Here is a 72,089-nt window from a genome sequence, read left to right on the forward strand (position 1 = left end):
AGAGTTAGTTACTTAGAGATAGGATGAGGAGCTCGGACACCAGAGTAGAACCGCTGCTCCTCGTCCTCCACGTCGAGAGGAGCCAGCTGAGGTGGTTTCGGGCATCTGGTTAAGATGGCGCTCCAGGCATGTCCTTCTGGAGACCCTGGGGCTGACCCAGAACATGCTGGGAGGATTAAATCTCTCAGCTGGCCTGGGAACACCTTGGAATCACTCCAGAGGAGCTGGCCAGGGAGAGGGCTATCTGGGTTTCTTTGCTAAGACTGCTGCCCACGACCCGGACCTGGATAAGTGGAAGACAGCGGACCGGAATGGACTTACAAGAGTGGACCAATGAGGGTGGGTGGGCTTCATCATTTTTTTTTTCTTTCTGGTGTTGGTCTTTGTTGTCTGTTGCAAAACTGTAAAACTGTTACATGTTGATACCTGCACTGAAAGGCTATATGTATAATAACACTATATTTGCAGTCTGTTGAAATGCATCCAGGGCCTTATGGGTTGACCCCACGGAGTGGGAGTAAAGTATTGTTTTTAGCGGCTCTGTGTGTTTGTTTGTACTTCAGCACTTGCCACTATGACCAGCAGAGGGCATCAAAGGCCATTCTCGTGAATGGGGTGAAGTTTGCCATCTCTGAAAGCTTGTTCTATTGTTTTCTGTGAATTGTGTGGGCAGATGTTAAGTGTTCTGTCAGACTCGCTGGTTAAAAGGAAGACAGGAGTAGTTCACCATGAATACACTTTTATTGCTTTGTACCAGTCAGTCATGGTTTAAGCTAACAACAGAACGCAGTGTGCTTCAACAAAATGCATTTTAACTCGGTGACGATGGAGGTGAAAACTCCTCCCTTTGATATTGTTGATCCATCAATATAACACTGTATAATCACAACAATATCATTATGAAATGACGCACATGTTCAGTGGATGGTGACTTTATAGAGCTATAATCATGTATGAGTGAATTACAAGATGTTTCTCATGTCGTTTTTTTTTATTTTTTTTATTTACAACTGATTTTTGACTGATTTTTAAAAAAATATGACAAGAGCTTTCATGTTGTGAGCAAATAGAGCTGTGGCAGCAGAACACTGACTGTACACACAAACAGTAGTTAAGGTTACATTTGCAAATGGAAGATGACACAAGTTACATCACACAAATGTGTGTGTGTGTGTGTGTGAGGTGGGGGGGGGGTAAACACTGTGACAGACAAGCCTCCACAAAATGAGCCACACACTGGTTCACTCCTATAAAGTGACACTGGGTCTGTCTTTGGCGTCTGTGTGTCATTACGTGTATGTGTACAGGTACGTCTGTTCTGGACACTTAAGATTAGATTTGCACATCAACATCTTCAACAAGGCACATAAGCTATTGTTCGTATCGTCACTGTAGCTACACACGCACAGAGCCGATGACACGGACACACAAAATCATTACACTAATTATTCTTTGCCTGAAAATGAGCTAGGGTTTCATGATTCCATACGTGGCACAGCATGGAATACGTATTGCTAAAAACAGGACTGCACTTAATAGCAGAATAAGGACAACTTCATAGAATATAATGTTTCTTTTACATTTACTGGAGACTTGCATAAAATAATTTGCCACGCTAGACATACAGCAACTAATCTTTACAGCACACACACACACACACACACGTCATTACTAACATTAATACAGACAGTATAAAAAAAAAGAAGAGGTGCAACTAAAAAGGTTCACTCGGTACTCGATTTGTTTTTTTCCTCCCGCACCTTTCTATATGTAATGATTTACAGCATTTATTAAAATAGTTGTGGTACCAGCGATGAGAGAAAAACAGTGGGCAGCTAATTATTCCTGCCTTGTGACATTAATATCAAGTGACTACAGTCAGAAACCCTTCACGATTCCTGAGTGGCTAAACTGAAATTTGAACAACAGCTCTGTAGATACTGTGGGAGACGTAAACCTATTTTTTATTAACACGCCATTCTCCTTTTCATGTAAGAAACTATACTGGCAAAGTGCTTACTGTACAGTACAGACTGTATATGGCCTCAGAAGTAGGTTTTCTATAGTGTTACAAATGAAAAGAACATACATTACACACATAACGTATTTATGATGACAGCACACAGAATATGAACACTGGTTTACAGTAAAAACAAAACAACTGACCAGTTTTTGAGCAGCAATAACTGACACTAAGTGTTCCCCTGGAGGAAAGAGCAAATGTTCTGGAGAAGTGGAAGCAGTTACACACTCAATTTGTGTTGGACCTTCAGCTTGGATGGCGACATGAATTTTCTGTGGCATTGCTTCAATAAGATTAAGTCATGTCACGGCGTTTATTTATTTTTATTTTTTGCCAAGACCTTGTATTCATAATGGAGTTGGTCCACTGTGTTAGGTCTCAAAGGTGTGAAGGTCCGGACTATGTTGACAAATCCATGTGTGAAACCAACGACTTGAGCTTCCTGAACCACTCTTTCATAATTTTCAGAATTGACTGAAAACGCTGGTCATTCAGTTTATGTTGGTCGTCAGCTGACCTCTTTTTTGAGGGCACATGACTTTTGCTGAATGTCAACCTGACCAACTGAAGCAAACCCCAGATCACAACACTGCCCCCTACAGGTTTGTATTGCAGGTAGTAATCTAAATATTACAGCATGTGACTTTTGTTTTTGCTGGACAGTGTACCAGCCAAAAAAAGCTGTACTTTTTGTGTTAGCGACAGATACGTTTTATTTAAAATATAATCCTCTGTTTCAGACAAGCACCTGAATGATATTTATCATGTGAGTTTAGAAGCAGATGAAAGGTCTTAAGCTCATGGTGTATGAGCTGTTGGACCAAAACAAGTGCAGTACAGTGAACAGCTAAAATGATGACGGAACATGACATTTAAAACATAAAATGGGGTTCAAATTAAAATCAAATCAACACAATCCAAATAAATATCCACCAGTGAGGCCCCTTCCTTTGGCATCCATGGTTTAAATGGTGGTTAGAAATGAGAGAGTTCTGAAACAGTGAGCGTCTGTGGGCAGTAACAGCAGACTTCTTTCGTTCTGCTGAGGTGTGTGCTCTGCAGTGCATCATAGCAGCTATCTGTACATGTGCTGCACACTTTCAAGACTTGAGTGGAGTCAGACTCACGGCCCTGGGGAAGCTCACCTGCTGTCCTGAAGGTTGGAGCTCTGAGGGCAACTTGTACTGCTCCAGTTCTATGCTGTGTTTCCCACTAAGGTGGTGACCATCAGCTGGTAAAAAGTATTGTGTGGGAAAGGAGTGAGAAGGGAAGGAGGGCCTCTCTTCATCACAGGAAGGTCTCAGCATTGGAACCTTCTCCTGGTGCGTCCGGGCCAACGTCCACTCTAACACAAGCCACCTTCTCCTGGCTGTCACACAGAAAATCAAAGTAGAGAGACAAGATGAATGTTTCGGACAGTGCCAACGGTGGAGAACAACCAGAAGGTTGTGAGTTTGATCCCCCTGCTCATCTACATGTTGATGTGTCCCTGGGCAAGTGAAAGCAGCATCACACATCTCAGTGTACAGCCTACCAAAAATTATTATTAAAATTATTATTATAATGTATAGGAATAAAAAAAAAAGTCAAAATGATTTATTCTGAAACTGAAAACAGCCCAGAATAAATGCACATCTCTGTATGCATTTTGAAAGAGACTATACATTACAATTTGACTAGTTCATTGATTAAATGTAAATGGTCTGTATTTGTATAGCAACTTTCGAAAGTTGATTACCACTCAAAGCTGCTTTATAATACTGTTTTTGCCATTCATCCATTTACTCAAAGCTATCTGCAGTAGGGGTGGCAAAAAATAATATAGATTTTTTTTTTATTTGACAATATCGATATTTAGCTCAATATTGTCTTGGTTATAACTCATTGATTGTTGCTTACAGATTATATCAATGGACCCTATATTAAAGTAAACAACCATTATTCATTGTATTTAAACTTAAAGGTGCATTATGTATTAAATCTAAAGCAACTGGCCATAAAATCCTCCTAATATGTCACAGACTCAGGAATAATATTCATATAACAAACTGAACTCAACAACAACTCTACAGCCAAAATATTTGCATTAAAATTTTATTTAAAAGTTTATGTTTTGAAATCATGTTTTGGCATGTGGCGCCACCTACCGCCGTCTACCAATCACTGAGTCAGTAGTGTCTCAGCTGCCGAGCAACCACGGGTTGCCAGTTACATCAACCTAAAAGACCTCGGTATTTTGAATTTGAATGTAGTAACCGTTTTTGGCCACATTCTTACATATGGCACCTTTAAAACTATAAAAAATATATAGGAGTTTGAAACAAATGTCATCAATATCAACAAAACCTCCAATGTTCAGTCAAATAGAAAATAATATTAGTATATACTGTATAGGACTGTTAATTTAATTAAGTTCTAAATTTATATTGACTCGTAATTCGTTCAGTTAAATCAAACCCCTCCTCAACCACCTTGGCACTTTTCTTCTGAATGATAAAGCGAGGGTTTGTAGAGTGTGTCGTGCAGGTTTACCAGGCTTTTCATGAGATGTGAGCAGCAGGGAAAGCACTCATGACTCTACTAGTGATAATGTGACACTGACTCCTGTTTATGTGCTTCTAATCAGCATTTGCAAAGTCTTTTGCATACACAATATTGTCAATTTTCACATCGGTAAACACAATACTATATGTACTGTCCACCTTTAATGTGCAGCACTTTTTTTAATCAAACATCTTACATAACCATTCCACAGTCGAAAAGACTTGCCAAAGGACATAAAGACATGTAGACTGGTGGAGTTGGGAATCAACCGTACAACATTGTGGTTGAAAGACAACTTGCTCTACCACTGAGCCACTGTTGCCCATTTGCATGCTGCTTTAAATAATTATCTGCTTCAAATGAATAAACTAATGCAACAGCACACATGATTTCTGTCACTACTACTATACTGCCATCTACCTGCCACTACAATCCACTGCCGTCCTTCAACATTCGTCATTGATACAATTACCACAAAAAAGGTCAGAATCCAAACTACATGTCAAAATGCAATCACTCACACGAAAAACCTTTTATGCACATAAGTAGTTAATTGGGAATTGCATTATTTCAAAAACAAACACTATCACAGATTTAACCTTCAAAAAATAACAACTGTAAGCTGAGGACTGACAGTTGTGGCCATGCACTAACTGTCTTTAGTGAGCAGGGTTAGAACACAGCCCATCAAACACAACCCTGCTACCTCTTCTTCCATTGGGAGGCTGTGGGCCACTAGTCCTATTGTGTATGATCTGTTCAAGATGGACATCATTACACACACACACACACACACCACCAAGATGCATCTTAAAACATATACAGAAACTCTATTTTTTACATTCATCTAGTCCGTCTTTTCTTGCTGGACTGGTTTTCTGCATCGCATCAGCCATTAAGACAGTGATTAGTACGTAAAACCAGGGAAACATTTAAACTAAGTGTAGCTCATAAAGCAATAATATACTATGCACTCAGAGGCGATTGCTCTAAGACAGCAAGGGAAGCTATGCTTCCTCTAAAATGTCATTAAATAAAATGGTCAAATATGGACTGTTGTATTTACATTTTATTACTAGTTTGCAATCAACTACATGAATAGTTTATTCAGAATCAGCCATTTATCACAGATGCAGCACGGTGCATTAAAACCAGTCGAAGCTCAGCTTCAATTGATCTCTTTGAGACAACGCAGAATAAGTTTCCTCCACTGTGGTGAGCGAGGGGTCAGGGAAATCAGAGGGGCAGTGGGCAGGCGCAGATGATTGGAGGAACCATTTTTTGATTCACAGTGTTGGAGAAACATACGAGAGACTAGGGCTGCGCGATATATCGAAAATGTATCGCTATCGAAATTTACTTGACGTCATTTTGCAGTTGTCGATATATTCGATAATTCAAAAAACTGAAAAAGAAAATACTATTATTTTTTGGCTGTGTGTGTAGGTAGGTATGCTACCGGTATGTTCATGTCCCTTTAAGACACTCAGACATGTACAGCGTGTGTAGTCATGTGACCACATGCGCACTGTAACAAGGGAAAGAGACGGTGAGGAAAGACGAAGCAGCAGTAGTAGCAGTGTTGCCAGCTTGCCAAATCTGTCGCTAAATCTGGACTCCTTGCGACTTTTTTTTGTCAAAAGCGACTAGTGACAAATCTCCCGACTCCTAATGGTGTTATTGGAGACTTTTGTGGCATTTGGAAACTCTCACGTGAAAGCACGTATCCCTCTGCAGTTAATGTGCTCAACAAGCGGCAGGTGCTGCTGCCCAAAGCACTCACAGGCAGAGAGGAGACCTCTGGCTTACAGAGCGCAGTGTAAATGTTTTTTCACTCAGTCTCACACAAAATAAATCACTGCATTTGAAACATATCAGACATAACACATATATATATATATACACATCTGTTATGTCTGATATGTGTCAGTACTGACATCTGTGTGTCACGGCGCACATGCTTATATCAGGCAAATAGCCAATTATGCAAATTAGGCGATGACGTCGTTTAGCAAATTCAAACTTATCGTTCATTTATAGTTATCTAGGTGAGCTGCTCAATGTATCGTGATATTGATTTGAGGCCATGTTGCCCAGCCCTACAAGAGACCAGAAATGAGCTTCCCGTTTCAAAGGCCAGCAACTACCATTGATGCACTCAATCCGGAAAAAACAAAATCTTTCTTTCCACTTTCAAAGTGTGGTTCATGGGGTTGAACACTCACCTCCCTGAGAGGGGTTTCACTGGGATGTTGAGTCTGTTCGAGTCTTCAAAGCTGACCTTCCGATCCATCTCCTCCTCTTCCTCCAGTCTGGACTGTTCCTCCTGGGTGAAAGCAGCAGAGGTGGCATGAATTAAAAAAAAATAGGTGTTACAGCAGCTGAGAGGCTTTTTTTGGTTAAATATTAGGATATTAACCTTGATTTTGTTCACACATGGCTTTCTGACCATCAATGTGTAACTTTGACACAGCGGTAGTTTTGAGTATCTTGCACACATGATGCATAAACAAATCTGGGCAAGAGCCTTATACTGGAAGCCTGGACTTGCATTTAAATATAAACAAATGTCTGTTACATTTAAACCATTGTTAAATGAGTTCACAAAATGCTGATTAAGGCTATCAGCCTCACACGACTCCCCTCTGTGTTTCTCAGTGTTTTCGTGTTAGTGGCAATTCCTGTGATGCACACAGTTTTACGTCACGACTGGCTGAGGGAAGGTAAAGTCAGTAAAGTGAGAGGGCTGCAAACCACTGGAATATCAACCTTGAGTTGTCCTTTCTGAAAGCTCTGCATGTTCACCTGAGGAGTAGGCAAAATCTAATGTCACTGCTCGCCCCCTTGGCTGAAAAGACAAAGAAGAACCCATGGAAATTTTCCTTCTACTCTTCAGTCATGACTTGTTGCAGTCAGCCTCTACTTCTGTGTGTGTGTCGCTGCAGCAGGATAAGGCATGTCTTCCTGACAGCATCGTCTCTCTCTCTCTGCAGAAGCTCAATTAATGTCTGTTTTTACTTCCAGCAGCTTGTTTTTGAGCTTTAGAACTTTGATTCACTGCTCTGCTCACTGTGTACGCTCCTCGTTGAGTGTGTGGTGCTAGAAGTTCTTTGGTGACAAAGTCTGACTTAATTCAGTTTAAATTTGAACAAAAAGGAAACCCTTGTGTTTGTTGCAGGGGACCACAAAATGAGTTTTTTTATTTTACCAGTGTCTCACGCGCTTTCTTTTTCTTGTCGTCTTCTCTCTTCTTCTTGCTTTCTGGCATTAGGTCGTCAAGCCAGCTCAGCTCTCTCTCAGTGAAGAACAAGTCCAGGAGTTTTCGGATAAAGACCAGCGCCAGAACCTGGAGACAGATGAGGGAACAATTTTATACCACGAAATTCAATCTAGATTGAATGGTTGGCTGTTAAAAAAACAGCACTAACAACAACAACAACAAAAAAAAAAACGGGTGATATGAGCCTTTCAAGCATCTGAGTTTGTGTCTGTCAATAGTCAAATATTTTATTATATGATAAAATTACTCCGTCATATAGATTTCCTTTTTAATACATGCCAGCAAATACGGTTTACTAAAAATTGTTCTTGTACACATAAAAAGTGAGTGGGTGAAATAGTATCTGCTTCTGTGTCTGTTTGTCGCTATTGTGAAGTGATGAACTGAGTTCACTAAGGTCTTTACCATCATGGGAAACACAACAGCTGCTGCGGAAGCCTTGATGACCCAGAGCAGCACCAGACAGGTGAGCTGCACCAGGGTGAAGATATGAACCTTCCACAGCGGCACATAGCGAAGATAGATCAGATCAGGCTGGTGCTTTGCAGGCATGCCGAACAGTTTGATTCTGTCAAAGAACTACAGAGGAAACAAGGAGAGAGAGACTCGGTGAGGAAGATAAGAGAGGCTGAGAATAAACTGAAAAAAATGAGGGGTGACGTGGAAAGGGGAGAATTTAATACATTATTCAGAGACAGGAACAGATATAACTAAACACTTTAATGGCTGCTGAATTACAATCAAAATGTACTGATTTAAAGGGGCCAAAGTTATTCTTTACTAATATCTCATGACTGCTCATCTGTTCAGAACTGGAGGACTAACTGTCTTCAAAGACTGCAGAATAGATAGAGTCTTACTTGAATTCCTTTGAGGGAGGAGACACCCATGTAGAGAAAGACTCCATACAACACTGGCATAGGAATGAACTGCAAAGAGCAGAAGTAACATGGAATTACAAGTTTAAAATTAAGTATTCACACATACAGTATTTCCACATATTACATTTATTAATTTATTTATTTTAATTACAATTATACATTAGATATTTTTTCCTGTGATCACACAATCTCACCTTCAGCACTGAAGTCATGAAAACTGAACAACCCATGAGGACAAAGATCATGAATCCAGTGACCCGCTGCTCTCGAATGCCCAGAAACTTGGGCTGCTCTCCAGGAGCGGAGCAGCCCGACTCCACTTTCAGGCTATTAACGTGAGAGATGGAGAGGACGGTTGCAGCCACAAACCACGGCAGGCCCATAATGGAACACACACCCAACATCACTGCCACTACCAGCAAGTCAAGGTGATAGCCACAGCCTTTCTGTAGGACACAAACAAAACCAAGAGCCATTTTAGAGCTGTAGATGCTGCCACGATAGTGTTCGTCCCTGTGGAGTAAATGCAATTCAAGTAAAAGAGGAAAACACAATACAAGAGCATATAAATACTTGGGGATTTTAAGGTAGACTAAATTCACTTTTGAAGTAGCAGCACAACATAATACACACACTTGAAAAGACTATTTCTCTGACATAAACACAGCTAAAATAATTCAGGATGTCAGAATGAGAATCCTCAGGTCTTCAGGTAGCAACCTTTTAGTTATTCCCAAAGTTAGAAGCAAAATATTCAGTGAGGCCCCTTTTTAAAAAAAAAAAAACTTGCACAAAGTTGCATTGCCTTGTATGAAAAGTGGTAAATGAAACAGTTTGATTGATAGATGGACTACAGCTACAGTTTGCACTACCGGAGAGGCAGCGTGAGCCATGACGCATGGGGGCATGTTATGTAACTAACAGTATTCATCACCACACGTAAATCTCCATAGCCAAGTCTGACCGTGAGTTTGTGCTCCTTGCGATTTATGATGACTGCAGTGATCTGCTGGTCCATAAAGATGAGGATGGTGCAGAGCAGGGCAGGGAGTGCCGTAACCAGCACTGTCCACCAGGGGTTTCCTCCTAATGGGTCTATAAGCCAGCCTCGGTTCTTTGAAGTGGGCTGCAGGCAAAATTCAGACGTGCTACGTTTAGTACATATCGCATATGAGATGCAAGTATTTAAAGGATTAAACCCATCCTTTGTGGAACAAACAGAAAAGGTGCTTACCTCAAAACGATCAGGAACATTCAGTTTAGGAGACGGGATGCCCATTAGGTAGTCCACCAATACCATGATCATGATGGTTATAAACACAGCAAAGTCGCTGATAGTGGAACGTACCTGCAAACAAAGGCATATTAATCATGGACTTAAAATGAGCATGCACGATTACTTTAAACTCCTATTCAGCTTCAAATTATATCCTATCCTTATAATTACAAGTGTGTCAACAGTAGCAGCATAATAGTTCAGATAATAGCAACACCTGCCTACACAGAATACCAAGTGATAACAGAGTAGCTGGTACTGTGTGGGAGGATGTAACAATCTTTTTTTTCTGTATGTGAGACTGCTCCCGAACACTAATGATGGACACAATGTAAACATTTACATGGTGCGAGAGGATTTTATCTAGACCGACACACAAATGTACAAGCACAGAAATGTAGGACTTTTTTTTTTAATCACATTAAGTCATAAAATAATCATAATGTGACCATAAAGGAAACGCTATGGTGCAAACAATTTTCATTTATTTTCATGTATTGGTCTGTTGTGCCACCCAATAACGCAATAAATATCTACACAGCAGCTGCAGCTATGAGTCAAAAGTACCAAACCTAAAAAACCTCAAAACGCCTCTCAAAAAGGAGGAGAAGAAAAACGAGGGTCTGCAGTGGACAGGAGTTAAACCACAGACTGCTGAAAGCAGAGAGGAAGGTGAAGTTGGTGTGAATAATTTCTTCCAACACTCTCTCACTGTGAGTATTTACTATACATAATGGTTTTACAGTTTTATTATTGCCTGGTCGCCTCCTCTCCTCACTTGATATTTATTCGCTGCTGTGTCGTCTGTTGCTGCTCTAAAACAGACACACTTTCACTCCCAATGCCTCAATCCTGATTGACAGGTCACAGTCACATATTTTACATATAGCACCACAAAAGCACAAAAATCTCACCCTGGTGGGAAAATATCTCTCAGTCTTGAATTGTTTAAGGAAGGAAGACAAGAAGAAGGTGGTGAAGAAAAGGATTATAGACCAAAAGAGAACATCTGGGATGTAGGGCCCATGGTGACCACAGGCTGCACCCACAAACTCCCCATGAAGCATTTTACACGTCTACAGAAAAGGAGAAAACATCAAATTAGTATTAAGGTTGTTCCAGTTTTAATAAGAGCTCATGGCAGCTTATGGATGGTGAATAGCAGTGGTAGAAGTACTGTATGTTCATGTGCTTTACTAAATCTGTGCGACACTGATCCTTATATATATCTTTTACATGTGACTGTGAGTGCGTTACTGTGTGCTTGCCTCACCGAAACACTAAGGCTGCTCCATTGGATAGAATCTTCACTGTATCCCGTCTCATTCCACTTCTGCTTCATTAGATCTGAGGCATTTGCTGGTGGAGAGCACTCACACCTAAAACCAGAGGATAAATGCTTAGAATATCCAATCCAATTTATTTATAAAGCAACAACAGTTAACCACAGTGCCTCGTAAAAAGAAACAAACGTAAACAAAAATAAATAAGTAAAGATATAAAACAGTGACGAGGCCTGCCTGATGTCTAATTAGGCAGGGCATTCCACAATTTGGGGGCCTCAACCGTCAAAGCCCAATCCCCTCTGAGCTTCAGTCTCACTTTCGAAATCACCAAGAGCAGCTGATCTGTTAATCTTAGAGACTACAAAGGAACATGGGGCTACAGCAAGTCAGAGAGGTCTGGTGGAGCAAGACCATTAAGGCATGTTGGAAACAAAGAAGATATTAAATTTGTTTCTGTAACACACTGGGTGCCAGTGGAGGAAGGCCAGTATGGGAGAAATGTTCTTGCACCTGTGAGTCCTTGTTAAAATGCGAGCAGCGGCATTCTGGACAAGCAGAAGGCGAAAAAGGGAAGCCTGGCTAACCCCAATGTAAAGGGCATTACAATAGTTCAGGGAGGTTGTAAGTCTTGTCTTGACAGAAGAGACTTTATCTTAGCCATTTTGCCTTTTTAGGACTGAGCTAATAATCAGATTCTATTTTTACACCGAGATTGGTAACAGTAGATATCACAAAAGGAGCCAAGGTCAGTGGGTGGGTCAGGAGCTCCACTTGGACACTTACGTTTATTATAATTGAAACACAAGAACTTTAACACCATCCATGCCTTAATGTCATCCATCCATTTTCTACTGCTTTATCATCCACAGGAAGGTCACGGGGGTGCTGTGCCAATCTCAGCTGACATAGGGCGATAGGCGGGGTATACCCTGGACAGTTTGCCAGTCCATTGCAGGGCGCCTTAATGTCATCAAGCCCTTTAACAATGATTGGACGGTGTGTGAATCATTTTGCATCAGGGGTAGATGCATTTGACAATCATCGCAGTGATAGCAATGAAATGAAATGACTTGATTTCCTCAATATAGAACCCAAAGAGAGCAAGTACAGTGAAAAAAGGAGGGGTTCAAGAGTCAAACCCTGTGGCACCCCCCACAGTGGAGAGGTGAGACAGAAACTCAGGTAGTAGACTTAATATTTAATGTCCATACAGTGCTTGAGATGTTAAATTAGTGCTATGGTCCAATGTGTCGAAGGCAGCAGTCATATGGAGACGCACAAGGTAACCCAGTTACGACAATCAGTAGCTAAAATTATATGATAAAAAAAACTCATAAAAGTGTGAAAAAATAAAAGTGCAGACTCTGTACTATGTCGGGTATTATACCCAGACTGAAACACTTCAGGAATCCCATTCCTGTACACTGATCCTAGGGAAAAAAAAAAACATTTTAATGCTCATGCAAAAGTTGAATTATGAGGCTGCTTGCATCAGCTGATTCTAAATTTATAATTTTGAAAAGGAGGAGTACTTTTCAGTTCAGCTCTGTGGAACAGCACAAGTCGTATAGATGTCAGGAAAGAGATGGATGTGTTTAAATGAGATGCTATTCATGCGGTCTTTACTTATCATAACACCCGACCTCAAGTGTGTTATAAAAGTGTCAGTTAAAGAGAATAAAACATGTTGACACTGATAAAATTATTAATGGATTTAATGCATTACTACATCACAGCACAGCAATATACACTGTATTTTCAGAATTAAACTATATATAGGGCCCTATGAAATCCGTTTTATTTTTTTCCAAATTCCGTTTTAATTTTTTAGAATTCCGTTTTTTCCGTTTTATTTTTTTATTCTGTTTTTTTTTTTACCTTTTATACTTACTTTACCACCATAGAATGTGTGCTTTTTGTGTCAGTGAATAAAATGTCCACTGAAATGCAACTTTCTTCTTGAATCCACTGACTTCTCAATTGTTCAATTGTTTTGACTTAAGTTAAATCCTAATTAAGTAAATGCCAATGAATCTTAAAACAAGCCATGCAATGCTGGTCACATTAAAAAGTAAAATAATTAACATAAATAAAAATGTGGTAGTGCCCCCCTAGTACCGCCCTTGCGCTGTACTGTTCTCCCTCTCCTGCGCCGTGCGCTTCTCCGTATCCGTCTGGATCATTTCTCTACACGCAATATTACCCCTACAACTCTGCAATTAAGGGAATAACAGATGCATCAGATGAGCCGATGTCTTTAGTTAACTGTTCAAAGAGAGACAATGTTCTCTGCTGTGAAGTGAAAGTCGCGGGGAGTTCATAAGTTTCACTTTTGCGCAGAGACTTTCCAGCATTTAACAGGCGATGTTCCACAGTTTACTCGCCGTGTTTCGGCCGCCGAATTATCGGCGCATTCCTAAATATAACATCTTTATTGACAATAAAAATATAACCGTAATAATCGCGTATTTGATGGTGTGACTTGGGTTTCAATCGGCACCTGGACAAGGAGACGCTCGCCGGTTACATGTGAGCGCATCGCGCGGTTTAGAAAAAAAAAGTGTATATAAAGTAAATAAACAAGCAACACGCACTGGGGGAGACCCTGGCCGGGTGAGTGTTTGTGAGGAGATGCACGGGTGGTGCCACGAATGAGCGTTCCCCGGAACATTTCTCCAGACAAACGTTCCTTCTCCTCACGATGACAGCATTTCAGTCACATTATGTCAATTTCCGCGATATTCCGCGTTTAACATTAAATTCCGTTTTTATTGGCCAATTCCGCGATTCCGTCCGCGATTCCGTTAACACGGAAATCATAGGGCCCTATATATATTAGATGCATTTTCTTTTTGGGAAAAAAACTTGGTTAACTGAAAAAAAAATATATGCATATGTATAAATATAAGCAGTTGCCTTTTTCTGCTACTGATATCTCAGTACTCACGAATAGAGGGTAAGATTGTCCAAGTTGCTGTTCGTGTTAACAGGGTAGTATTCTCCCAGATGGATCAGCTTCTCCAGAGCCTCGTAGATGAAGATGATGCAGATGAGGGCGGCGAAGGCCTCCTCTGTAAATCTGGTGATGTAGCAGACTAAGGAGCTAGCATCTGTAGCCACCAGGACGAGACACATGAAGGCCGTCCACAGACCAATGCTGGTTCGCAGCGGCAGGTAAGACAGGTGGTAGTCTCTAGGGAAAGAAAGACAAAGGTGACATGGAGGAAAATGGCTCATTAGATTATTAAAATTCTAACCAACTACTTTTTAGACTATTATTTTGACTTGCTTGGACTTACATGCAAAACTTGAAGAGGATCTTCTCAAACACTAAAACAGGCCCTGTGCTGCCAAGAATTGTGAGGGGCTGGCCTGCGAAGAGGGAATATGCCACCCCTGTCATCGATGCCCCAAATAGAGACTCTATGGCACTCTGCAGACACAGAGGAGCGGGAGGGCATAAAGGGATGAGAAAAAGATAAGGGAGAAGAAATCACACAGCGGAGAACACAGAGGGAAGGGCTGAAGGAGAAAAGAGAGAGGGATGAGGACAACACCCCCAACCAGAGCACTGAGTTAAAATTAAACAGACACAGGGCTGCGTCTGAGAAGCTGGATAAACTGTTTGAATGTTTCCACTGTGCTGACTTGTCCAAAACCATATCTCTGTGAAGCCCTCGCCTGCCGAGTTTACTCAGACACATCACACACACCAGCACACAGACAACAGAGCATGGCTTAGTAAGGGCAGCAATAAAAAGAGAGGGATACCATATAGAATAGCTTGCAGTGTGATAATGGATTAGTGCATGGATAAATCATCATCACATTCTTTTTGGGCCAGTGAATGAAAACCTCAGTGAAATTCAAATGATTAGAATGCTGAAATGGGTGAAAGATTACAGTGAATTTGTCTGTGACAATAAACAAATATGTAACATGGAAGTCAAATGTTGATTCTTTGTAAACAGTAGTGATGTCAATAACTAGGGTATCCACCATGCAAATTGAATGATCACATCTGTATTTTACTCTGTCCCATATGTGCATGTAAGCGTGGTAAAATGTTTGATGTGCGACTTACTATGTTGCCTTTTGTTGCCTCCCCAAGCAGACCACCGAATGTGATAACAGGCGACATGCAGGCACAGTAGAGGAAAAGGATGGAAGCGAGACACTGCAGACTGAACGAGTCCCTGATGTCGCTCCAGTAAAACGGCGCCTTCCGCTTGATATCCAAGATCAAACCTCCAAATATCCTGAGGAGTAGGAGGTAGATTTCAATGTTTCATGTTCATAGTAGGAGAGCCCAACAATACTACACAATAACATGGTAACTCAACAGGAAAATAGTTTATGTTCAGAGAATGGGAAGAGTCAAGCAAACACTCCATGAAGCCTAGTTTGTTTAAGAAACACTTAGAAATAATGTAAATCTATTAGAAGTGATCTCTGAAACATACGACCATGCACATTCTTACACTTAATTCCTGTTGTTATACAATAATAACAGAGGGAACACAGAGGGAGGAGAGAAATCGCAGCCCTAACAAATCCATCAAGTTCACATCAGAATCGCAACATGAACTGAACAAAATGGTGTGTACACAAAACACAAAAGCGTGTACACACCTCCTGAACCAAAACAAGTCTACCTTTGAGACATTCTATTTTTTGAAATCCATTTCTCACTTCATACATCTTTCTTTTCCAATTCCTCTGCTGTGAGGTCTTCTTTCATTTTCTTTGACCCGACACCTTTGAAGAAACTCCGATCTCTGCCTCCACAACCTCTGATGTCTTTTTCTCTTTATTAAGCCCCAGCTCTGATAGCTTTCATAACATACGCATCTCATACCTCCTCAGACTCCTCTGTGTGAGAGTAGCTCCCTCATAGACGTGGTGAAAAAAAAAAAAGAGCGTGAATCTGTAAATAATATAGCACCTCCCAGCTGACGTGTTTGAGCAGAGTGTGTGTCTGGCTGATGTTTCAAATAAACACATTGTCCTCACTGTGTGGTCAAGGCTCTAGAGACCCAGCGTGAGCAATGCATAAACGTCAGTATCTAAGCCCCATTGAGTACAGTGGAGCTCAATCTGCACAAACACATGGAAATATTTAGCTAAGAATATTCAACATTTCACATTTGATCGATTGAACTATGTGTGAGCAACTTCATCAACCATCCAAATTATTTTTATAATGCTGTGTGAATTATTTCATCATATTTTTCATTATAGTAACCCAATAAAAGTATGACTAAAGATGATACAATCGGGTCTTTAGTCTCCTTAATTACCTTTTTCCTGCAGCTCTTGTAAACATTAGACACTTGTCTCAGCATATGATAGATTAAACAAACTAACTTGTGACTAATGAACTTCCACTAGGAAACACTTTAATTACTATTCAATAGTTCCTTGTCTAATATGCCAACATGAATTATCTAAATTAAGAGGATAAATAAAGGTCCATTTGCTTTAGAAGCGATGATTTAAAATTGTTGATGGACTAAAACTCGCCTTCCTGTCCTCTGCAGTTCAGGTCCTGCATTATGGTCCTCCTCCTTTTCCTGCTGTCCAGTTGGAGACGCAGTCCCGTTGGGCTTTGGTGGTCTCTTCCTCTTCATCTGCAAATACAAGTATATTTTATTATAATGTATTGCATGTACTTTCATGATGCTTTAAAACCAAGAGGGGGAACTCAAATGATAAAGTATGTACACAATGACAGATCCAAAAAAAATTGATTGAGACAATGACAGCTTCTGATTACTGGTTCTGGGACCAAACGTCGTCACGGAATATATGTCATTATACTGGTTATTGGTTAATAGCAGCTTGAAAAGACCAATAACAACCAGGCACATTATTTATATTACTTTTATATGGCAAATTAAGTGAAAAATTAAGATTCAAGGTCCCGTGTGTAAGAATCAGTGACATCCAATATCCTCCTTTCACCCTTTTTTTCCCGAAGCACATCAGGGAACAACAGTTGCCTTCACAGACCAGAAACAATGTCAGTCTTCGTTTGTGTAGCAACCTTGTGCTTCAAAACACATTAAATGTTAAATATTAAGCATAGGACCCTTAAAATTAAACTAAAAACCACAGATGTTTAATGTACACAATCTTTGAAGAAACAAAAATTACCACCTGAGATGGGACATTTTTTGGCGGCTCAATACGAATTGTTGGATCCCATTCTCCAGGGGGCAGGACAGTCACTTGGTCAAGGAACTCGTCTATCCCAGAGAGGAGATCCGTTCGGTCTTTGGCTTTGTATGCCACATCATGGAAAATCTATAAAATTTGTATTATTTATTCAAAGCCTAATATAATCCAGAGATTTTCTTGAATAAAACATGACTAATTTGATGCCCTCACCTCATCCGTCATTAGTGTGGCCATTGACCTGCCAATTTCGTGATACTGTGGACCCTTGCCACGAGGACCCAATAGCAGGAAAAGAAACCTTTGAACAAGACACATGCTCATTATGTACTGTGTTGACCTAAAACAAAGCTTTTATAGTTAACACTGAAATGCTAGCCTGTCTTTGGAGGCACATTGCATGGTACTTCAACGACTAATAAATGGATCAAAAGAACCATGCGTGTCTGCTTTAAATTGCTGCCAGAGTGTAATGACAGCTTTATAGTATCATTCAATTCCAACTTAATGTACCTCGTAGGAACAGGCACCTCTGTGAGTCCCGTGATAAGGACTGCAGGGGATAGTCGTACAAAGGCAATTATGGGCTTCTCCAGGAAGTCCACTTCTCCCACCAGTACGTTGGAAGCTTCAGCACCAGGAGGGATTTTTTTCATGAAATTCATGTCCACCTGAAACCGAAAGAAAGAAGTGATGAAATTGAGGAACATGGTGACAAACACTAATCATGAATCAAAGCACAAACACACACAAACAAGTGGCAGTTAGAGGAGAAATTTAGACCAGTCCATGGGAAGTGCAAGAGAAGCACACGCATGCAAATAGAGATGGAGACGTGGGAATGTAAGCAATGATAGCAGGTTTTTGGGAAACCATGACAACAAATGAGATATGGGAGGTTAGTAGGTTCATGAAGAACTGCAAAGCACTGAGCAAAGATTGTCCATTGTAGCGATTTTCCCTGCAAATATTTCTAAAACATATGTAAAATGCTGATTACAGATCTGAGTAGATGAGCCATTTCATTTCATTTTCCCTGATAATAAAACAATTAGCCTCCAACCTTCTCCTGTATTCTCTGACTCATACAAACACTGCACTTTATTTCGTCTCAGTCGTAACAGATGGTTTTGTAATGACAACGACTTATGGCAGCCTGCCATTTTATTTAACAGATTAGGATAACAAAATGGTTGGATGGCAGCCATGAGAGTGAGGTATTTACAAAGCTATATATGGTTACATAACTACATGAAGCTGTGACATTTGAGGATTCTTATTTTTTAAATCCATGGCTGAGCCCAAAAGAAAATGGCTGATGTTGGCTATGCGGTGGTAAAAGTTGCTTTTCAACACAGGCCAGTGTGAAAGTCCAAAAACTGAAGAAAAACACAGATGGACTTGGTCATGTGCCCGTCCACCATGGTGGACTGTTTCTGTGCTCAGTACTGCAATGAGGTTACCTTGCTGAAGTCGACACTGCTGCCTTCTCTACTGACCCCTACTTTGGATGGCCTCCTCTCCATCGCCTTATTGCCGTCCAGGTTGGTTGGGACAGAGTGCGGAGAGACCAGTGATCCTGGGAGGAACATGGGGATAGAGAAATACAGCAGTGTTTGACAGTGTCTAAAGGATGTGGGAGGTGAGAAGTGTACAGAAAACCTGTGTAGTTCATCATAAAATGCATTATTAAATGTGATGTGTCTTTCAGGTGCTACAGTTTAAAAGCGGGACAGAGCAATAAAACTATACATATTGAAGTACTTATATCTCAATGTAATGATCATACAATACAAATAAACTCATACATAATTGAACGTAATTGCCTTGACTGTTTAACCGAAGACTTAGTTTTAGTCAGGTACTGGTAAACTGCATCCTCAGTTTGGACCAGCCACTACTAACTAAAAGAGAGATTGCAGACAGACATTGAGACCCACTGTATACAGTAACTAACAGACACAAAACAGAAATTATCAAACTAATCTTATACATTATATAAAACAGGTTTGACAAAATAAACAGTTTACATTTTTTGTCTGCCTGCAATTTAGAGAATGTCTTACAACACAACTTTTAAAGGCTACATGTGGTGATTCTGTAAATGGATCCAAAACTGTGATGGCTCCCCAGAGAACATGATAGACTGTAATTTGCAATGTGTTTGCTTACTGACCTCAGACTGTTGAGCTCAATACTCAGGTGCTTAAGTCGCCCTGCTTAGTTTAAATTCATGTCGGATTTGAGCTAAAAGTGAGAGCTTATGTTTGACATGTCCGACAATTCACCGCACTCAGACTTCAGCAAAAGTGTTGAATTTATGACATTTGCCGACATACGTCAACGCTGCTTATGTGATTTGAGCCATACCAGACACAGGAAACGCTAGCACTTGAGGTGACATGAGAGCAGGAGGTGAAATGAGGGAGTAATGTACTGGATCAAAGAATAGCATAGGAAAACTATTCTCTGAAATTCCAAAGGCACGCTTCTTTTACTAGGTTCTCAGTAGATTCAGCAGTTTAATTACAACATAACTAACCATTTCATCGTTAAGCAGACAAACTATGCCACAATCCCGTCCACAAATACTCCCAAATTTAAATTATAATGTACAATGTCTGCCAGCATGTGATTTGGCCAATCAGCCATACCCTTGAACTGTAACCTGGAGTAGCCCCTGTGGATTCTGGGTAGTTGTGATTGCTGAACAGGAACACGATTGCCCACATACCCGACAAAGCCTCTTGGAATAAGGGAAGGATTATTCAGGTTATGTCCACAAACAAACTTCATTCAAGAAGGCTAAGCCCTGGAATGCACCATCCTCCTGACCCGTTGAACAGCAGCGTTACAGTGCTCAACCATAAACCAAACGACTGTAAATGTAAATGCAGTTTTTATTACTCTTATGGGGAGCCTGCAGCACTGGTACAATTATAATAAAAGGAATGAGCATTCATTTATGCTGTGTATTCCGGTATTGCAGCTGCATGGTTATGTATTGAACTTGGTGCTCCACAATTTCTTAACTACAAATTAGTATACCAAACATGGGAAAAACAATACTGGAAAAACATCTACAATATGTCACTGCATTACTGTTCGAAACATGTAAAACAACTATGACGAGCAGCCAGACAAATTCCTCCAACAGAGGACCTTATACCGTCCAATATCATCTCTGTTTAATAAACGGTTAGCTATTTTAGCTCAATATTATACAGGAGATCTTTTTACAACCAACCACTGCATATTATTAAACGCGTAATGACAAAGGCTTGAAACCTCCCTCCGAAAAACCCGCACACTGATGCCAAGATGTTCGTCTCTTGAGAAATACTGCATATTTTCCTAGAAGGGTTACAATTAGAGAAGCTTGTCAGCTGTAATAAGACCACCCCAACCTTTCAGATTCAACTCCTGCCAAGCGATCACGGTTTCTAATGACCTATACTTTGAAATGGAGCCATTCCCAGAGTGAAACAAACAGGCAAACACAGTCTAATAATAAACTAACCAGGCTTGGTTTGCTTAGAACAAAGTCACTTTAGTTGCCAGTGTGATGGTACATAAAGTACTAACACACCCACTATGGTCTCGGTATTATATTTAGTCGTGCTGCCGACACACAGTTCCTTCTCGATTCTCGCAATTAAGTAAAGGAGTTTATTCAATAGAATAGATAAAGAAAAAAGGCACGGGTGCCAAATAATGTACAAGTTGCCTGCGGATAAAACATGTTACATCTACTTCATACATTTAACCAAAGGCATGATCATTTAAACAGATAGGATTATCTGAGCATGTATGGGACAGATTAGTGTCAGCACTTAAAAAACAATCCGTTATCAATAATTTACTTTATTTAATTTTTAAATATTAGGCGAGTTTGCGATCCCTCAAAAGGGCCCTCATGCACTCAGCCTGCCCTGAACATAATGGGAGTGCTGTGAGTGAACAGCAGACTGACTAAAAATAAACAGCAGCCAGTAGTTCAAATTAACGACACAAGAAAAGAATGTCAGCAAGTAAAACAAGAGCAGTGCTGGGCATCCAGAAAAAAAGGATTTTCTGCAGTATTTTAATGATGCAAGTACACTGACTCTGTAATGCAAATAGCATTTTCCTGATGAGTATATTACTCTGTACAACCCAACCAATATACCTTATTTCCAAAATGTAAATAACTAATTGTATTGATGTATATGTATGCTGAGCAACTCTATTATATATTTGTTTTATAGATATAACACTGACTAAATTATTAAATAACAGGTCTTACATGTCAGAGAAGCTAAATATGGGAAAAAAACATCCCAGAAAAACATGATGAAATATGAGGGGAAAAAAGGCAAGACAGACCAAAACATTTTGAAGGGAGCCATGCAATGAAAAAAAGGTGTAAATTGACTCAGGGACCAGCAAGACATTGATGCTTTGGAATGTCTTGAGAATAATAGGGATATTGAGATGTTTGAATGACAACTTGGCAATAAAGAGTTTAGGGCAGCAAGAGCATTAGTAGAAAACAGAAACAGAGAAAGAAACAGAAGCAAGAATCATGAGGCAGAGAAGAGTGGTGTCAAAAACTGTGGATAAATGCAGTTGGAAGGAACCCTGTTGTGGGTTATTAATGAGATGGCCACATGATTGGTGCTTTGGAAGTTTAACGTGAAGCAGAGCTTTCATGCCAGTGCTAGTTTTCTCTGTTCAAGCCGTGACTCACACTGGCAGGCTACACAGATATTTGCCTTCTAAGGGCAGCAGCTCAAGGCCCTGGGATGCCGGGGATGGTGGCCGGCCGAGCTGTGGCGATGCTGCCTCATCTTCTGTGGAGTTTTGTGGGTCATCCTCCTCGGGAGGCGATACCACCACCTCCGGGATACCTTGGTGGCCGGAGCTTGGTGCGCTTTGGGAGGAACGTCGGAAGAAAGTGGGGGTATTTTGTGGGGTGGTGAGGGGCGAGTGGCTTGGGTTGAGCCCAGAGTTGGAGGAAGAAGAGGGTAGGAGTTGGTTGAGCAGGACGGAGACTCTGGACTCTCGCCTTTGGGACAGGTTGGAGAGAGAGGAAGATGCCCCTTGCTTGTGGAGAGAGAGACGTGAAGAGGATAGGCCCTCTCCTAACAGAGGAGACAATGGCAAAAAAGGAGGAGAACAGGAGGGGGGAGAGATAACAGGGGGAAAGGAGGAAAAGGATAAGGGATGGAGCAGAGAGAAAAAAACATATGAAGAAGGAGCCACATCAACGATGGTATCTGGAGGAGACACAGCCAGAAGGTGTGGCAGCAGGAAGGTGGCAGAGGTGCTGTTAGGGAGCTTGGTGCTTGCAGAAACTTGAGTAAAAAGCATGGTTGGGGGCACTAATGATTTCGTGAGGCATGTGGGAGGTTACGCAAGGGTCAAACAACTCTTCTTAATCAATTCGAAAAACAAACCAATCACAGTGTGACTGAACTGAGCTAACAGGTCAAACTTCAGATAGTCTTGCATGCAGGAGAAAATGAGTTAGCATGATGTCAGTGCACTACAAGCAAACATGTGCTGTGCTGTGCTCTACTAGAGATAAATCACAGAACCATACTCAATCAGCACTGGACACACAACTTTCACACTTCAACTAATACCATCAGCAACTAATAAATCTGACCTTTCATGGTTGCATTTCAGGTTTGATGACATGACAGTGCAAACCAACAAGCACCACAGACACAGAAGAGGAAAATGTGTTGTTCTTTCATTCTTCAAACTTCAGGCTGGCACCCAAGATCTTAAAATGCACACTTGACATTAACACCACTGTGGCCATGCCCAATCAAAACACACACAATGCTGGATCCAGTTGCATGTAAAGCAAATGTTCACACGTTTCACCTAAAAATGAAAACATTAATTCAAACCCCAAAGACAGGCCAGGCATACAGGTTAGCACAATCATGAGCACCCAGATTTCTCTTTCACTGTTGGAGCCAACTGCTTTGATGCAGATCACTTGCTAGACTTTACTCACTTTTACCATCCACCCTCTATGCCGGCTTGGAGGGATTTGAACAGTGAAATTTTAGGAAAAGTTCCCCAGTGGTGAAAGAAGTGGAGGAAAAAGAAATGCGAGTGCATCAGAGAATCTCACCGTTTCTTTCAAGCAAGAGTGGGTCAGAGTGTTTCTTGCCTATGTCAGCAAAGGAGCGCACCAGAGGGATGCGATTGCTGAGCTTTCTCTCATTCTGGTGGTGGTGTTTCTTCAGCATAGCTTCCCGCACCTTCTCACGCAGATCCTCATTTAGCTGTCCCGAAGCCACCATGCTGTCTATCACCATGTCTGAGTCACACAAACATAGGACCACGCATGGGTGTGAAACACTGAAAAGTAATTTTCTATTCATCTACAGTATATATTATTCCATTAGAAATATACGTTAAGATGTGATTTTAGTTCGTAAACTGTACCTGCAATATCCTCAATAGTGTTAGCCCTCATATCCAGCATGACAGTGCCATTGAGTATACAGCTACGCAATTCAAATAAACTGTGTAGTGACAAAGTAGCCACGTAAGGCTTACTCCACCTCTCCCCACCATCTTCCACATCCTCCTCAAACTTCAGCCATCTGCAGAAAAGACACAGAATAAAATGTTTGGTTTTTTTTATTGACAAATTATATGAAATTAAAAAAAAAATAACTCAAGGACATGCTGTTCCAGCTAATATTCCCCAGCAATCATTTTTTCCTGTCACAAGTTTGAATCTCACTCTTCAGAGCTCACACTGCAACATTGCAAACTTAGTGAGTCATGCTCTAAATCTGTCATTTTACTACAGAGTTTTATCGGAAGGGAACGAGTTCAGAAATGCAAGCCAAGTCAGCTACAACTACAAAATGAAACTCCTGTTGTTCCTGTTTGGCCTTAAGTTGATCTCCAATTGATAATGACTTGTGAGAATTAGGAAGGCATTTCTGAATATTCTGGTGAGTACATTAAAGCAGGAAAAACATTTTTTTTTAAGTTGCTTTACTAACCTGGCAGTCTCCTTCCATTCAGTGGCACTGCCATCTCTGAACGACAGCTCATCCAGCTCAGTGAAGAGGTCATGGGGGACGTGCTCAAGGTCATCATCCTCTGTTCCCAAGATGAACTGCACCCTCTGGGACGGCGTGTCTGGACACAAAGCATTATGTGCTATTAATGTCACTTAGTGGAGTTTTTGACATTTAATATCCATGTTTTGTATGCTTGTACACGCACACACTCACACACAGGCGGCCTTTATACACAGTCCTGCCATTGTTTAACACAATTCCATAGATTTACACGTGATTGTAGAGTCAGGAAATGCAGCAAAGCACCAATAAAGTATCGGTAAAGAAAACTACAAGGCAAGCTAGTAAATACGGGTATAATTGTGCAAATTTAATGATCACAAAATCTCCACAGAGCATGTTAAAATGAATAATGTAATCATAGATGCATATATTAATGAACTATGTGCATTACTAATTTTCTATTGAAGTGAATTCATCTACAGTGGCCAAAGCGACAAGTCTTGGAAAGGCATAAATTCAGATGGTAAACAAAGGTCTGTGTGATTCATTTGAGAAAGTGTGGGGGTGGAACTGGCCAGTACAATTTATTTTATTTTTTTTCAGGTTGGATTCAGATAAAAAGCTCAGCTTTTTATTCGAGCACATAACAAATACAGTGGCAGGACTGATGCTGAGAATCCTTTTGTAGAGGAGTGCAAAAGAGAGTAATGGCAGCTCAGAAGCTCTGCAAGGGTTTTCTTTTCATGTCTGACTGAATTAGAGAGGAGCTATTAGGACATCTGCAGCTGAAACACAAATGGCAGATGAGACTAAATGCCAAAGATGGGAGCGGAACGGAAATGACTAGAAGAAATAGTTGGGGTGTTATTTTTCATACTAATGTTGCTGTAGCCTAACATTACTCCACAATTATACCTCAGCATAAAGACAGCCTCCCTCTTTAGCAAACATTTTTTCTTTGCGACCTTTAAGAATTTTAATAAGATGTCACTACAGTAGATCACAAGAATCACATGACAGATGATAGATTTTAATTTAGATTGCAGCTTTGATAGTGGAATTAATATAACTCTGGTTTTAGAGTATAATCAGTAAAAATCCAGTTAAGCATTTATGTTTTCAGACACTGCTTTTTACCCAGAAAAATATACCATACCGTCACGAACAGGTTATGCTGGCATGTGTGAGAAGTTTATTGAACAACAACTGTTTGTCATGAATAAAATTTGGATTTTTATCTTACCATCATCCAATACAATGACACTATTAGTACATTATAAATGGTATTGATGAATAAAATGCACTAGCATTAGGTCAAACTGTGTTAGAGCGGAAACAATGAATGGATTATTAATCGATTACTAAATGAATCGTCAACTATTTGATGATGGATTCATTGTTTGAAGCTTTTTTTTATTATTAAAACAAGATTTCTGATTGCATCAGCTTCTTAAATAATTTATTTGTTCCTTTGCTTCATATAACAAAGAAATCATTAAAAACTGAATCATTTGGGTTTGTGGACAAAACAAGACATTTGAGAACAACATCATTTTCAGGTTTGGCAAACACAGATCAATGTTTTCTGACATTTTATGGAGCAAATGATTACTCATGAAAATAATCCATAGATTAATTGATTAAGAATATAATCGTTAGTTGCAGCTCTGAACTGTGTCAATAAAAAAGATATTTCAAAATATTTTTCTTAAATCATTATGCATCATGCACTCAGTAAGTGATTAATACCAGCATTGTATTTTTTTTCTCATGAAGTATTAGTCACTCCTTGCAGCTGAGGTGACGCAGCAACTTTCTCACACACGCGCGCACACACATCCCTGAAAAAGTCAGTCTTCAATCACTGTCAGAGACATTGGTCCCAGTGGCATTTAGTGCCTTTCAAAGCCAAATGTTTTATTCATAACTGTTTGAGCGACAGAGACACACACAGTCTACTCGGCAGTGACTTTGTAGGGTGTCTGGACTTTGCAGCAAGGATTGTATTTACTTAAAAACTATTTGCTGGATCTGAGGAGTTTCTGTTTATGGTCCTGTGGCTGTGCGAATACACACAGTTAGCTCCCAAAAGCAGTCGTTAACCTTATGGTAGAGTCCTGAGGGATAGAATATGAGATTATAGATGTATATAATCTGGATGCATTCGATTAGCTGTAGACTTGTTTTCATAATTAGAAACAGTGTCCAACCATAAGAAGGGGATTCCCTGCCATCTTCCTTTCCATCCTCAGAGTCTCTCTCTCTCTTCTTTCTGTGGTGTCTGTGTCCTCGGTGGCGATGCCTCCGCCTGCCTTCTCTTCCAAGAGGAACGTGAACACCTACGTACACAGCTCTGTGGCCTAAAAAATAGCAGAAAAGAGGGTATATAAAACTGTTAAGTTGCATCATCAATGATTTAAAATACCAATAATTAGGTGTTAAAGAGAATTCAGAGTAATAATTCACTGTACAGATTCTGACAATAACACAGTACATTGAATAATCATATAACTGTTACTGCAACACTGACACAAAAACATACAATTGGAAGTCCAAATGAAATAGATTAAATTAAGCTCATTTCCGTGCCAGGAAAATGTTCATTCATTTGCAGCTAACAGACAAAGTCCCATTTAAGAAGAAGACAATGACCTTTTTCCATTCCTTTTGAGTGCTCTTGATAATCTACTTTCAGGAAATCAGAGAACAGCTTTTAACTTTTTCACTCTTCTGTTTCCACCCAATCATTTATGTGCTTCCCCTCATTAATGCCACTGTTACACAGGAACTGTGTTCTGAGACGAAAAAACGCCCTATTTTTGCTCAACATAAACCCCGGGAGCTAATTTTTCACAGATAGGTGATTCCCCCTTTGATTTTAGAGGGAAACCTGGAGGAATGAAACCAAGATACAGCACTCGGACGAAGGTAGAAGTCTTGCACACGTGAGATGAACAGATGAAGGAAAACAGAGCTGGAGAAGAGGAAATGGGGTGGGAGGAAAATGACAAGATGAAAAAGGATGGAAGAAAAAACATAGCTTGGCTGGACAGAAGGCAGCTCCATGGGTGTCACAAAAACAAGGAACGAGCAGTGAGTTGGAAGGTAAAGAGGTACAAAAACAGAGGTACATGCTGCTGTGTCCAACAAGCATCCACCCATTAACAACCTAATCACATGACTTAAATATAGAGTGAGAAGTCAATATAATAACAACAATGTCAGTATTCCTTATTAAAGTCCATCTTATTAGGCAATTATATTGATCATGTTGACAAAAATATTATCAACTTAGAGCTTCCACGAGAAACCTTTGGTGATTTTTGTTGTTGATATTACTCTGCCTCGGTTTGATATTTGTGAACAGAAACAACATTGTTTGCTGATTTCCTTCTTCTGAAAACAGGCTATATCATGCAATACTATCAGACCTGATTGAGAGAGCCTTTGTGTGTATACAGGTGCTGGCGGGGCAGAAAGCATTTATTTTGTTAATACTATTAAATGACTGGGTTTTTTGAACAGCTGTATTCACCTTTGAAAGTTTTTTTGGCGCTTATTCTGCAGTCTGTTGTTTTATTAGTACAATGTGGTTGTTGCCGCCGTCACTGGAATGTAACCGGGTGACAAGATCTAAACACTGCTATACTGAGAAAGACAGAGAGGCATGTGCAGCTGATGGGCTTAATCATCACTGTGTGGACTCATTTTCCAACGATTGGAATCACGCGTTTCATTTTTAAAGGTTGTGCACTACTGATTTAATGTTAAACTCAATGAAATGCAGCAGTCTTAATATAAAACGCAAAGTTCAACAAGTTATTGTGGTAATGACATTTCAGCCTGGAACAGATTTCAACTACTTGATCTTGATTTGATGAGAAAAATATTATCTAGGTATTAAGAGCACATGGGTATCCAAGCAACAAATGAAATATGAACCGGCAATAATGGATACTTACTTTCCAACTCATCCCCTTCATAGTTTGAGTGTGTGGTGAAGCTGGACTTTCCATGGTCAACTATCGCCTCTTCATCCAGACCCTGAAAATGACAGTGAGGGACAGAAAGGGAGACCGTAAGAAATAGAAAAAGCAGGGGAAGTTATAAGTTAATACCTTTCATAGTCAAACTGAATTTGTACTTTCATTTTTCACCCATTTATTTGTTTATATTACTGCATACGACAGCTTGTTGTGACCCGACTCTTTATTCAGCTAACTAAATACTTATCATTCTCCCCCATCAAGTCTTCATCTTATTTTAATTAAGTTCACTGCTACTGTACATCCAAAAACTAACACAAAAGGGTTAATTTGGCAGATGCGATAACTGCATAGATTATTAAGCGTATCAACCGATTCAGTCTTAAACACCCCCAGGTGCTTTGTACAATGGAGCTACGCACAATTGCATCATGACAGCTTATCTACTGTATGTTCCTAGTTTCCACTAATTAGCCCGCAGTGGAAACCATCTTCATTGTTGGTTTGTGCAACAAAGGTTGAGTTTCACAGCAACTTCAAGAGGCTGGCTATGTTCATTAAAAAAACGAGGTTATGACCTTTTTTGCCTCATAATGTCATGAAAAAGACAGGAGAACAACAGATCCAATTAGAGGAATCCAGAGATGGACATAAAGCTGTCACGACACAACAACAAAGGTTCACGAAAATACAGTATTATAGAATATAATGCACAACATTGTTAAATGTTGCACCCTCATGCCTAAATCTAAAGCAAACTCTAAACCCTTAGAGGGGGTTTGTGACATGTGACCTCCCAAAATGTTGCTAGGTCAGGTTGAATAACCAAACTTGTCTTCACAAAGACGGCAATAAAATTAAATCATCAAAATCCAAACTCATTGGCTTTTGGGGTTGATAATTTGAGTGCATCTCTATGAGGAAACAATCACTGTGCTTGTTGTGAGTGGTCTTTAATAATAGTGGTACCTTGACTCCCTGCTCCTAAGTGCCAGGACATTTAAGGCAGCCACAGAGACACTGTATCCAATTACTGTCGCATGTCTGGCCAAAACAGACGTAAATGTCTAGGGAGCGATCCCTTCGGGTCTACTTCCAGAACACGGAAATTGATACTAGTGTTACTCCAGCTGGAATCACAGAAATAATCAGAGAAACACAACCCATTGGCTCTTTTTCCTATCATAATAACCACAATCACAACCACCAGCAGTCCACAGTCAACAATAGGAATAGGTTTAACAACCTAGCTTGAAGAAATTCAAGGTTACCTGGGATGTACTGCAGGGATTAGTAGTTGTTAGTTTTTTTGGGGGGGTGGGGGGATTTAATGAGAAACCAGACATGCTTGGCTCCATTTTCAATGTTGTGCTGTGACCAGGTAGGAAAATTTATTTTCCCATTTTAGACACACATTTAGGCTGTATAGTACCATGTGGATGCAATGAGTCAATGTGGTCTCAGACAGCAGGACTGACTGAAACACAGGCTGAATAAGAGATATGTGACATTGAGTTTGTGATAAATAAATGACCACTAATAAGGATTTTACCCTAGTATATTTTTGACCTTTTTTTTGACACATGCTGGGGCATGCCTGGCTACAGGAAACTATTAATACGACTGAGCCCAAAATAAACATGCTTCTATCAGTCTTTAAATGTGTCATCTTTAGTCTTATACAAGTTATAAGACAGCATATCAATGAACAGAAATCTGTTATTATTTGACGCAATACAACCTCCCCCAATAGGAGGATCATGTCAATCCCTTCAACCAATCACAGGAAGACACTGCTGCCAAGCAGGACAGACTAGAAACAAAAGCTGATGCTAGTCTCACGATTAAAGGATATATGATACAAGTCTTAGCCACAACATGCCAGTCACCACCACTGACCACACTGCAATTTCATTTAGATGAAGAGCACATTTTCTTTTCTCATCTCCTGCATTTCCCTATGCCATTAGTGACTTTCTACTATGTCTTCAGTGACATATATTTCCACACATATATTAGCATAATTATTTTCCGGTTAGAGCCCCAACTTCTATGAATAATGCCATCTGTGTCCGTGTTTGTGTGTGTGCACTTGTTAGGCTGTGAGTGTGTGTTTCTCAGCTGCTTGTGGATTTGCATGATAATGACCAGCGTTGTTCACCATCACTGACTTGATGAGGAGCGGTAATAATTGAGCTGCCGGGTGGGAGGAAAACAATGAGAAATGTATCTTTCCAATAGCTGGAGCTCGTCCTCACACACCAGACCTAGGGTGACTGAATCTGGCCAAGGGTGAGTGAAACTGGAGAGGTGGTCATTTGCATCTGAAAGCTTGAAAGTGTGAATTATTTCATGTCCAAGACATTCGTCCATCAGTCTCACTCGCCAATTTCTCATTCAGCAAGAATCATGTGAACCAATGTTTGCAAGCAGGGTACACAAAGCTAGTGTGAAACACTCTCTACTTAGTAGCATCTTATTCTTTAGCTTCTTAAAATTCTGTTCCAACAAAACCTCTACATTTTGCTGTTAAAAAAAAACATTTGCTCATGTGAAAACATTTATTATGTAACCAATGTTTTGTTATTGTCATGCCTGTTTGTGCACATGTCAAAGCCTGTTGTGCCCTCAACATTGCTTGGTACAATTTAAGGGCACCAGTTTCAACCTGTCAAATAGTTCCCAAAATAAAAACCTGCAGTCTGTCACCCCAAAGTCCTCCAGTCAGGGGGAGGTGTCTGGCCATTATGCCCACAAAGCACAGCTGTGGTTGGGCTCCAGGAGCAGTGCCAGTGGAGGGGAGATGAAGGGCTGAAGAACTGCCAGCTAGAGTAAGACAAGACAGTTTATAGTGACATAAATCAGGGCTACTGACAGAACGCAGATGCGTCTCTGGCTGCATCTGGTTCAAGTCTGGATACTATATTTCAAAATTAGGAAGAAAAAATACTATCAAAATGATTATTATAAAAGTGGTTAACCACTTCTTCTAAAATGGGACACGTCACCCCCACTGTGTGAGTTTAGATGAACTGAGAGCTTGTATAAACTCTGATGGCGGATACTGCAAATCCATGTTTGGCCCGATTAAGCTCAAAATTCTTAGGAGAAAAAATGTGGATCAATAGAAAAGCACATGATATTCAAAGGCAACATCAGTTTGGATTAGGGCCAGGTCAATGAATGATGCCAACATTCGTCACCAGCTGGCTGAACATCACATCATGATAACCAAATGATGAACACATTAAAAAAAATAAACAACTAAATCATTGCTGTATAATTGTATCTGTATTTGAGGATATTCTCTGGTTTTTACAACAACTTAGACGTAAGGAAAAAACACATTTGTGTTGGGTATAATGTGTGGGTGGGGATTTACAGTTCACATGAACTTTTAAGAGTAAACACAAGACTTACTTAACATGGGTCCAGTCTCTAATCTAAGCCTTTCTTTTGAAAATATATGAAACTGACAATTAACTAAAGTTTTTTGTTTGGAAAATAAAACAATTACAAAAGAACGATATATAATAATTTTTAACAGTATGAAAGGCAAAAATATAGCTGAGAACATTTTTGATATTGTATTCTCTGAATCTCACACATTTGTGCCCTAAAAGAGTCTTTGTCACAAGTGGATTAAAGACAACATCAACATTATCACCAGGTGACTGTTGTTAGCTTAAGGCTGCTCACAAATGTAGGTTTTTGTCTCCGACTGAAGACGTTTTAAGATACTAGCACTATAGTTACTTTTTAAGCCAATCATTTTAAACCAACAATTTAGACAGATGTGTTTTTGTCATCAATATATGACAATTGCACCATTCCCTAATAAGTCCAATGTTTGTATACAGGTGTCACCATGCTTAATCTGACCTAATTCAGTAGAGAGCATATCATCAACACCGAGCAAGCTGTATAGCATTTGACTTGCATCACGCACAAACTGACCCAAAAAAAGCTTCTATCCGTCAACCATAGTCTTACTAAATGCTGCTAAATAAAATAAAACTATGTGGAATAATTCACTACAAGTGCAATATAAAAACATGGCCATTCAGCTGATGTGCAATATCCTGGCAAGGTGCAATATTTCCTGCCTTATTCATCCATTTACCCATTCATTTCATTTTTTCTTAGCATATTTTGTATAGTATATGTATATACATTTATATTCTTTACATTTCTTCTTTTATTTTTTTTATTTTTAAACTCTTACCTTTTAATTATTGCTTGCTTTAGGACTCTCCGGCACTGAATGTCAACGCTTTTTCTAATTTATTGAACAATGACAATAAAGTCTTCTGATTCTGATTCAATATTTACCAAAAAAATGAACTAATATTCATGATACAGCATGTTGCTGATTTATGTTGTATGCAGGTGTTCATTATATGGTTATTTTAGATACTTCTTCTTAGATAATGGCCTTATATTCAAAGTCTTGATAGAGTTTTAATGAATATGAATGAAATAATTGTATTACGCGGTGACAGGACGTTAGTGCATCACTTTTGTAAAGTGCTAAAGACAGACAGACAGTGAAAGACAATCAGCCACTGAGCAAGCCAACAGGCCTGGTACGCTCTAATCTCAGTTTCTTCATAGCTTTGCTGGGAACTGTTCCAGTTAATAGATACTGACATGAGAGAGGTGTTACATTGTAAGAGACCTATCCTGGAAATGACTGAATATTTGTCCTTCTCACCACTGCCACATGAACAAGTACACACACACAACACAGATGAAACATTCACACAGTATTTACTGCCAATTCATTGTGGAACTAATTAAATGCCATTGCCATCTAAAAACAAATATATAAGAAACGATATGACTACTAACAGAACAACTGTATGCACTGCAAGTATTGGGTAATATTGTCAAATTTCAAAAAGGGACTCATGATATTTAACTGATGCCAGAAGCTAATTTTATAATCTAATCAGGCAGTAATATTTTGCTGACTTTTGCATGATAGCTGTTCAATTATATCCCTGCAGCCTGACTATATTCGAACAAAGCACTACTAAGAGGGCATTAATTGTATAATGCTTCCTCACAGGAGATAGTTAGATCTCCAAAAGGTGAAAAAATTAGAAAGAAATTTCACCTTTGAGAGACATAAGAACAGAATGAAAAGCCAAATCTAATTGGTATTCCCCAACATGCACAGACTTTGCAAACGTAAACACAAAGATGGAAACCAGGTCCTCTTTACCTCACAAATATTTCCCTCTGAATATTTGCAGTGTGCTTTGAGTTGAAAGGCAACAAGCATTCTTTATAATTCCACTTCAGTCAATAAGAATAATCTCCATTAACACCATGCACCTTGTTTGGATTTAGTGGCAGCACCCTTCAATCCCTTCTCTTTTCTCTCCTCTTCTCCTCTCCTTGTCCTGCTCCTTCAAGCAGCCATAACTGTCTCTGTCCCCTTACCTCTCATTCCTGCTCTTTGAGGCAATTCAAGAGTGGAGAGGAAATGTTTCCATTTCAAGAGGCAACAATAGCATCCTATTCACTCATTCACACATCTCCTGCTCCCCCCCCCCCCCCCCATTTTGTCAAATGTGCAGGCCACCTGCCCCATTAATTAGCATAGACCACTGTTCCACTCTGACCTAAAGGAACACATGAGGACAAACCAATATAGACACAAACGCACCAATAACACAACACACAGAACCACTCTGTGCACACCGCAGGAGTTGGGAACACAAGACGCGCACACACAGGAGGACCAGACGTACCTTAAGCACATCCTCCCCATCGCTCTGTTCATCCATTTAGACTAAAACATCCACAGGGCAAAGGCAACAGGGATTTTTGCCAGTTCCTTCTTTCGAACGGTGATCTCTTTTGTAGAAGGTGTGTGTGAGCCAAGCACTAACAGAGATTCTGTCGCACTCGTCTGTTACCTCTTGCTCATCTTTTTATAGAGAGAGAGGGAGAGAGAGGGGGAGAGAGAGAGAGAGAGAGCGGGAGCAACATACTGCTTCACAACACACGGTGCTCTGCTCTTCCCCGACAGCCCGCTCTTTGCTCGGCAGCCAATCCCACCATGCCACCATGAATATTTTATTCACCAAGCCAAGAGCTTAAAAACACACGCATAGACACAGCCACACAGAGGACATACACGCACACATTTGGAGGACACAAGTGCTCACCCACTGAGCTATTCAGGTCACAAATGAAGAACCCCCACCCCTCAGCACAGACAAATAGAAACAAGCACACGTGTGGGCTGGGCATTCCTTAGAGGGGAAAAAAAACACATGCAGACATATATTCATCAAGATTCCAAATGACTTTGATTTGACATTGACGCTTTCCAACCTACCCTCAAGGCTGCAGACGTCTTTTAACAGCCAGCAGTATCTACAAGGGCTTATTTGTTACTTTTCCATCGAAAAACTGATACATGAGAAGGTCAAGAAGATCTCAAGGAAACTCTGGATCAAAGCCCACGAGCACAGCATCCCTAACAACATCATTCGGCTCTAAAGAGATTAACCACAAAACACATACTCAAAGGTCAATACAAAGCTAAAATTAAATTTTATGTGGTAATTACATGGAAAGGGTGACATCTAAAGGCAAAACCTACACTGAGCATAGACGTCAGGTGAATTAATTTAAGGGCAAAACCAAACAGTATGCACTGTTCCAGGGGTGAGGATCAATTTCCTATTAAGGGCCATTTTAATTTTGAGGGCAAAACCACACACCACGTATAAAGTCAAAAAGTGAAGCCAAAACATCACCAGCGGTTGGCTGTGGTACAAGTTGTAACCATATTCCCTGTGTTAGCAGTTGGAACATGGGCCATATTAAAACCATCAAAGTGCTACTCAACATTTTAGTCCCAAAATGTCATCTGATATGCATTTGACATTTGAAGCTAAATAAACATAGTGAGACATGATTGGCATACTCATGAGTCTATATCAAGGATATTTCATGTTCACTAAAGTACTGGAGACTAACTATAACCGATCACCAGTGTAAGATGGCAGGACATTTATATTGGATATTTTAAATTCTTTCTTCTTTCTCAAATGATAATCTTTCCACAAACTCACAGGACTAAACTTCATTACTAAAGTTATATTGTGTTTAAAATAGCCTATCTAACGTGATGACTTGAAGCACTGGTGATTTTGACTCTGAGTTTGATGAAGATGTTACTTAGCCTAGAAATCTAGACGCCCCTAGCGGCAGCAAATGTAATTTGGCTGACGGGGCGGTCTAGCTACGCTCCATTGAGCTTAGGAGCTGAGAAATCGAGAAACGGACGGCCCAATCACATCGCGGTAGGCGGGCTTAATGTTATGACGACCATAACAGCTTAGGTTGGAGTGTATGAAAACAGGGGTAGTACAAGTAAACCATGTTATCAAATGATATTGCTGCCGGCAAAACTAGTTTGAAACATGCCTGTAATGAAAACCAGGCTATTGTACACTGTCACATGATATTACAATATATGCAACAATACAGCTCACGGTCTCTTATCTGCACGACCTTCTGCTGCGGAGGCTTCCACGAACTTTTCGTCCTCCACCCATTTCAAGTACACCGGCAAGTCACACTCTAGTCTCGACAAAACGGTGAGACACCGCTGAAAAAGTAGTTTCGACTTTGCCGGTGTGTCACCTATCGCCACTCCAACATGTTGTAATCTCTCGGCAACAGTTTATTTTTTCTTCTGTCTTTGAAAGATATTTGTTGAATGTGCAATGACGCCCGAAATCCTCAAATTCCTTTCACAAAAACGGCAACAGTCGTTGATCTCCATTACAACATTTGATTACGGCGTGTCTTCACCAAACTTCACAACAGCACATAAACACAGAGCACTCCCACACCTCATTTTTCCGTCGATCTGACTTCGTCACCTCCTTCGTTGCTCTGATTGGTTGTAGCGCTATCCTATTTTGAGGGAATTTGAAAGACAAGCGTTTATCCCACCCCTCCGATTGAGCCCTGCCTATGGAGAGTTCCCAGACCCTACATCTAAATGTGGGTCTGGCTCGTCAGGCTAGATGCTACTAGTTACTTGCAGGTTTTCTACCCACAAATCTTCCCATACCACGAAACAACAGATGTCTACATATTGTGCACCATCAGTGATCCACTCTTCAACACAAACTTTGGAATACAATGAGTCACTGGCTGGAGCTACAGCACCACCAGATGACACCCACTACTAATTACTGGACAATATAAAACAGGATAGTAGAATGTGGGACAGCTGCAAAGGCAATAAAGTGTAGGCAGGTTTTTGATCTAAAAAGGAAAATATTCAGCTTAACAAAACAAAAGTTTGACAATTTGTCCCTTATTTTTATAGACCAATATGAATCTCGGGTTCAGCAAGAATGTCACATTGTAACTTAAAATGTGGCATGTTGTACAGTTAAATCGCATTAACCTTCCTGGACATTGATTCCAACGGAAAGAAACAAAGTTTTGTCTTTTGAAGGCAAATTAGCCTCCGTCTGGATAGTGTGCAAATGAATTACTTTTATTGTATTAACATAAGTATAGCTCAACGGACTGGCACGGGGGCTGGTTTAGTGTAATTACCCATTCAAATCTATGCTATACAGGGAGTTAACTTCATAAAACACTTACTAAACCTTTCAGTAAGTGCTAAGCCAATAACGACAGTGGTCAGAGGGTTTATGCAGGCCAGACTATAACCCTCATTTAGTAGTGGGACAGTGGCCTGCATAAATGCCTTAATTATAGGCAAACTATCAAATATTTGACATTAAATGTAATGAATGCTCAAACTGCAGCGCATCTGTTATTCATATTTAAGTTATAACAATGAGTAATGATCTTAACAACTGCTGGGTTAAACAAATTAATTTAAACGAAACCCTTTAGAAAATAATGCAAACTGGAAATTAATATATAATAATGTATAGTGATAATGAGCACAATCTGCAGCCATCAAGCAATATATCTAATACCCAAGAAGAACTTGCTCTTTAAAATTCTTGCATTAGAAAATTGCAATGATCTCATCTGTAACACAGAGGCAAAGACAAGTTAGTTAAACATCAAGTCAAAGCCCAGTAAATAGCCATTTATAAATGTGTTTTGTGGCCCAAAGCCATCAGAACATCCTTTCTATTGCATTAGGTTTTTTGGTACATTGGTACACCCATGTTTTCACTTTCAAATTGACATATTTAAACTGTAAAAGTCTGAAAATAGCATGCATTTCCTGTTAAAGCCAGATGCATGTTTTTAAAAACATGTGCACACTAGTTGAATGTTTACTGGGGTGTGCATTTTGATGGATAAACAATAACAAGACTTTATTAGACATGAAGCAGTTTCCTTTACTGAGCACATTGCTTTCCATGCCTGGGGATGAGGTTAGCAGCTGGCTCACGGTTCCTTTTCAATGAACAGCAAGAGGTCAGATTTCCACAGTCACATGCGCATGGTGCATGCACACACATACAGTACATAGCCAGGCTCAGAGACACAGTATTAGACAACCCTAAACCAGCAATGATGTCAAAAGGTGAGGCTGTATTTTAAACTTATCTCTGTGGCCACTTTCTCTTTTGGGGCTTTTTTTAAACATTGCTGAGTGTTTAAAGCTCATCGTGCCCAGTATCTGCAAAAGTTATACCGAGCACACAGGAAGTGGTGGGTATCCACTGCTGCCGGTTAAGGCAACACATACACCAATCAGACACAACATTAAAAACAGGATCTGTTGTAGCTGAACAGCCTAAGTGAAATTACCAACCACAAAAGAGTGACGGTAAAATCGACACTACCGTTCAAAAGTTTTGAGTCACTTAGAAATTTCCTTATTTTTGAGGGAAAAGCACTTTTTTTTCAATGAATACAACATTAAATTAATCAGATATACACTCTATAGACTCTATACATTGTTAATGTGGTAAACAACTATTCTAGCTGCAAATGTCTGGTTTTTAATGGTTAATATACATAGGTCTTGCGCTCACATGTTACATCATAGTCTCTCACAAACACTAGTATAGTTGCGCGCACTTACTATTATACTCTCTCACAAACTCCTATAGTCACGTACATTTACTATCATACTCTCTCACAAACACTACTATAGTCATGTACCTTTACTATCATACTCTCTCACAAACACTACTATAGTCATGTACATTTACTATCATTCTCTCTCACAAACAGTACTATAGTCATGTACATCATACTCTCTTTCACGCTATTATGAATGCAACAACATGATAGTGAATGTATGAGACAATGATATGCAGTGTATGCGAATATACTAGTATGTGTGAGAGAGTTTGACTGAAACGGAAGTCAACTTGAATTTCCAGTTTCTAATTGGCTTATCAGGATGTCTCTCCAGCCAGATCTCAAGGACAATGTCCCACCTCCTCTGGGCTGCGGTCGATGAGGAAATGCAGCGGATCTTCAGACATCTGACAGCCACATGAAACACTCGTGGTCCCGGGACCCGTCCTGTACTGGTTCAAAGCGGGACGCTCTTTTTAATCCTATATAACGTGAGGGGTGGCAACCTGCCACAGGACACTATCACGGCAGACTACAACTACCAGGAGGGCGATCAATGTTCCATCACTTCAATCCTCCATTGAGAGAAAAAAGCTAAATTAAGTACAGGACGGGTTGACCCATGTTTCCGAGTTGTAATGAATGCAGCATCATCCCAGTCGCATTTTGTGAAGAGCCACTGCACTCTGCCCGAGATTGGATAAAATCACTGGAGTTTGTTGGCTACAGCAGCTACAGGAGGAGAGGATCCGCTCTGCCCTGATACACCTGTTGCTCCAGGTCTGTAGATCCGCTGCATTTCCTCATCGACTGCGTTCCAGAGGAGGCAGGACATTGTTCTTGAGATCTGGCTGGAGAGACATCCTGATAAGCCAATTAGAAACTGGAAATTCAAGTTGACTTCCGTTTCAATCAAACTCTCTCACACATACTAGTATACTCGCATACACTGCATATCATTGTCTCATACATTCACTATCATGTTCAGGGTTTCCCCCAGAAAACCTGCTAAAGGCCGGTGGTAGGACCTCTCGGGCAGCCCACCAGCGGCCCACTGCGTTTTTGTAAAAAAAAAATGCAGGACATTTTAAATTATGACTATAATGTGTTATTGTAAGACATTTATTAAAATACTTCTACACCAAGTATAGAGTCTTACAAAAAGACACACTCTTGAAATTAAATAAATGTTTTGTTTTTTCACTTAAGTTAAATACTAATTAAGTAATTGGCCAGTGAATCTTAAAACAAGCCATGGAATGGTCACATTTAAAAGTAAAATAAAAAAGTGGTAGTGCCCCCTCATCTGGTGCAGACAAACAGCCTTTTTATTTCTGCGCACAGCCCCTGCGCTGTTCTCTTTTCCCTCTCCTGCGCCGTTCGTCGCTCCTGCGCTCTGCGTCTCCAAAAGGTCTCTTCCAAAGCAGACTGGATCATTTCTCTACTTGTTTTATCCCCACATAAAAATAATGATCTATATGACGAGGATCGAGTACAGTTTAGTTAACTGTTCAAAGAGAGAGAGTGTTCTCTGGTGTGACGTCGCGGGGAGTTCATAATCTACGCCGTATGCAGCCAAGTTTCGCTTTTGTGCAAAGATACTTTCCAGCCTTTAATAGGTGCTGTTCCACAGTGTACTCGCTGTGTTTCGACCGCCGAATTATCGTGCATCCCTAAATATAACATCTTTATTGACAAGAACAATGTAACCGTAATAATGACACACTTGATAGTGTGACTTGGGTTTCAATCGGCACCTGGCGGCCCGCCAGGCTTATAATACACTGGGGGAAACCCTGATGTCGTTGCATCCATAATAGCGTGAAAGAGAGTATGATAGTAAATGTACATGACTATAGTACTGTTTGTGAGAGAGTATGATAGTAAATGTACGTGACTATAGTACTGTTTGTGAGAGAGTATGATAGTAAATGTACATGACTATAGTACTGTTTGTGAGAGTGTATGATAGTAAATGTACGTGACTATAGTACTGTTTATGAGAAAGTATGATGTAACATGTGAGCGCAAGACTGAATTATTTCTCAAACGGCCTCTCATATATAGAGGCCCATTTCCAGCAACCATCTCTCCAGTGTTCTAACGGTACATTGTGTTTGCTAATCGCGTTAGAAGGCTATTGGATGATTAGAAAACCCTTGTGCAATTATGTTAGCACAGCTGAAAACAGTTTTGCTGGTTCTTTGACGAAAGCAAAGTTTGAAGGGCAAAATTATTATTTTTAATAAAAATCATTATTTCTAATCAATGTCTTGACTATATTTTCTATTCATTTCGCAACTCTTTTTATGAAGAAAAGTGTGAGTTTTAATGGAAAACACAAAAGAATAGTATAGGTGACCCCAAACTTTTGAACGGTAGTGTAGCTCATGAAAGATGCAAAGAACTTGGCACATTCAACTCATCCTAATATGATGATATGGACTTAAAATAAGTAGAATAATGGGAGAGGACCCACTTGTGATGTAATATAAAGGTCTCATTGTAATGAACACACAACAGTTCTTAATACATTTATGAAAAAACTATTATACAGGAGTTCCAGTTCTGCTGATAAATATCCCCTAAATGCCACATACTGGACTTTTAAAATTCATTTGCAGAAAGCCTAGGCTGAGTATAATTACTTCTCCACACCACCGCCAATACTGATTAGTCTTTAGAAGAACCTTGTACTTTGATCCTCGTCCATGACAGAAATGTTCCCGTCACCACTGGGGAGGATTTCCTCGGGTTTACACTGATCAGCTACAACATTAAAACAGACACTTAGTGTAAACTTACTGGTTCATTGGTGAAGGACATAGTTTGGTATTATGTAACATAGCACTTTGATTATCGTCTCAGCCTCTTGTGTACTTTTCCTCTCCAACAGCACAAGCTTTTCAACAAGAATAACAGCATTTCCTCACTTGAACATGTTGTACATGAACACCTGGACGCATTAGATATGCAAATGAGTGCATTTAATTAAGCCAATGTACCAGCAGATCTCATCGTCAAGCCACATAGTTTCAAAAGAAATGATGAGTGAACCTGTTGAACATCACGATTAATATCACAGAAATGATTCGTGGCACCACTAATCAATTACAGGCATCATAAACTACTGTCACGCCTGTTAAGGTAACAAGGCAGACTTTTAAATGCACTCACAATAAGCCAATTGTGGTCAATTTTCATTATTGGTGAACTGGAGGAAAATAGTTAATATTGCATTCGAGTGACTTGAAAATGCTGTCTAGCTCACCAACATACAGTCCTAGTGGCTTACTTTGACGTGCCAGAGGGGGCAGCCAGCATCGCTCCAGCTATTCCAGGAGCCCATGATTCATAATGAGCTTGTTTAAGATTATTGTCAATAACTGAAAATATATCCCTCATGTCTCAGTAACATAGCAACATTTCTGTGTCATTGTTTATTCGAGTAATCTTTTGTACTGTTGGTTACGTGTGTGTGTAACATTACACTTTGTGTAGCCTGTTTGTTGTTACATGAGTTCCGCCGTTCTCAAACTTTTGATTATTTTGATTAAGAACCCTTTAAGTCCCGCAAGGGGAAATTCAATTCTGCAGTGAGTTAGTGAACACACACAGCACACAGTGAGGTGTAGAACATGTAACCCAGCGCAGTGAGCTGCCATGCCAGTGAGCGGCGCTCGGGGAGCAGTGAGGGGGTTAGGTGCCTTGCTCAACAGCACTTCAGCTGCGGACTGGTCGGAGATTGAACCGGCTACCTTCCGGTCTCGAGCTCGAAGCCCTAACCACTAAGCCACAGCTGCCCCATACCACCTGAGAAAACATTGAGCTCTCAAAGTAACACCATTTTTGCCAACAATTTTAAAATACAGTGGCGTAAATGGGTCGAGCAAAGTCAGCTACAGCTACAGAGGCAGATTTATTCCCAATAACATAATTAGCTCTATCATCATTCTCCTCTTCCTCACATGTACTTCACACACTGGTATAGTGACATTAGATTAAGATGGAGCGAGCGATGAGGTGACAATTTATTATTTAATTAACTCATTTTGTTATTGTTTCATATTCCTTGCACCCTGGTCCCTTTGAGTACCACCAGAGTAAGCTTGCGTGCCATTAGTAGTACAGGCACCACAGTTTGAGAACCATAGTGTTATCAGTTTTCTCATTAGCAGTACAGATATGGAAGAATGACAACATTGTCAATCATTAACATATATACATATATTTTTTTTAAAGATTACAACAACTGAATGTATAATATAGACAGTATTGTCCGCGGTAAGTATCGCGATAATATGAAGAATCGCAGTTACTTTGTTTAGGACAGTTTAAAACAGTTTCCCTAGAATATGTTGCCTACATAGTACAATTACTTATGCTAACATTTAGGTCATTAAAGCTCTTTATTGGTCTCTTTTTCCAGCCAACGGTTATTTTTCATATTTCGCAGCTGTTAATAATTAAAGCTCGTGTCTTTACTGAGCACTTCCTCGAGAGCGAATGAAGGAGCTTTCACTAAGTAACTACACACCTCAACGAGTATGTAACAATTTCCTCCAAAACATAAACATCATTGAACCTTAAACCAAACACCTGAACATAACTTTTGTCCGTGCCACGTGTCAGATGCAGAAAGCCGGCTAACAATGGCAGCAGCCGGATGGTGCCCCCACTGACTCACAAGCATCCCTCGCAGTTGTGCCGCTGCTTGGCAAACAAGGGACAAAACACCCGGACAAAGAGCCACAAAAACATCATGGTGGAATAACGGTTAACTGTGCGGGGCGGGGACTTACTGTTCTCAAGAGGGGTCTCATTTGTTCCGAGTACTCGTCCATTTAAGCTGCCGCCGGGTCCTTATCTCCACCGTGAGTTCTCAATGTGTTTTATCTGACCGGTAAATGTGCGTGTGTACGTGAGTGAGACCGAGCCGGGTGACACTTGTCTGAACGGAGAGGACTGGCTGTGCTTCCCCCGACGACGCGGTAAGGACACGCCTCTAAAATGATTGACAGCAATTGACAGCCAATGCGCTTTCAATACCCGGAATTTTCAACGAATCACATCTAATGACGTATGGATAAGGGCGGGGAACGCGCCTTTGTTGCTTCAAAGTCCCAAGTTGGGAGGACTTGTGCTATAAATACTATATATACAAACTGTTTATGTGTATTTATAATAGTGTAGTATATTTATAATTAATAATAATAATAGCAATACCAATTCTTATAATTTGTGGCAAACAGTTCACAAACACACGTGCATTAATTCATTCATGAATGAATGAATTAATTAATTTTAACAAGCCTATTTGTAAATTATATTGTCTAAAATTACATTTGGGGTCTTTTGGGTGAAATTAAGCTTCCGGAAAAACTAAAGTACGTAAGTAAGGAAGTAAAAACTAATTTGCAAAATGCTAACCCATAGTCTTGAAAGGGAGATTATAACTAACATCACCACACATTTATTGAATTATTAATATCATACAATCTAATCAGTAAAAACCGAAGTCTGAATTAAATCATATACTACGTGCCTCTCATCAACATCAACAAGCCTTTGACTCGTGGCTCATCGTTATCCATCTTCTAAAAAAGCACATGCTCATCATGTGTGAACGAGATTTGTGTAATGACACATTTTGACCAGCAGATGGCAATGCTGTATAGGTCACTTTTTTGAAGCCATGTAAGAGATGTACATAGCACAACATTAACCATTATTGGCTACAGTTATGCTTGTTAACTAACTTTTTATCCATCAAAAATAAAATAAAATGTGAATATAAGACATAAAGCTTCAGTTGTAAGAATGCATTTTGAATTTTGGTATGAAAATGTGGTACATCATGATAGTGTTCATGTTAGTGCATGAGGAAACAATGTTGTTGTTTGCAATTTCCTATAATGACCCACCCATAAAGCTATAGCATAACCAAACATATGGTGTTTAATGGATTATAATAAAAAGAACACCCTCATAAATGCAAACTCACATTTAAAACACAAACATAACTTATTTGCATATAAAAGTAGCTACTAAGCAGACGTGTATAATAAAAAAAAATAGGCTGGTGTAAGCAGCAAAAGTAGTCTGTTCTTGCAGAAGACTTAATCAGTGTCTTCCTTTAAATAGAGCCTATTCCTCATCAACCCAGCAACCTCTGGCATAATCACACGGCAGTTCAGAAATAGAACTGCGAGGTGGGAGAGCAAACTATCACCTCTTAATTGTACCCTGAGTCTTAAAGATGCTGAGAGCCCATTAGCGCACAAAGACGTGTGCTGTGTATCGCTCCTAAAAAACATGCATCCACATAATGCAGCTGGGAGATGAGTCAGAATTTAGACAAGTGGAAGAAGCACCACACTGGCATCCACCTGTGCTGGGAGTCACATAAAGAGATGCAGACTGCAAGGTGTGGTGATGATGAGAAAGAAAGTTTTCTCTTTCAAAAGCTCTGGTGGTGGAGAAATTGTACTAAACTTGCTGTGGTGGAAATAGTACAACTTTAGTCTCTTACTGACAAATTCAATAAAAAGCAGGTGACACTGCAAAACTTGAGTGCGTAATTTTGAAACATAAACAAATGTCAGTCAGAGGCAAACCATTGTCAAATGAATTCCCACAATGCTGACTATGTGTTTCTCTGCATAGTGGTGTTAAGATCTTGTGTCACCTGGTATCACCAATGTGTCAAGACAGACGGCAGCAACAGCAACATTGCACTCGCATATAAATACAAGGCATAAATGCTTCTTGTCCCTGCCGGCCTCCGCACTACAGCTGTATACACTCAAACGCTCCCTCTGTCAGGTCTTATTTTTTCAGATGAAGGATGCAGCATAAAACAATAATCTTACACTGTTTCTGTTCACGAAGACCAAACAAAGGCAAAATAATTACATCATCAACAACAACAAAAAAATCACACAAAAGTTCCACGCTGCAGCTTTAACAAAGGCAGATATTTTTCATTTTGCTGTGAGCAGCAGAGAGAGGCGACAGATTGGACAGTTTAACATGTTAGGTGCAAACCACCAAAAGAATATTGATTGTGTCCCAGAAGCTATACGAGTTAGGAGTTCTCTGTTCCCAACAGACCGAGCGGCTGTTGTCTCTTTCTCTGGAGGTGAGGCCTTCTGAAGGTGCCAGGAGAGACGGAAGAGAATATGAAATTCCCAAATCTGTTGGAGCGCTCCCCTCAAAGTGCCAATGCATTGATTTTGATGATAGATCTTTTCCACCTGGCTGCTTCAGCATGCCCTACTCCAAACACTGCTCTCAAGACCAGGGTCTTACGGGAGCCTTAGTGCCCCCGAATCCTGCTCAACTCCTCAGGGACTCTCCCGAGGAAGGGGAGGGGAGGGAGTAGAGCCCAGTGACCAGCATGGTGTACCCAAATCGACGCAGGGTTGGGTAGACAGTGGGAGGGGCCGATTATGGTCAGAAGGGGAAAGAAGGGGGGGGGGGGGGGGGGGCTGGCCTGTTGAGGTACATCCCACTGGCCTCCAGAGGGAACACAGGGGCTTGAAATCAATGTGCTGTTAAGTGCAGCTTAGCCGCAGGATACTCTCTTCATCATTATCCATGCGCCAGTGAGTCAGGATCCTGCCTGCGTGCCGCACACTCCGTCTGGGGGCACGAGCACGAGGCCCTTCCACGTCTCTGGTTCCTCTCACCTCTGTACTTCCCTGCCAACACTCGACGCCTTTTTTTCCAAACAGTTGTGGCCTTGCTAACTTGAGACTCATCTCTCACCAGACTCTTACTCCGAGAGACCCGCGAGCATGACACTTATATACTGTAGTCGGCCCAGTTCCAAAGGAGTCAGTGAGGTTATATAATACATTGCTTGGTGTACATTAACACCTTGGGTGAGCTGAAAACATCATCATTAGGACTGTCAATGTCCACGACCACGATAAATAAAAGCATGCACCTGTGCTGGAGCGGATCCACATGTGGTGCTGTAGTATACTGGACCTCGTTCCAGTGTGGATCCAGGTGATCACCTCTATATATCTTTTTATTTAACCAGTCTAATTGAGATTGGAATCTCTGTTACAAGAGACACCAGCATAAAAATATTAAATCAAGATAAAACACACACACACAAACTCACACAGTTAAATAAATAAAACAAGAGACACAGTAATGAGAGAGAGAAATTCAAACAACAGTTTAGTTCAACAACGTTCAGTTCTGGCTCTGTGGATTGACATTTGCAGAGTATTATTTAAGTTCAGGCCATGATGAGTTTAGTTTCCACACATGTATATAGTGCAAATGCACATAGGATCCAAGTTAAGATTTGTAGACAATAGTGAGTAAATCTATCAACATATATAGAGAGAACGGTGGCAGCTGCATGTACATGATTTGCAAGACCAATATTCAAATGTGTAGTGTGCTTAGTTAGTTCCATACTGTTATAATTAAACATTAAACTCAAGCTAATTATCTGACTCCTTAATAAAAAAAAAAAGGAAAAAAGTGGTCAGTGTGATAAATGAAGTGAGTGCATCATAAAAAACGGTACAACAGGAACAGCTTTGAAGTATTTCTGTCATGATAATCATTTAACACATCAGAAGGGAAAATACAGTGTGAGGCGAAAACATAATCACCGTCTCCGTCTCAGTCTGTCTGTAGGTTCTGTTTTTTTTGTTTTTTTTTTAAAGAGGAATGTCTTAAAAAGAAATTGTTGATCCATGCAGACACACATGTGCCTGTGGCTGCATTCAGTCAGTGAGAGCAGTAATAGTGTGTGACTGAAGGTGAGGAAACAGCCTCAGGCCTTCATCTGTGTTTTAGATGTCAGCCCTCCTTGGGTACAATGTCTCCGTAGCCTCTTTGGCCTTTATTACATGAACTTTCTACATGGTTAACGATGGATGGCCTGAGGGAAGGACAATCTTGCACACACACACTCACACACACACACACAGACAGCAAAGTTTTACTCATTCAGACGAAACCACTGGTTGGTCTTCTATGGGCCTTTTATCACCGACACTCCAATAGAAGTCATCCAAAATTTTAAGAGAACATTGTGATCCACAGTCGAGCACAGTCCTTTCTTATTCAGGTCTTATTCCAATGCACATATCTCCTGTAAGTTAACATGGTCTGAATATGTGGAAGCATGCTGTAGAGGTGTCTATTGATTGCTGCACTTCTTGCATGAATGCTTGGGGAAGACACAATCTATCGACTTGTTGCCGGATTTCGCAGCTGTCAAGGTTTCGGCAAAGAATCATCCTTTCAAGGTCATGGAATATCTATAACATTGTGTGTTTACTGTTTAACTGATGATGTTAACTGTAGCTTACATACAAGGTGCAGTGTCGGCCAGAGGTTTCGGTTGGTGGATGACTGAGTAGAGCTCAGAAACAAATCTGAGAAATTATACCTGCATTTCATTGCTATACTTTAATTATATTGAGTTCTAGTGTTGCAATATAACAAATTACAAATACTTTGTTGCAAAAAGTGCAACATTGACATATCTGCATTTTCTTATTTATATTTCTAGCAACTTTTACCTTTGCTCCACTACATTTTTGTTGGATGATGCTCTCCATTTATATAGCAAGTCTTGATGCTTTACACCACAGTTTTTCCATTCACTCATTCATTCTCACATTCATACAGCATATTTTCTATTACACATTTTTCATACCCATACACAAGCTGCCGCCCGGAGCATCATAGAGAGTATAATATAGAATGGTGGAGTCGGGAATCGAGCCCACAACCTTCCACTTGAAAGACGACTCACTTTGCTACTAAAATTAAATACATTTAATATAAAAAAAATGACTTTTGATACTTTTACTCACAGTAATATTGTAAAAGGTGACTTCAACCTCTACCAAAGTAATTTTCGGAAAGATACTTTTACTCAAGTATCCCTTTTAGGTACGTTTTACTGTACTTGAATTTGTCCAGGGCGAAAAGCAAACCTGCAATAACACAGACAAAACATTGAAATGTGTGTTTATTATGTGGATTATGACATTTGCAGATCTGGCAGAGAGAGAAACAAAGTTGTAGTAACTTCTATTTTTAATAAATGATATGCTAGTTATGGTCATGTACATTTTCAACCCTTTATTTTCGCCTAAGGTTGCCACTTAGTGTGTCCGACGTCCACCCCTCAGTTACACTCAAACAAAGATTAACACGGGTCAAAAAACCAAACGGCGAATAAAAATATCATCAGATGCCTCGAAATACAATTTGCTGACACGCGCAAGTGCAAACATTTCTATTCATCAGCCTCACAAATCCCCCGAAGAGCCTTTTTCTTTACAGCTTTCATGAGAGGCCAGGGCAATCAAGCACTCTACCTTGTTAGGAGGTGTTAATTGGAGTTAGTCAGACTCCTCAGTTTGTCAAGGAGTCTGACAACAGAATTAATTAGAATTTGTGTATGTAAATCAATTCAAATTGGGGTCCTTGTGGGGGAGGTTTTGAAGTATTTTCACTGAGAAAAAACAGGTGCCGAGAACACGAGCCAAGAAGTCTCTGTGTGAATCTCATGACTTCTCTTTTTGTGGATTTCGTCTTCACTAATCCACTTTTGGAGAGGCCATAGATCCCTTGTATAAATAGATGTGTTGAGCTGTATGTTGCCCTTGGATGGATGATGGACAGTTTTCTTTCCACTTTTCCCATGTTCACTTAGTTAGTACATGTGCCTCACGTGCAGCAGTGTTACTCGGGTAAACAACAAAACGTGTTAAAACACATGGCAACAACAGACGGAAAAGCAGGACCACGTTCTTTTGTGAGCAGCTTCACCTTAATGACTCGTGTCATGCGAGACGTGTAAATCTAAAACTTAAATCACACTTAACACACTTGAATCGGTGTTACATTGTAACACTTATTTGTAGTTTGAAAGGCACTACTCATTTTTTTTTTTTTTTTTTCCTGCGTCGAAGCCGTGGCATCTGAGGACTCAGAAAAAGTAGAATGACATGCAGAGAGCAGCAGACCTCCGTCAAGTGTTCTTCTCTAATGAAGCAGCACTAAAATTAAATGTTTTCTTCACGGGCCCATGCCTCACTCAAAGGTTTGTGGAAATTGGTGTAAAAAAAATGATGTTTGTTTGTGTTTTTTGGATTCCTTGTAACCAACAAACACTGGTGAAAACAAACTTATTGGCATAGAAAACTATGCCAATAAGAAAACTACTATAAAAATATGGACTGAGCCTTAAAACAGAAATCACCATCCATTCTCACTCTCTCTTTATATGCCATCATTTTTCACTAGTCGTTTATTCATTTTTTATTTACTTTTCCGGCTGTGTTTGTCTATTTTTATGCGAGCAAGATAACTAAAAAGTAAATAACAAAACTTGGAATTTTGATAAACATATCTGGGGATGTAGGTTATGGCCCAAGGAGGAAATTCTGTTATCGTGATCTGGATCAGGGTTTATTTAAAAAAAAAAAAAAGAATAGTTAACCTTGGTTTGTCAGTGGCATACACAGACATTTCAGGGGGCAGGGGCTCAAGTGAAAAAAGGGCACCCCTTATAATTATTAACTGAAATATTGCACATGTTTAACTGAGATTTTGTGCTTTGGGACACAAACATAAAGTATACATTTTGAAACAAGAATAAAAGCAAATAACAAGGCTTTACTTGGTCAGAGGGCAAAGGGGCAGGTGCTTGACCACCTGTGCACACCCATGGTTTGTGCCATCTCTGATTGACACCTGATTGTAAGTGGTCGCATATGAACTCCTTTTAAGAATAAAGTAATTATTGCAATGTAATAATGATGGAAATGGCTCCATGTAAGACTTGAGTTGCTCAGGATAATTGATTACTTCTGTCATCTTGTTAAACTACAAATTAGGTGAAACTGGCTTTCATTTATCGTATCCCACTTTGTCCCAATGAGTTATTCAGTAGCACGGTTATATTTCTCACGCAGCTCGCCGCAATGCCAGCTCGACAGCAGCAACCACTTAGGGGCCTCCGCTATAGAGGCCCAAATTCCTGGCCTCCAAAACATGCCATAAAATACAGTAGGTTTACAATTCTCACTACTCCGGCATATTTACTGCCCAGGCAGATATGCACAATTTACTTTCAATCTAATTTTGATTGAAACACATCAGGATTCAGCCTTTTTAAAGCTCCTGCTGCAACTACTGTGCATTATACATTTTAATTTATAGAAGGAAAAAAAAGGTGTAATATGCAAATAAAACATACAGAAAGACATTTGGACAATGCTTCATGAAAAGCCGTTTTATTATCCATTTAATACCACCTCCATGAAGACAATTTGTACAAGATACATCACATTTCTAAAGTGCACGAATACTGTACAACGAAAATGACTTAAATACGCAGCGAGAGAGAGAAAAAAAAAATCACATTTGTGGGAAAAAAAAAATTAATTGTAAAAATAAATCAATAAAAAGGGACATGCTTTTTTTTTTTTTTTCAAAAACAACGATCACTATGCATGTTCAGGTATGTGAGAGGGACTGGCCTGGGAAAATAACCTTGTGCAGCTTGCTTGGGGGGGAACACTAAGCTTTGGCACCTTTAGAGAAAAGAGAAAAAAGACATTAACAAGGTATGAGAGCACTCGGTAAATAAAAGAGTTATATATCGTTTCAATAAATACAGTCTTAGGGGCTTGTGTAGAATGCATAATAACCCATGCCTTTTGGGTTGTCCTTGTACTCCTCCGTAGTCAAGTCCTCACACTTGATGGTCGGGGAGTTTTCTGTGCTTGAGCCCCCAGGAGACATCCTGCGCCTCTTGCAGACCATGGAGTAAACACCAGAATCACTAGAGTCCACTGATTTCAGCGACTGGGATGTCTCGATCCAGGTTGAAGCCGTCGGTGCGCTCTCGTCGGGCAGCTTGTCTTTAGTGGTCCCCAGCTGGTCCTCGGGGAAGGCTGGGGGGCTCGGACGAGGGGACCAGGGCAAACCTGTGGTCATCTTCCGCTGGTAAGTGCTTCTGGTACCCCAACCAGCAGCCATGGAGGCGAAGGCCGAGTCTGGGTAGTAACTGAGGGCGTGGGACGTCTGCAGGGAAAGGGGCTTTATGCCGTAGGACAGTAGGCTACTGGTGGAATAGTCATTGTCATAGGACAGATCCAGCTTGTTGGAGCCAGGCTGCTGGACGGGCGGCACAAACCAGCGTTGGGCAGAGGCGGCGGCGCTGGCATCCTCACTCTGCGGGGAGAGGAGGCTGTTGGTTTGAGGAACGGCTCGTTCGCCCGTGTAGAAGCGGTTCTGAGGCAGGTTGTTGACAAACTGGTCCTGAAAGAAAGGCTGCATGGCATAGCGGGCCCCAGGCACAATTTGGGTGGAGCGAGGCGAATCTGTAGGGGATGGAGTCAACCTGTCACTCTCTGGGGCTGTGTACATCCTGTTTAACAGAAACAAACAACCATACAAAAGAAAAAGAAAAGAAAATTACTGCTTGAGAAAATTCAGACATGCATATATCGCTTGTGCCGCGCAGACAAAAACAACAGATCGACCACAGCGGTTGAGGTGTAAGATACGTACGAGTCATAATTGTCCCGGAAGCCTTTTGCAAATGGATTGTGATCTATCTTCAGCTGCGTGATCTGAAACAAACAAACAAACAAAAAGGTTATACTATATTAAAGCAAATAACAGCATTAATTATACATAATAAAATACATGCAATTCAAGATATCTCAGTTCAATCAAACAAAAACAAAAGTGTGCTGAATCTTACGTCTGTGTTCTGGTAAGCAGTGACGGCTATAAACTGGTTCTCTGGGAAGGTGAAGGTTTGAGTTCTGGCCTCGTTGCTCATGTCCTCCACTCCGTCCTCCGTCACCTCCACGATGTGCAGTCGCGGTTGGTACTTGTGAAGTGACTGCAAGACTATCATCTGTGGGGGAAACGTGTGATGGAATGCACAGTTTTAAAAATTTGAGTGGGAGCTCGTTGAAGTGCCTTTCAGCGACACTGCATCGAAATCATTTTAAATATGAAATAAATAAATAAATACTAAAAACAATGTTGATTACAATTTCACATAATGAAGTTAAGCAGGTCAGAAGTCAATATCTAACCTGTGTGTTGTTGTTGTTTGCTCCTTTATTGTTGGTCAGCTTCAACTTGCCAAAAGAGATTTCTTGCCTCATCCAGTGAGCACCGGTGTTTGGGGATTCAGGGTGAACGTACATCTTGTTGCCTGAAATAAAAATAATGCAGTTGGTGAAATCGGAAATGCTTTCATGCAAATCTGCATTATCTATTAAAAAAAAACAACAACAACAACAAAACACTGAACATTCTTCTCAGTAGTTCAAAATAGGAAAAAAACATGCTGTAAAAATCATTGTTAATTAGAAAAATAAAATGTTTCATGTTTTTACTGATTAGAAAATAGCTGATTGCAGCTTTAAGAGCTAATGATTATCACTTTAATAATAATTCATTTTAAATTTAACAATATTAAATTTGTAAAACTGTTCCTTCCCATAATTTTCAAATTAAAATATCAAATGACAATTTAATTTCCTTTTTTAAATATAATTTTAAAGTTAGAATCCTTTAGGAATGGCCTGATGTTTTTCAAAACATCAATTAAAGACTTTGCTTTTGATTTAATAAAATTAATTATTGTCCTGTTGCATTTTAAACCCTCACCAACAAAACCTGACAAACATTTTTTTATCTTCATTAAAAAGGCATTTATTATTTTAAGAAATAACAGACAAAAAACAATTTTAGATTTTGACTATTATATTTGATTCTCGTCTCCCTGAAAGCACAATGTCCTTATTTTTTACTTTTTATTTGATTGGTTTAAAAAAAATAAAGATATAAATATATCATGACATATTGCAGAGTTAAATAAACCTGGAAATCTCACCTTGCATATTATTGTCTGCTTTTCCACAGGTGACCCACTTTCCTCCCTGAAAGCGCCAGTGATTGGGATCAGCCAAAATGACTTCTACAAAGACGTTGTAATGTGCCGTGAGGTTCAGTCCAGTGATGTTGAAACTGAGGAATGGAAACATCCGCCTGCGAGAAGAGTAGGAATGAAAGAAAATACATTATAATTATTATTATTATTATTGTTAAACGTGGTCGCAAAGCAGGAAAAAAAACTTTTGAAGGGATCGTCTTCGGATGAGAGCTTTTAAATTATTTAAATTCAAATTCTATCACTGCCACATTTCGCCTGATGCGTTAAAAACGCGCCGACACTTCACCAGAAACGAAAACTTTATAATGAGAGCGTGAAGAAGTGCGTAAAAGTGAGGTTTTAATCGTTTTTGTTACCTTTACGCTCGTGCGTAAAATGCGGGGAAGAAAAAAAAAAAGACATGCCAACTGTAATGTTTTAAATATCTATTGGCCTAAAAATGCTCTTTATATTTCCCCCAGCCCCGATATACATATATATGTATATGTGTATATATATATATATATATATATATATATATATATATATATATATATATATATATATATATATATATATATATATATATATATATATATATATATATACATATATACATATACATATTTTTAAATAAAGCCTTTAAGTCCTCCAGCAGCGTCATCAGCTCACCTGCCCTGTTTGGTGATGATCATCTCAGTCTGGTGCCGGTGGAACTTGAGCCACAGAGGCCGGTTGCACAGGTACACCTGCGCCCTGGCTCCGGCGGCAGACCCCGGCAGAGACATGGAGCCGATGCCGGTCCCCGACCCGGGATAGGACGGGTACAAGCAGCCCGGACCCTGGCTGAACTGGTAACCTCCGCTGCTAAACTGGCTCCGGCCGGCGCACACTGACGATGAGGAGAAGCCTGTGGGCGGCAGGACGGATCCGTAGTGAAGAGAAGCCGGGTATCTGGAGCTGCTGGAGCCTGTGTACACCGAGCCGCCCTGTCCTGCATAGGGGAAGAGGGAACAGGGACTCGCCATGTCGGTACTCGCCTGGGACGACGAGATGAAGTATCTGTCAGAGCCAAGTTCGTCTATGTTGTAGCGGCGACCGCTCGTTAACTCGTCCTCACCGAGCACCGGGGAGCCTTTCCTCCCATCGGGCCCGGCTTTAGTGAAAGTGTCCCCCGCCTCCCCCAGCATCCCGTTCCCAACCGCGCTCAGGAATTTCTTCGGAGCGCTGCTCGACTCAGATTCCGTGCGCTCGACCTCTTGATAGTCAAGCTGCGACGACGCCGGCCTCGGGCTGTTGTTCACACTGTCCGACGACGAGAGGTTGTAAAAGGTTTTGGGTAGATTGATGCTCGCGCTGGGAAGGATGTTCTCTAACTGCATTGTTATTAGAGGTTGCAATAAATAATAATAAGTATTATAATAAAAAAAAGGAGTTTCAAGGGTCCAGAGAGGGAAAATCACAACAAACCACCAGCGGCGCCGTGTTCGTGTCTGTCTGTGCGCTCACACACACTCTCACTCTCTCACACACACGCGCGCCTCCCTCCAGTAGCAGTGATGGAAGGAGGTGAAACCGTCTCCTCACCTACAGACTTTCAGATCAGACTATGGGCTGGACGTGAGGTGCTCGGCGGCTCTTATAAGATCCAGTCACACACACACACACACACACACACACAGTTAGTGTCAGCGTTATGGGAGGAGCTTTATGGAGACGCATGCAGGAGAACCATTCCTACAGCCTGTGTTTAATTCAATTACAAACAGTCTGGTAGATGCCGAGAACAACTCCTTTAATAAGATTGTATTTGTTTGTTTATTTAGGTTGTCCTTGCCTCATACACTGACAGCTCTAATCCCACAAAAACTTATTTTAAAAATCCAAAACCAACCCATAAGATGACATTACAAATAAAAGTGGAATAAACGTGTCTTCATTTTGTTGCAGAATTGAAGTGAAGCACGAGTCAGAAACACCCCTTTGTGTGTTTGTTCTTGTTTTTTTTTCGTTGTTTGTTTGTTTTACCTGAACTGACAAATGAAAATAAACAAGAAATATATCGCATTTCGTTACCAGCTCTGAATAATACAAACAGACATTCGGCTTCAGAAACACACACATTCACACATGTCATATTATTTGTACTCACGCTCTCCAACAGCACACGCAGGAACCTTCTCTCCCCACCTGCAAACACTCCCAACACGTTTTAAAAAAAGATCACATGTGCACCTTGTTTCCTGTAATTGGAATCTGGTCGCGTCCTCTACTTCCACTTCCTCTTCCACGAAGAAAAAAAAAATATATATATATATCGTTTGTCAAAACCGTCTGTGGCCTAAATTTAAAATAAACATTCGAATTTGACAAACCTCCCCCTTATAAATCATGTTGTTGTTTAATTGATTTAATTTCTGCTTAAATTATAAACGAATAAGAGTTATATTCCGGTTGACAGGGTTTTATGTGCCTTCAGAATAAAATAAATTTTATCCAAATATGTGTATTTCGCCTCTTATTTCTTCTGGCTTTAAAATGCTTTAGTTGTTGCTCAAATTCTCTTTTATTTTAATCATTATTTGTAGATAGAAGCCAAAATTATGATTTTTGTTTCAGGTTATACAGCCTTTCACAATGTTTGTTTGTTTTTTTAATCCCTGATATACCATTGAATAAATGAATAAGAAATAAATAATCTGATGTAATGTAGGCCTAAAAAGCAGTTTAAATTAATGTTAAGGCCCGAATATTTTAAGAGTTTAATCATAGGAGGAGGAGAAGAGAATGAACATGATTAAGACGATGATTATGAGAAGGGATGGATGAAAAAAAACAAGATAGAAATACAAAGTATGTTTCAAGCAATGATGAACAAAAATTCAGAATTGTCCTCTCTCCCTCTCTCTCTCCCCGTCTCTCTCTCTCTCTCTCTCTCTCTCTCTCTCTCTCTCTCTCTCTCTCTCTCTCTCTCTCTCTCTCTCTCTCACACACACACACACACACACACACACACACACACACACACACACACACACACACACACACACACACACACACTTCAGCCATAATGTTTTGCCTCATTAGGACCAGGTTTTGGTCTTCATGAGGACCACTGGTCCTGGCAAGGCCAGTGTTTTTGCCAGAAGAGGTCACCCAAAAAAAATAAAGGAATTTCTTTATGATAACATGGACATAGCGCCCTCTAGTGACTTATCACGATAATCCTCTTATAAATCATCTGTATTTATATTAAAGTCAGTTCACAGTATAAAGGGGCTGCATGCAGTGCAGTCACTGTCACCTCGCTCTCACTTTTCCTTTCTCCACTTGTATCTCACTTTACATCATCTTCAACTGCAGTTAACTCAGCCGTCTGTCTGTGTATGTGTGTGTGTGTGTGTGTGTGTGTGTGTGTGTGTGTGTGTGTGTGTGTGTGTGTGTGTGCGTGTGTGTGTGTCCAGTCTGCTGCAGGGGGGAGTAAGGGGGTGAGATGAATTTGGGGAAAATGGGGATACAGATCTGTGAAAAGCTGAGGGAGGATCTCGGCTGGAGGCAGATTGGCTCGTGTCATAAATGGGACAGTAAAGCTGGCGATTGCGCCATCAGGGAACCCGAGCTACACACATACAATACACAACCTGTCAATCACAGCCCTGACCCTTCCCAGGTTACCGAGCAGAGAGGCAAACACCAAAGCATATGACAACCGAGACGAAAGGCATCTTCCATTTGATTCAGAGTCAACTCCATTATTTATTGTTGACCTGTCTCTCAGCAGAGAATTATCTGAGGTAATTCCTGATTTTCACCAATCACTTCCCCCTCCTCCTGTTCTGTGCACAAAAAAAAATGCAGAATTCCTCCAGGGAACGTGTAAAAACGATACCTCAGCTATGTGAAATAAGCCCGTATTTCCATTATGTGAGTCTTTTCTGTGGAAATCATTATTTAAAGTGTTAAAGTATTTCCCAAATCACATTTTAAATAGTGACAAATTATTATAAGCCATATCTGTAACACCTAATGTTATTTTGAGTAGGTAAGCTAATCATTTCCATAAGATGTTTGGTAACTCAAAGACAGCTTCATTTTATGCATGTTATTTAAAACAATTTCACATAAATCGAAAACTAAAACGAGGGGAAAAATTTAGCAAATTTCTTCGGGGACCCAACACAATTCTCCTGCAACCCAGCTCTCGATCGTGACCCAGTGTTTGGGGAACACGGCTGTAAAAGACGATACACTTGTTAAGTTATGAGATAACTTTTTATTTTTACCACCACTTATCTTGATGATTTTTGGCCATTAGGATATAATAGAATATGTGTGTTGTCACTGCACATTCACATTGTGAAATGAAATAAGATGCAATCAGTGCAACATGTATAAAATGTCAACTAAATATATTAAAATACATATAAGCTTGACCTTAAATGGCAAAAATGTATGAATTAATTGAAATGATTGATATTAAAATTGTGAGTCGAGCGATTTTGGAAGGGCGTGTCATCAACCGCCTTGTTAGTGTATGTAAAGATGGAAAATAAAAATATGTATATATATATAGATATATACATATCTACATTTATTCTCTCGCTCTCATTCACACCTAGCAGAGGTGCTGCTCTCTTGACTCAGTGTTCTAACAGGCTGTCACTATATAGCTCTGAGGATAAATCTATAGTTCAAACCAAGCTGCATGTGCATAGGAAGTCAGAGCGTTTCACAACTCAGCTCTCAACACCTCATTAGTACAATGCTGCCATATAGGTTTTCTTACTCAATGGGCACCTTGCATGATCAGCAACTTGTTATTTCACAAGCCAATGCAGTTTAATTAATAAAGCACTTAAAAAAAAAAAAAAAAACACATTTTAACAAATGAAAGACAGTGAAATGTATAAAAGGCAAAATGACACCAATAAAAGAATATACAAAAACATCTCACACTGTGGAGGAAAAGATGTGCGTTTAACACCTTTAAAGCCTTTAACACCTAAGCCTCAAAATATCCGTTTGGACTTTTAACCATGAAAGGGCCAGAAAATGTCCTGTGACAAATGCCTCTGCAGTTATTTACAATTTACTGCATGTTAAAATACTGTATTAACAATTTAAAAATATTGCACATAAAAACAAAAACAACACTGTAGATGTACACAAACACATGTTAAAGTTGAACAATATAAAGTAACATTTGTTTGAGTTTTTGTCTCAGTGTCCAAAAACAGGCCAAAAATAGAGACTGTGTACAGGCATTTTTCCGACTCTCTCCTCTAGTGACAAAGACACGGATTCGCCGGCTTCCTGAGTGAAATCACCTTAATAACCACATGTTGGCTTTCAGAAACCATCGGAATTTTTCCGATAGCACAAACAGTCGTGTAATTACGGTAACGCAAATGTGTCGTCCGCGATACACTGTGTGTGTTAAAGGGTTAAAGCCACCTCCAGTTTTCTGACATTAGTATGTAAATGAGCCTCTTCATGAATGATCTTACAGCTGATCTTTACAGCTTTGTCAGAGGATTACAAGCCCGTTGAGAGAAAACTCCCAATAAAACAACTTTCATGTTATTGTTTTTTAAGGACCCAGTTTGAGGCGCGTTGGTTTTTTTCCAAAATCACCCCAAGACTCAGTGGCCATTTTAAAGCTATAGAAAAAGGTAAAATAAATGTGATTTACAGGCCGCCTATAAATAAACTAATTCCAAATGAGGTGGATGTTTAGGTCTGATTCATAAAGGAGCTCCCACTCGTGACCTGTCAGCATGTTCCTTGACCACCTATAAAAGTCCAAGTGTGCCTGAGATGACCCCGCTTGACCCCAGGCCAGGGCCCGCACGACAGGGGCAAGGGAAGTCTTAACCATATTGTTGTCAGAGTAGATCATCAACACAGAACATGAAAGGAATACATTCCAGGTTTTATGGGCCAAGGTGGCTGCCGAAGCCTTTGCTCCGGAGTGGATTCATGTACCCCATTGCAAGGATTAATAACGCAGGTCTCATTAGAGATCCTCGCCACTGAGACCCCTGGAGGGAGGGATGCTGGGAAAAGAACTGAGTGCAGCGTGTGCCGTGCCAGTGCTGCGCTCCTCCGCAAATCATCATCCTCAGGAACATTTTTATTGGAAAGAATTTATTTCACAGGTTTATCAAAGATGTCTCCCAGTATATTTTCCAGTGTGTGGGAATAGCTAACATTTAATCAAAGCAGTCGTCTTTACGCGGGGAGAGCTTGTGTTACCGACATGCTGCTGTCTTCAAAGATATGAAGGTGACAGCTTTCATGAATTTCCAAGGCGGTGCATATTGCTCTCATCAATTACACTCTCTTTTTCTTTTCTTATTTCCTCGTCTCCACCATTTACTTCATGATTTAAGCAGCACACGACTTTCCCCCCCCGGCCTGTGTGCATGGGCAAAAAGAAAGAAAGAAAGAAGGTTGTTTTCTTTTCTTTTTTACCTGCTCAAACAACATTAGAATATGTAAAGTATATTCATGTTTGATGTCATGAAGCCTATTTCCGATGTCATTCCAGCCGAGAGAAACGATCGTGAAATGAGAATCTTCCCCGTCTGAAACCAGCCCGCGGGAATTTGCTCTCTATATGCAGCACATTTGTGCTCCACAAAAAAATACATTCAAATAAGCCAAACTGCGTAAAACCATCAGATCTCAATCTCAAATCTCAACGTCAGCTACATGCACAGACATGTATGTTTTTTGTTTTTTTTCTTGTCTTGGCCTTGGTGGATTATTGTAGAAATGTATATGTTTGTGATGCGCAGATTTTCAGGGGCAGCAATAATCCACTGTGTTAAGGCAAATCTATATCTAAAAATATAGGGTGCACTGGATGCATTCAGGAAAATAGGATTGAAGCAGCACTCACTGTATTTGATTCCCCGATGCATGATAACATGATTTTTGGATTACTGCATTACAGAAAGTGTCACCCAGAGCCCGTGGGAACAGCAGCAGGTACACACAACGGAGGCAGGGCGACTTTCACGTGATCTCCTCATCTGCTTTCTATCATCCTTCACAAATAAATTACTTCTATTTATTTTCATGCTTATTTTGAAGCAGCAGGAAGAAAAAAAATTGTTCGGGGATGTTTCCAGATGTTGGAAAAAAAAAACATAATCGCAGTTGAATATATAGTGTGATATTCTCTTCACAGCAGGAAGTAGCAGAACAACACTTTATTTTGCCTTTTGAATCTCGTAAGCTAGATAATTGAACTGATTTTCTGACACGTCCACCCTTTTACTTTCGCTCACTCTGTCGAGCAGAACATGAAACTGACAATGCCAAAAGTGGTTGGTTGTCCATTGGCCCGAGTCTCACCCTATCCCCGTTTTAGCATCAACCTTTGTTGACCCACTTCTCCCAGCCCATCCTTCAGAAACCTCAAAGGATTTGACATGAGGGACCAAAGCAAAGTAGCAGGTGCTAAAAGTTTGACAGCGTAGACTGGATATATGTGTTCCCTGGAACGTGAGGTGTAAGGGAGGGTGGTGGGGATGTATCGACTCGGCGTTCAGCCTCCAAGATAACACAGTCTCACTAACAGGCTTGCTCTCTTGGCCAAGTTGGGGTGAGCTGGGGTGGGGAGTGGGAGATTGTCCCCTCGCTCGAGCTTGTCGACCAACCAGCCACGGCCACCAACCCCGACCCAGCTCACCCCTGCTCCTCTGTCGTTTCCCATAGCACTATTACTGCCGAACAAGCTGGGCTTTTATCACATCGCTAACCCTGACTCAGAAACTGCATTTCAGAAGGACCCTTTATTTATTTTTTTTCCTTGTGCTGTTTTTTTTTTTTTTTCTTCTTCTTTTTTTGGACAGGGAACACAAACAGATTTACACCACAGGAGTATTCTGCTGCTGCTCCTGCCTCAATGTGGTTAAATCAGTGAGTCAGAAGTGAGAATATAGAGTTTTAACACTTCTCTCTCCTGGTATGAAAGCTTCTGGAGCGACAGGGAGGAAAGCCCTGACTGACTTACTGTCTACCAACCATGAGGCATATGCTGCTGGAGGAGAAGTTATGTAGACATGATTAATGGTTTGAGGTTGACCCCCCCCCCCCCCCCCCCCAGTGAAACGTGGATGTTGCCTTGGCATCTTCAGTGACCTCTGGGGAGAAGGAGCTACATTCATAGTGCTAGAAGGCCCTCAGATGTGGCTTTAAGCCCAGCGTCACTGTAGCCAGTTTCAAGCATCATTTATGTGGATGCTGGACACATTGAAATCAATATTATTATTTCCTTTAATTGCTGTGCAATTATATATTGAACTCGTTGATGAAATGCCAAATTATTCACTGAAAAGGCGAATATTTTTGCTCTGGAGAAATGTATCCAGCAGCCATTAGGATATAATTAGAGAGCACAGAATGCTTTTGTATAAAAACATTTGCAGCAATTTGGCAGCTGTATAATTTACATGCAATGGGTCATGCCATGCACATACATGAGAACACACGCTCGTGCACACATATGCTCACACACATTCGTATACACATGCACACACACTCATATATGCACACACACATACACACACACACGGAGGGACCTCAGTGCAGCGGACACCTTCAATATTGAACCCAGACCTAGGCCTGCTCTCTGTATTTACATGTAAATGGTCTACAACAATCTGCGGGCCCCTTTCATCTGTGCTGTCCCTCCAGCCGTCTGGGCCTGGGGAAGAGAGCTGCTAGTCAGATGGGGGGACCACATCAGATGGGCTCCCATGGTTCTGGAGCCAAACTCTTCGAAGAGAGAGGGAAAAGGCTGCCTGCCTGGCAGTCTCTGAAACAGCAGGGACTCCCACATAGCATGGAAGTGGTCCATGGTTAAGTCTTAGTGGAGAGCAGGGGAGAGATGTAAAGGACTGATCATTGGGCTCAAAGTCCAAGGACAAAAACCAAAGATGACATCCTTAAAGAGGAAGCTAACTCATCTTTGACTGAGAACTAAAGTAGGTGGGGTCATTTACGTCAGGGTTCCACGGAAAAAAGGGTTGAGAACCTGGTCTCCTCCCTGTGGCTGGAGGTGTTATATTTTACAAGTGTATATGTGGATGTGGAGGGGCGGGTGATAAGAAATTACGAACAGCAGTGAGCATGCATATCCAAGTCACATGGTGGATGGAAGGAGCCTGTCTGTATTTGTCCCTTATGATCATCTGTCAAGTGTTTGCGTTTGCCTTCTGTGCTGGCGGGTCAGATATGGTGGAGGTCTAGACACATTGATCAAACATTCTGAGCTTGTTTCGAGGTTCATCTGATGGTTGTAGACCTTGATAGAACAGACCGGCCGAGATCCATACCCGGTGTTAATGGGCCAGACTTCATAAAAATAAATAAAAAAGCCATATTTCTCTATAAAAGAAAAATAGTGAGGAGAAGTAAAATAAAAATAATGATGCACTGACTTGTATGTGCACTGCTCAGTCACTTTAAATTAAGTTTACTTCTTTAAGGCATATTTGGCAGCACTGGTCACTTAAATCACATTTAGGCCCTAACAGTGCACAGTCCAAATGGAAAAATCTCTTCTATCTATCCATTGCAAATGTTGTACATACTACACTCAACACTAGGAGACACTGCCATTACTTAAGCAATATTAACATTAGCAACTCCCGCTATGAGGTCGACCATGACACTTGGTAAGGTGCCTTTAACTGTTAGCCAGGCTTCTTCCTGTTTTTAAATCTCCTTTAAAGACACATTTAGTTGAACTTTTATATGCGTTGTTTTACTAATTTACTGGGTTTTCATGTTTTAGTTGTTTTATTGTTTGCTTTTATGTCTATTTTATGCACATACTTTGGTGCAACACTGTTGTTGGATGTTGGATTGGATTGGAGACATATAATGCTTTTCCATTATATAGTTCTAACACTTACTTCAGTACCTCCTCAATGTGGGCGGTGTCGTCATAACACGGCCGCACGAAACTGATGTGTGTTTATGTGATGTGTGCGACACATCTCTCACAAACTAGTGACGAGCAAAGCAGTGGTTTTTGGTGTAACTGAATCTTTCGAATCAGTTAATTAAAAAGATTAGTTCAGTACTTCCTGCATTACCGGAGCACAGACTCCGTCTGACAGTCACTGAGCTTAAAATACAGCAGTTGTGATGTTGTGATGTGTTGCTCACAATCAAAGCTTTCAGCAGTGCTTTCACTAAATACACCAGACTCCTCTGTTAAATGTTGAGATAGAAATGACCTTGTTAATTGTTGGAGATTAACACATATTTTCAGGATTTTTAAGTCTTTTTTTACCTGATCTACAGTTTGGCTATTGTTCGCTATGATTCTTGTGTTGGACGACACTCTCTGACCAATCAGTGGCCGGCAGTCTGTAGCTCGCTTATAACCTCACCAGAGCGGGTACTTAAAAAAAGCACGAGGTACCAGGTACTATCACTGATGGAAAAGCAAAAAAGATTAGCCAAATAGTTCTTCAGACTCTCCCATTGTAATGCTTCAAAGGTCCAGTGTAATCACATGAAAACCATTAAAAAAACAAGGTGTTATCTTTATTACTCCAGCTCCCTCTTTTTGTGCTAACCCAGGCTAACAGCTGCCACTTTCAGGCCTGGCAGTAGCATTGATCTTCTCATCTTCAGGTCTTTTTTACACCAGACACTTTTTTTTTTGGTGTGTGATTTAGTCACACTTAAATACAATTATCAAACCTGTATGAAGTCAATGAGCTTTCATCATCAGTGACATCATTAAACTGAGCAAGAATGAGTTTTATTTATGTGTACAGAGAGAGATTTTTCAGTGTTTTGCTTCCAGAATGTGTGTTGTTCATAACTTATTCACTTTAAGAAAACAAGACAATTAAGCAGAGACCGTATGGTTCTTCTGAAGAAGTAAATATGTCAACACTTGAGACTGCAATTAGAACTTAATTTAAAAATCTAAAAAGTCTATGGTAAAATAAGCCTTATTTATACTTGATTTATAACATCAGCAAATATTTTACTGAGGAGTTAATGTTTCTCAATTGCTGGTTTTGGGTCATCTTCAATAGAACATAATTTGAAATGTGTAAATAATGTTCACTTAGCCCTTTAATACCTAAGCCTCAAAATGTCCGTCTGAACTTTTTGTTTTGCTCATTTAACCATAAAAACCAGGAAATTAAATGTAACTAAGTACTTCTGCCCATTTTTCCAGAATAACTTTCAATATCTGGCAGTTATTTACAATTTACTTCATGTTAAAATAAAACATTTAAAATGAAGAAAAACAGCTGCAACGACGCGAGTGAAATTACCGTAATAACAACATGCTGGCTTTGACTTGCAACTTCTCAGATTTCAGAATGTTTTTCCGATAGTACAAACCTTCTTGTAATTACGGTAATGCTAATGTGTTGTCTGTGATACACTTGAGGTTAAAGGGTTCAATGCTGCTTGCTGTATGGGATATTCTCTTTGAGAGTACTCAATGTCAACACATCACATATGAGCAGAGAATCAGTCAGTGGGGAAAGAGTCCAAAATCAATCATACATTTATGATTGAGTTGGAATAATAATCTGAAACTGAAACATCTTATAAAGGTGTGTGTGTATGTGTGGGGGGGACACTCAAACATTAACTGTCCTTCACAGCTCTGATGTATGAAGGGGAATCCCTATGATGCCAACCGTCAGTTGAGAAGATCACTTGACCGAGGAGACACCATGAATGTTCCCCACCTCCTCACCAACACAACGAACAATCACACCTTTAGTGCAGAGGCAGACAAAGGGGGGTGTGGGGGGGGGTCGGGGTTGGGGACAGGGGGGTTCATGCAGACTGATGTGGTCTTCGTATATATGTGTCTGTGTGTGCGCGTGGGTGTCTATGTGTTTCTGCCATTTGCCTGTGTGTGTATGTGTGTGTATGCAATTAGCTGTGTGGGGGACAATGCAACACCAATGTGGGAGGTGTGAAGACGGGATCTGCTGCAGTCAAAATGAACAAAGAAAAAAAAAACTGCTTTTGCTTTGTTTTCAGGACTCTTAATTATGTGCACTGTGAAGGGCTTTTCTGTTTTGCTGCCTGTTTCCCTACAGAGTTGTCAGTTGTGAGCATAGGTTATGAGATGTCAGGGCCTCCCACGGAAGATCCAGACCCTGTCGCGTGAACACAGTGAGACCCTGCTGTATCCAGACACTTTTATGAATTCAACTTTCATCATTTCGGAGAAATGATTTTAATGCGGCAGAAACTGATTGATTGAGTTGTTGTTTTGAACGAGCCTTTAGAGCCATGTCAGCTCTAAGGAGGCCGCCATTTTGGAGCCCACAAATGTATTGCTTGTTTGTAAATCTTGGCAAATCACTGCACCACCACATTTGACTGAGTTGCTGTACCTTCACAACTGGGCCGTTAGATCCAGACTAAAAACTTGAGGGGACTTTTCTGTGGAAAACTGTACAACAATCTGCATGAGGCTTCCCAGACCCTTAAATGTTGTAAGTCCAAACAAATTTCAGCCTCTCCTCTAGATGGCACTATAAACTACTTACTTCACCTTTAAATGTGACTTTGACCTGTTGACCTTTTATTACAGTGACCCACAATGGACAAATCTTTAGAGTTTTGATGCTAACTGAAGGCAACATAGGTTCTGCAGCACCTTTGTAAGGAAAGATATATTATTATATATTATATAGGGGAAATATATTCAGCTGCTACATGCAACTTCACCATTAAATGTTGCATTATGATTTAATTCACTGCTCCTTTAATTACATAATAACAATTTGAGTAAAGAGGAGAAATGTACAACATTTTTTTTATTTTCTTTTTGCATTTTGCTTTTGTAGCGATTCATGTAGGAGTTGGGGACACAACCACCTGAGTGGTTAGCTGTGGTTTGTGTAGTGACTCACCCAATGCTGCAGAGGATGTGAGTAGGTGGTCTCACACCAACCTAAAGCTATTTTCTCTTTCACTTTATCCACTCAATCATTTTTTTTTGAGATTATTAGAGTTGTAGTAGTACATTGTGATAAAGGCCACTGCTCTGTTACATGTAGGGGTCAAGTGTAATGATGAATACATGCAGAGTTTTGATGTTTTAGGGGACACATTTCCTTTGTATGTCCTCCCCTCCATTATACTGAGTAACATACACATCTGTGTACAAATGGCCCTATATAATATTAGGAAATATAGCATCTTTATTTAACACTTTTAAAGCATGTCAGGTCTTATGAGTAGCATACAGGGTATAAGCAGGGTATACACCATGGATGTATTATATGAACTGGATAGAGCACTGTCCCTTGCTTCCGTTCATTCCTATGAAGCTGTTCACCCAGCGCATTTGCCAAAAAGTTTTTGACTTCCGCGTTTCTTTCCGGGTTATGGGGCCCATAGAGCATGCAAAGTAGTGTCACTACCATATAAAGATCTAGAAAAGCCCGTCTCTTACAGGCGTCTCTTTTACTATTGCGGTCAATGGGAAAATTGCTTTTGGGCTCCATGGGGTTTTCTGTTGCAGTACTCTCAGTGGCCACCATGTAAAAATTGTCTTCAACGCAGAGGGGGCGGTGCTCTATCCAGTTCATATTATACATCCATGGTATAAACATATGACACATTAAATGCATTTGTCATATTTAAGACTAAAAGGACAGTAACAAAAACAAGAACAGCTTTATATGTCATCCATAGTGGTGTGGTGGTTAGCACTGGTGCCTCATAGCAATATGTTTCTAGATTTGATTCATTCCTATCATGTGTGCAAAGGTTTTTCTCAGTTAACCCTTTAACACCTAAGCCTCAAAATGTGTTTAGCTTATTTTAACCATAAAAGAGCCAGAAAATGTCCTGAATTCAGCTTTCAGCTTTCAGAAATAGTTTCTAATAGCATAGCAATGCGATGCTCTTGGTGTTAAAGGGTTAAAACCATAGAGGATTGACCTTGAAAGGTCCTTTGTCAATGTTTGTTGGCTGTGTGATTGGCTGATGGCCTCTTCATGGTGTACTCTGTCTCTCAAATGCATTGGTTCTGTTCAAGAGCTGAAGTGAAGATATGTAGAGGTAGCCAAGATGCATGCTTCTGTGGTGAAGACTTGAAGATTGAAGTTCAAGCACTGCAGTTACAGGTTCATCCAGTTCTGACCAATGAGCTGCTGCACTTGGCTGTATGACGACATGCAAACCCGTGAGTCACCTTTGAGTTTGTGGCGGCAGGTGTTGTACCGTCTGGGTTGGCAGGTGATCAGCTGGTTGCACTGAAGGTGGCAATATTGACGGCAGTCCTGTTTTCTTTATATAGCTGTGGTTGCCGCTGTTGCTAAAAGATCCTCACATAAGGTGAATTATTCTGTAGGAGAAGAGAGAGGTGAAACAAGATTATACAGTAAAGTTTCAATTACATGAAAAATGATGAGAGAAGAGATAAAGCTGCAATGGAGAACAATTCTGTTGTGTTGAGTAGAAATATCAGACCTGATTGATCTGTATACAGCAGCAGTGCAATGACGAGTGGGGGCAAGAAGTGTTTATCCTGTCAAACTGATAAACGACTGTTTATTTAACTGTAGAAATCATTTCTGAAATATTTATGTCTTGACATCGAACAAATCCCTTCCTCTGTGAAGCACAGAAATGCCAGGACAACACATTGACGTGTGTGGTTACCTGCTACAGTTGCTAAGGAGGCCTTAATGTAACATTACAAATAGAATAGAAGTCGAAAAAGATCAAGAAATATACTTTATGCTGCATTTTTTCCATTTAACTGACAATACGTACATGAATGAAAGGACATTTCTATTGTATGCATGCTTTTAATGTTTAATAAGCATCGTGCTATGACTGCAAAACCATGCTGTGACCTTGACCTTTGACTCATTTAAAAGGAAATCATACTTCACCCTAACTTGCAAAGTTTCTCATGACGACACACAGACAGATCTGCAGGCAGACAGGCTGTGTTCTGTGTTCCACTATTTGTAGTTTTGTGATCACTATCCTAGAGATTGGTGATATTATCAAAAATAATATTTAGTCAGTATGAAATGCCACATGATTTTTTTTCTTTCTGAGGCAAAATATTTAATAGAAATAATGTTTAGTGTCTTAAAGTGTTTTTTGCATCTACAAAAATGTTATATTAATTGTATTGCCCAAGCCCTGCACTACACACATGCTAAAAAATCAAAGTACGAGACTGTACCTTTTGCTTCTGTTCCAGTTGTACCCGATCAGGGTACAAGCACTGTACCTTTCTCAGTGTGTACAGCGACAAAGCATTTGTCCCTTTTTAGGTACAGTCTCGTACTTTGATTTCTTAGTGTGCAGGGTCGTAAAAGTTGCTGCCCTCTTCAGCTAACCCTACGTGCATGTTAGCTGACTTAACTGTGACTCCTGTGTGCGTGCATGTGCACTGTCTGTGCGAGCGTGATGCTGCAGCCTGCTGGCCTTCCTCCCTGCCGAGGCCAGAAGGCATGCTCCCTAAGTCCTGCCAGCATTTCCACAGACTGGGGCCACTGATGTCAGAGTGGCAGGAGCCTGTGGGCGGCTGCTATTAGTGAGTCCTCCTCGCACCGGATTCTGGAGTTCCATCAGCTGGTTGTGTAACTTGTTTCATGTGGGTTCGGAACGGGATCTGTGTTGTGCGCGCGTGTTTTGGTACAGGGCATCGGAGGGGTTACATTTTAGCTCAAGCGGAGCTGCGTGAGTGGACCTTCATGCACAGTTATGACAAGACATCGAAATGTAATATCTGTGAATGAGTTTTGTCACGTACATACGACATTTTGACATTTTGATATGTATTCAAAAAAGAAAAAGAAAGAAAAAAAGAAAATGTTGATAAATGCACCTCCAAACAGCTGTCCTCCCCACTTCTGCGTAGATGGTTCAGTCCTGCCTCCTGTATAGCGCAGCAGCAGGGGCGAACCATCACATTTGGTGCCCAGCGTGGGGGCGGTTGGTGAGCTGTCGAGCTCCAACTATCCCATGGAGCTTTTCTTCTGTCTTTGCAGTACAATTTTGACTAACCTCATTTGCATCTGCTAATTAGATCCTGTTAGCATAATTCATACACATGACACCCTTTTGAAGCTAATGAATAGATACATCTCCAGACAACTCGCAAAGAGCATTTAATGAGACTCAAGTTAGTCAAGAAGGCCTGTTACTGTGAAGAAGAAAGTTGAAGAAGCAAATCAGAGGCATTACATTTTGGTGCTCAAAAAGCAGGTGGGACTTTGATATTAAAACTTGATAATGTAGTAATATCTGCAACATAAAGGATCCAATTATTTTCTCGAGAGCGGTTTGTATACACAGTCAATGCTGCTCGCTCCCTACATGAAACTGTGTGTTTCTTTTCACACTGAATAAAAAGTTAGAAAAAAAATAAATGAAAACATAATTTCTAATAACATGAAAGGCTACTGCAGATGGCAGGGGCATTTAGCGTAACTGTGATTCTGATTCTGAATCCTCATCCGTCCAATTTCTAATTTCATAATCTATATGCAAAACACCGAACGATGAATATTCATGTGGAGAAATGGTAAATATGATTCATCTTATACAGCTGGGTATTATTCACAGAGGCAACGTGTTGAAGAGAACAGAGACTTCCTGCCAGGTTGTCAATCCAGAGAGACGGAGAAAGAGAGAGAGAGAAAACTCAACATGTACTCACATTTTATCTGAGTTGCTGATCTCTCTCTCCATTATCAGGATGTGATTCTGATGAGAGTTCACAGTTTCACGGTGATGCCCTTCAGAGCTCAGGCACCACAGGGAGCAAGTCGACTTCTTAACAGGAAGTTCTGCAGGATATTTAATTCAAACCCATTTGCCAAGACTTAAATTGGACATATGCAAAGAATTATGACACTTTTTAAGGTTTCATTTCACATGTGTATGAGTATTGATCTCATTTAATAATGACACTAACCACAACCGAATAAGGAAGGTCTGATGTACAACCCCATGCAGTCACATACTGCATATATACCCCATATTAACCCTTAGAACACAGAGCATTTCAGCTGCTTTTTTCCATTACTATATTTAAACGTACAGTATATACAGAGGCTGTAAGAATGTGTTGTGTATTATTCCCACTGCAAATTACCATGGGCTGCACTACCATGTGGCACAGATGGGTTAAAATAGTACTGTGAAAATAAGGTATGAATCAGATTTCTTTATCTGGGTATTTCCTGAAAGTACTCTGTCACATTTTCTCCACAAATTGTCAATCTATATTTTCTAAGATAATTGTACCAACACACACACAACGTGCAGTACAACGCATATTCTGTCAATCTACTTCTTCTTATTGTTATTATTATTACATTCGGTATTGCTTCAATGTAGAGTGTTACCTAAACATCTTCTTTTATCATGATCATTTTTTTTTTAGTTTTAGTTAATTTCTAACTTTCATGAAATTCTATAATGAAGTATCAAGTGCCAGAAAGAAAATGAAGTAACATGTAAGAAGTTGTAGACAAGCTTAATAATACGTTGTTTAAAAAGTATCAAACAAAATAGAGACATTTGTCTTAGTATAGTTCTAACTTAAAAATATGAATTCCCCTATGTAGCTGCTTACTTTGATTAGCACAAATGTATTTCAGCGATTGGAGGCTGGAGCGTGTCGTGAGTGTTGGAGTTCTGCTGCCATTCTGGTGTGGAGCTCCACCTGGCTGATTGAGTGAGGACCCAGCGGGGAGTCTTGAATCATCTCAGCTGCGGCCTCATGGCTTGGCCTGTCTGAAGCCCTCATGATGTGATACTGCAGTGAGCCAGGCCTGAAAGTGTGTCTCTGTGCCGGAGTGTTGTTTGAGTGGCAGTGTTTTTGTGAGTCTGTGCACCATGCGCAGATTTTGCCTGTGTGTATGCATAGTAATGTGTGCACTTACGTACGTGCATGGTCGTATGTGTGTGTGTGTGTAGTTGAACAAGTGCGCGTGCGTGTGTGTGTGTGTCTGTGTTTGCTCCCGTCTGCTCTCTCCAACCGGTTGATCTTTCACATTTCACACGGGCAGGAGGGACAGGAGGCTGCCAGGCTGCGCCCGGAGCCTGGGTACAGTGCGGTTAGCAATGCCCGGCATTCATTAGCACCTCCCAAGCTGTCTGCACTTTTACCAAACGCTCTAGCTAGCTAACATGCACTGGCTCCGTGCTCCCTGCTCTCGTCACCCCAGTAAAGGCCTTCACCATGCGTTGGCTCCACTCAGCCACAGCTGAGGCCTCCAGTTTTGGCTTGGGCCAATTCAACTTTGTTACAGTTCAGAACAGTGACACAATGGGAAGCCAGGCAGCTTTGCCAGAGTTCACAGAACTTTATAGAGGAGGTTGTCAAATCCTCTTGTACTTCTCTTACACTCTGTTACATGATTCACCCAATTACACAGTAGTGCACACTTAGTAATGATTGCCTGACTGATTCTTTATTTACGTGTCATGCACAAAGACTGCATATAAAAAATCAACATCGTCTTCCAGTTTGAAAACTGACGTTTAGGAAGTTGGAAGAAGTAGCATTTAGACACCAGGAAGAG

General features: G+C 40.4%; 2 protein-coding genes across 2 annotated transcripts; both read right to left on the reverse strand.

Moving 5' to 3' along the window:
* Positions 1-766: 766 nt before the first annotated feature.
* Positions 767-43,460, reverse strand: LOC310935750 (sodium bicarbonate cotransporter 3-like). Its single transcript, XM_083899690.1, is given in 25 exon segments — positions 767-3,392; positions 6,793-6,893; positions 7,776-7,913; positions 8,253-8,426; positions 8,708-8,776; positions 8,923-9,174; positions 9,693-9,854; positions 9,963-10,076; positions 10,919-11,080; positions 11,278-11,383; positions 14,238-14,483; positions 14,590-14,723; positions 15,375-15,549; positions 16,814-16,920; positions 17,450-17,596; positions 17,681-17,768; positions 17,981-18,138; positions 18,967-19,044; positions 22,211-22,590; positions 23,598-23,786; positions 23,915-24,075; positions 24,487-24,625; positions 26,721-26,870; positions 28,473-28,554; positions 43,361-43,460. Coding segments are annotated over 25 exon segments (3,636 nt in total). The 5' UTR covers positions 43,403-43,460; the 3' UTR covers positions 767-3,310.
* A 7,773-nt stretch (positions 43,461-51,233) lies between these two features.
* On the reverse strand, positions 51,234-54,893 carry eomesa (eomesodermin homolog a; the record flags this gene model as incomplete). The annotated part of the gene is made up of 6 exons (XM_083899313.1): positions 51,234-51,984; positions 52,128-52,189; positions 52,324-52,482; positions 52,667-52,788; positions 53,473-53,627; positions 54,184-54,893. The coding sequence occupies 6 exons, from the start codon at positions 54,891-54,893 to the stop codon at positions 51,234-51,236; spliced, it is 1,959 nt and encodes a 652-aa protein (XP_083755439.1).
* Between the last annotated feature and the right edge of the window lie 17,196 nt (positions 54,894-72,089).

The sequence above is a fragment of the Microchirus variegatus genome, assembly GCF_963457635.1.
Source record: "Microchirus variegatus genome assembly, chromosome: 13".
In the NCBI taxonomy this organism is placed as follows: domain Eukaryota; kingdom Metazoa; phylum Chordata; class Actinopteri; order Pleuronectiformes; family Soleidae; genus Microchirus; species Microchirus variegatus.